The sequence below is a fragment of the Anabrus simplex genome, chromosome 13 (genome assembly GCF_040414725.1).
Source record: "Anabrus simplex isolate iqAnaSimp1 chromosome 13, ASM4041472v1, whole genome shotgun sequence".
NCBI lineage: Eukaryota > Metazoa > Arthropoda > Insecta > Orthoptera > Tettigoniidae > Anabrus > Anabrus simplex.
Window position 1 is genome coordinate 89,131,432 of NC_090277.1, and position 71,862 is coordinate 89,203,293.

The following is a 71,862-nucleotide window of genomic DNA, read 5'->3' on the forward strand; positions in this document are numbered from 1 at the left end:
CCACCTTCTTGTGCTTACAGATCTACAGATGTATATCCAACACTTGTCCTGTTCCTCTATTAGGGTTGGGTGAAGAGAGATGAATCTTCATTGCAAGTTTTTACAACTGGATACCATTTCTAAAGTCGTACCAGGTGTATGCATAAGTTTTTGCACGTTTTTGTGGTAAAGCAAATGCGTAATTTTCAAGGGAAATCCACTTTTGGTTTATTCAAAATATTGGCCATCAGCTTCTACACACTTCGCCCATCTTTCAGGTAAGTTATAAATACCAAGGCAGAAAAAAGCTACTTATCTTTTGTGGCAAATTATTCATCGAGCCATTTTCCAACTTCCTCGAAATTGCTGAAGTGCTGCTCTGCAAGCACGTGCTCCATCGATGTCAAGAAGTGACAGATGGCGCCATGTCGGGGAAGTATGGCGGGTGCTGAAGGATGTCCCATCCAAGGGATTTCAGGGTGTCTCACTGGTTTTGCTGTATGAGATGGTGCATTGTTATGTAACAAAATCACTCTGCCATGTCTTTGGTCCATTCTGGTCGTCTTTCGATCAATGCGTGATTTAAATTAAACATTTTCGCTGGGCTTCAAGAGTTCATAATACAAAATACTGCTCTTGTGGTCTACCAAAGCGTGCACTGTCTTTCCCATTGAAATTACCGTGTTTGAATTGTTGAAACCATGTCTCACGTGATGGAGCGTGTTCACCATATGTTTGTACCAGCAAATCGTGACTTTCCTAACAAAGGCAATGTGTGCCACAAATGTTCTATTCCAGGCAAAAACGTTGACATGATCACTGAACGATACAACACAGACGCTAGTGTTTGGTGGACTCAACTTGTGTGTGTTGATAGGTTAATGACAGATGAACAAACTGACATATGCCAAATTCATATGCTGCGTACTGTTCACTGGTGCCATCTCTTAGTGAAACCGGAAAAGACTTGCGCATGCACCTCATAGAAGAGTTAATGGGATGAAGTGAATGACATGATATATGACGGTAGGAAGGGAGAAGTTGAAACCTAGTGCTGGCACACCTTACTCCTGTCGAATAGCACCAAGAAGTCTGCTCAAGGTTTAACACAACCCTATCTGATGGACGAATCATGATCGACAGCGTCGTATACCCTCGCTTCATATGAATACTGCAGAGAGATTTTGAAGTTAATCCAGGCTTTTGGCACAAACTGTTGTGATTAGAAATTGTATACCATCGCTCCTGCCCTGTCAGTGAACATTCTGATGGTGAATTTTTTCAACCAAATGACTAACTGGCTATAGACTTGATGCCTTTACAATCGTAGCCACCAGGTGGGCTGCCTTAATATTAGATAACCACTCCTTTTTTTCATTTTGTCATCTGTCTCCCTACTCCCTTTCCTCTCAGTGTGTCTCTTGCCAACAATTACTACCACCATTATTATCTATTCACCAACATGGCAAGTCGCTGCTCTCCATCCGTCCGAGCTTTGTCTTTATCTTATACAATCATTTTCATGTTCTTATCTCTCTGCACCGAGCTCGATAGCTGCAGTCGCTTAAGTGCAGCCAGTATTCGGGAGATAGTAGGTTCGAACCCCACTGTCGGCAGCCCTGAAAATGGTTTTCCGTGGTTTCCCATTTTCACACCAGGAAAATGCTGGGGCTGTACCTTAATTAAGGCCACGGGCACGTCCTTCCCACTCCTAGCCCTTTCCTGTCCCATCGTTGCCATAAGACTTATCTGTGTCTGTGCGACGTAAAGCAACTAGCAAAAAAAAAAAAAATTATCTCTGCAAGACATGTTTTGAGACCAATTTGAGCCCGAAATATGAACATGAGGATGACAATAAAGGTTAATAAGGTGGAGTTGTCGATAAGAAATGTCGACAATAAAGGTATGAGGAATGTAATAATGGATGGGTAATGATTGGTATGTTATAGAAGAATGAATAAAAAAGACAGCCCCTCCATACCCTGGGCCATCATGTCGTACTTGATTATATCCCGGAATCGTAAAGTTTGCTTGCTCGGAAAACCACGTTTCCTGTAACGCAAGAATATGCGCACGGGTTTCGTTAATAATTAATTGAATGTCACTCTTTTTATTAAGGACAGTCCTAGCGTTCCATTGAAATATATTGATCATACAAAGTAAAAATGTCGCATAGTCGGTCTCGCAGTTGATAAATAGCATGCTGGATAGAGGGGTGACCACCTACAGCTTGGAGTAGAAGGATAATAATGTTATGGATATCTTTCTGAAGGTCGGTCTTTTGACGATAAACAGGATGTTGTGTATGTTCAGAAGGTGGAATGGGGCAAATGACATTTGCTGTAGAAGTCGAGGGTTGTGACAGTAGGAGGGGTGGGGAGCAGTGACACTCACAGGCGCATTAAGTGAATTAGGTGGATCTCAAAGAATAGCCATATGTGCAGCTCGATCGTACCCTGGTTGGGGTCGAGGTCTTGGTGATTGTGTAACAATCTGAGTTAACTTAAGTTTTCTGAGATTTCCAACGTGGGGGGAGTAATGTTCACTAGCGAGGGGTGGAAAATGTTGCGGATGTTGAACAGGGCAACATATCGGTGGTGAAACCTTTGATTTTGCTTCAAGGAAAGATATATGCTCAGTGCTCATTATTTTCTTAACAAGCTGTTGATGTCTGTGTTCAGGGCATGGATCATGTCCTGTTGGATGGTCTCCGTTACAATGTGTACATTTGGTAATCTGTTCAGTACACTTATCTGTGGCATGCTGCAAAGAGCATTTGCCGCTTCCGAACGCCTGTGCCTGACACTGTCGGACAGTATGGCCATAGCCTTGACATTTTTTGCAAATAATGGGATTGAAAATAAAAGGTTCAACATGAAGAAATACACTGTAAAGTGATACATAACGTGGAAGATGTGAGCGGAAGACTACTTTGACCGATCCAGTGGGGATGTATTCAATAGCTTCATTGACAACAGCTTTATGTTGTAAACGCTCGACAGATTTTACCATATAATCATTTTAAATGTTGGAGAATAGACTCCTCAGTCAAGTTTTTATCTACCCCTCTTATAACACCAACACGAAAGATGCTTGAGCTGGGTATATATGCTCGGCCACGAATAGTTTCCAGTAACGGATGACACAAAAATTCATTCGCTTGAACAGCATAATTGAATTAGACTTGAAGACGATTTCTGCCTTTACGTGTTATGGATTTTGCTGGTAAATTCTTATCATAAAAAAGGCGGCCTAAGGCCAGAGGGTGAAGTTGTCCGACATTTTTGTCTGCTACGGACTCCACCAAAACAATATATGGTCCAGAATGTTCCCGGGTATATACTTCCTGAATAACCGGAGGTGGTGGCTTTTGACTACTCTGCGTTGTTTGTTTGTCAGGTATTTGATCTTGAGTACGCTGATCGTTAGATTGATTATTCAGAGAATCATCTTCCATTTCCACTTCAACTTTATTATCAACAGTTAACTGCGAATCGTCCAAAAGGGCCTCCCCTCCACTGGAGGCAGCCATCACATGAAACCTTCACGAGAAACGAAGCACGAACACCACACGACCACTAAGTAAACAACTCGCACACTGTACAATCTAATCGGTTCATAGCACAGCGTAGACTCACTTGCCTAGGCTTGTGACTGGTGATGAGACATGGCTACATTACCATGAGCCACAAACAAAACAACAGAAGCAATTGAAGCATAGGGGCAGTCCACTGCCAAAGAAATGTCGACCAGTGCCATCAGTTGGCAAGTGAATGGCGACAGTGTTTTGGACACAAAGGGCATCATCCTCATTGACTGGCTGGAATTTGGGGCCATGATTAACAGGGCACCATATGTGGCAACCCTTCAGTGCTTACGCTGTGTCATTCAAACTAAGTGGTCAGGAAAATGGGCTAAAGGTGTGCTTCTGCAACATGACAATGCCCGGCCCCACACTAGCCGAGAGACCACCGCTGCCATTGATCAAATGGAATTCAGGATGCTGCCACACCCACCATACTCTCCCGACTTGGCACCAAGTGATTATCACCTGCTCGGGAACATGAAGAAACCTATGCGTGGTTGCTGTTTGCAGATTTTGCAGAATTGGACACAGCTGTCAAGGAAAGGGTACGCAGAACTCCAAAACAATGGTTTCAGGAAGGTCTGGAGAGACTGACACATCGATAGCAAAAATGCATAACTGACACATCGATAGCAAAAATGCATAAAGTTACAAGGAGATTATGTTGAGAAGGTGAACTGATATGTAATGTACTTCATTTGGGTAGAAAAAAATAAAGTGTAAAACAATATAGTACGCTCTTCGTAACTTCTACAGTATAGTCCAACTTGACTGGTTATATTACACTACAGTAAACCCGAGTAAAACATTCAAGAAATCTTGCATAAACGGCATATTAAGCTGAAGACAAGTAACTGTATGCACAGTATAATAGAAGTATTGTTGGGTTCGGATGAAGCCGTTTGACTATAATGTTCTCCAAATCCCACACTTTACTTTGCTCTTCTTGCATTTTTTAATGTTGACAATCGGACTCTAATTAATCGAGTTGTTTGTGATTAAGAACAATGTTTTCATTAGGCTTTCTTCTCTGTCTGTTTGTCAGGTCTCCAGCCCAGAGCATCACCAAAAGTAATGTGGTTACAGGGAAACCACTAAAACGAATGGCTGTGCTAAAATGAGGCGTACCAGACAAGATGAGGAGTGAGGTGGATTACCATTGCTTCCGTAAGATTCCTAACTTATCCAAGCACTCATTTTGATCAGACACTTCAATACACCAGGGAACATGAACCTGACAAAGAAAATATTCCAGAACTATGCAATGCAAGTGTGAGAGAGAAATGGTCATGGTACTGTGCTGTACACTGGTACAGGCATGAAGAACGCAGATAACACAACGAGCACTTTCCAAAGCCAGCAAGTAAAGGGTGGAATACTTTAAAGAGATCAGTGACCATACCTAAAACAAGTAACTCAAATTTAACTTATCTTCCAGTCATTGCTGAAAATGAATCGAAAGTACCACATAAATTAAACATAACAGGCAGGATTTGAGAGCAATGTACAGAGTAAATTTTAACCCATTCTGGTCCGGGCCTGAATATCCCTAACAAACGCTCTGGAATGGGCACCTTTAAGGGTTCTTACAAAGTTATATCTCTGTACCTATAAGAGATATTTGCACGATTCTTTTGTCTTTGTACTTGTTTGAGTATCCAGTAATGAAAAACGTTTGTTTCACATCAGCTAGCACTTGAGATTTTAAAATGGTTTATATATTATTCCATGTTTTGCAAATAAAAAACTGACGCTCTACTAAGTACGTAGTTTTCTGAAATACTATTATATTTACCTTAGGTTGATCATGTAAAATGTGTATTGCAACTACAAAACAACAACAATAATGAAAATTACACTAGGGTCAGAAAGTTTAGACTCACCCGTGAATTTTCACTTACCATGAAAGATAGGAGTTATTTGTTGAAAATCAACATGATAATACCTATGTTTTATTACACATTTCACTAGATTTTCCTTTACATTGATCATTCACAGGGAGCTAGAAACACAATCACATCATCTTAAGCAATCCCACTGCCTGTTCATCAATGTGTGCACCCTTTGCTTTGATTACTGCTTTACAGATGCGTGGCATTCTGTTAATTTTTCCAAAGTCTCAGTATTTATACATCCCCAGGTTTCTAACAGACATTGCCACAATCCACCCACACTGCTGGCGCCTTTCCTGTTAAGTTCTTCCCACAAAAATTCAATAGGTAACAGATCTGGTGATTGAGGAGGCCAGACCATTAATTCCAATTTTCCCTCAGCTTGTTTCCTTTCCAGATACTGCTTGCACAAATGAGAGGTGTGTTTAGGATCATTGTCCAGCTGTAGAACAAATCCTTCACCAAGCAGCTTCTTTCACATGGCACGGCATTGCGCGAAAGAATACGATGATATTGTTTCTTTTCCAGTATTCCCTCTACTTTTACCAAATCACCAACCTGATTATTTCCAAAACATCCCCATACCATCAATTTCCCCCTCCATGCTTCACAGACGGAATTATGCAGGATTCCATAACCCTTTCGCAGCGTCGGCGGCGACTGGAGCAGAATTTTTCAAATTTAGATTCATCCGTCCAAAGCAACCTTTTCCGTTGTTCAGCAGTCCAGTTAGCATGCATTTTGGCCCATTGTAGCCTTTTGTGCTTGTGTACAGTTTTCAACAATGGTTTCCTTGCTGCTTCGCGAGCAAACAATCCCGCCTCAAGCAGACGATTTTTCATTGTTGTCACAGACCGTTCTCTTGTTTTATTTATCTCTGAGCAAATATCTACAGCTGTACGCCTTCTGAGGATTAAAATACGGTTATCTTCAATTTTAGAAATCTTCCTTGGACATACACTGCATGGTCAATCCTCATGACTACCCATTTCCTCTCTCCGTTTCACTGCTCTGCGAACGCTGCACTCTGAAATGTTGAATTTTTCAGTTTGATGTCCTAATTTCTTTATAAGCACAAGCCATGGCTCTGTTTTCTTGGGTTATATTAGCCTTCTTCCCCATATTCGATTGTTTGATGTGTGTTGTTACCGTAGTTATGCCCAGATACCAACAACGTAGAAAATATGATGATGCTTGTTTAAAGGGGCCTAACATCGAGGTCATCGGCCCCACGTAGAAAATAAACAATCTGGTACAGAGATTAACAACAACTGCTCAGGATAACTTCTGTTGGCTAACTGTCGACTTCCAAGACAGTGAGGAAACAAGGACAAGTAATCACGTGAGAGAGGCATGTTTATTACCTGGGAAAGGGCTGGAAGTTATCCAGGTAGAAGCAGGCAGTAAGATCTGGGGACCATGAATCTGTCAACTTTTTTGAGAAGATAAAAGTAAAATCTCGCAATATGCACTGAAATAGCTTTATGAAAGTGTTGAAAGCATCCATACGTAAGTAAAAGAACTAAAGTACCACTTATCACACAGAAAACAATTATTTAAAAAAATGAGTAATTTTCGTAGGCGAGTCTAAACTTTCTGACACTAGTGTATATACAAATAATAATTGTTCAATAATAATTGTTATAAAAATGGGAGTTCTTATGAAATTCTGTTTATAAATATTTATGTCACGATAGTGGCTCGGAAGGCAATCTTAAAGATTCTCAGAGTGAAGGTGATATTGAAGATATGTAATGATAATTTTATGCAGAAATGGAAATATTATTGACATCCAAATATGAATTTAATTTGAAACAACCTCTTACATTTCATTATAACTGGAATTCGTTTTACAGCCCACTGCATGTTTTTGCAAGTTTTATATTTGCGTGAATACGTAAGAATATCTACAAGTTACTAAAGTTTTCTGTTTTTCTTTTTAATATGACGGATTACGATTACATAAAATATCAAAAATATCACTCATCAAGCACTTGTTTGCTGTGGAAAGCCATGTTTCGGAGCACACTATCTACTAATGCACACTCGTCGATATCTTAAATTCTCTGTTCAAATACCTCATAACTAATACACAAAGAAACATGATGTAGCTACCAGAATGCGTGCTGAGCTCGTTCTCAATTTTTAGTGAAATGTCAAACCTTACTATCAGCTACGCTCAAAACACAGCTTGAACGCTTTTACTTTGGAAAGAGTTAAAGACTATGAAATGTGTAGGGACTTCTGGGGGGGGGGGGAAACAAACAGGATAATGTATTAACTGGACACATTTTTTGGGGTTTCACTGTATTTAGGTTTAAAACAGACAACATACTATGGTTTACAAACAATTAGACAATTTATTTCAGTATCAAATTAAGGTAGGAAGAATTGTTACATTATTATTCATCAGTCCTTACACTGTTTTCCCTATGACAATTTTCATTATTACGACCTCCATCTTCCTTTCAGCACCAAGAATAAATGCTGCTTTCTTCCGTGCTTGAGACTGTACGGTGGAAGGCAATGCTCATGATTTAAAGTAAAATTTTGCTCCCAATCCTAAAAAGAGAGGAAATTGCCTGAAATTTTCAAAAAATCCACCTGGACTACTACCTTGTCTGATATGAAAGAGGATGTATGGTCACCTTAAGATTAGGTCAGTTGTACTGCATTAACCACTTCTGCATGGGTGGGTGTAGGCTTCCACCACAATATGTAGATCAGATGACAGAGTAATCCTTCATCTCTTTCTGAAATTAGCAACAAAAAAGTGTTATTGTTGTGAAAGCCTATACCAGCAGAAAAGTGTTGATAGTATTGAGATCACTGAGTTCACACTAAGAGTGAGTATAGCAGACTTGTACAGCTAATCCCAACACAAGTAAGTGTGGCAGAAATTATAATGGATTTGAAACTGTATAATCTTATGTAGAATACCTTGTAGAGAGCTGTGTTCACTGCGATAGCCAGGGACCCACCCACCAGACCCCAGAAGCACATTTACTTTTAAAACTAAATAATTTAATTTAGCATGTGTCATTCTCCATTGTTGTTGAAGCACACACTAGCATTTCCATTGGCAATGATATCTATATATATAAAATAAGAGTTTTTTCTGTACATTGCTCAGAATTTAAAAAGAATGGTATTTCTGTATCAGTCATATCCACAGTGACAAGGAAATGCACTTTTTACTTTTCCGTAATTTCCGTCTGTATGTACATAGGCAAGAGCGCCTGCCATTGCAATGATAATTCCCTAACCCAGTCTTCACATGAGTTAGCTGGAAAATTTATAATGTCCAATAACGGACCATTTATATTGGTATTATAAATTTACTCATTCAGGACAAATATTTCAGGTTCCCTATGGGAATAAACATCTATATCATTGTCTGTATGTATGTACACACATCACGAGAAAACGGCTGAAGAGATTTTAATGAAAAGCGGTATGTAAAGTCGGGGAATGAGCCATATAAATCATTTTATTCATGCTGAGTGAAATGGTAATTTAGGGGAAGGCATAAAATTTAATTTTCATATATTTAAGTTATTTTTGGTCCTATCGATAAATAGAACTTCCAATCATTTATGCCGTACTTTTTTTTTTTTTTGCTAGTGGCTTTACGTCCCATCAACACAGATAGGTCTTATGGAGATGATGTGATAGAAAAGGCCTAGGAGTCCGAGGGAAACGACCGTGGCCTGGTGTGAAAATGGGAAACCACGGAAAACCATCTTCAGGGCTGCCGACAGTGGGATTTGAACCCATTATCTCCCGGATGCAAACTCACAGCAGCACGCCCCTCACCGCATGGCCAACTCGCCCGGTCATACATTTTAGCGTACCGGCTATGATAAAAGAGATATTCATGAATTTGTATTTTTATTGCCATGTCCATATCAGCGCCAAGTTATGAGAAAAACGGTACACAGAATTGAGTGAAAATAGGTAATTAGAGTCGGGGAATAAGATACTACAGTCTAAGAGAGAAATAATTTTATTCACCTCGGATGAAATAGCAGTTCAGGGGAAGGCACCTGCAATTTAATTTTTAAATACGAATGTTATTGGTCCTATCGAAAAGTACTACAAAACAAAAGTTATGGAGAATACAATTTCCTATCCTACAATATCGGAAGCTCATAAAATAGATCAACAATAACATTACACTGACCATTGTTTGTTGTGATATTATTTGTCTCTTACGCTGCTGCCCATCTCCGATAGATGGAATTATTGCTGCGTACCGAGTATAACAGACTGCCTGAATATTGGTGGGAGATAGCTGAGGAGTTAGATAACTTTCTTCTTTAGCATGGCATTCTACTGGTTCATACATTTTCTGACACTGTTGGTACATAGCACATCACTGCATTCCAGAGATTCAATCCCAACTCTGACGCGCTGATTGGAATGATCAGTGTGCACACTTAATGGAATAATGGCAGAAGCTCGTTTATGACCTGGTCTAGAATTACAATTTTGGCCTATTCCAAATTATAGTAGCACAATTCATTAAGTAGGTAACTCAAAATTCAATCCTGAAAAAAGAGCTGTTTCTTAAGAAAAACTTTTTCCCCTTCACTTTTATTAAATTCTGCATTAATTTTATTCGAAATTAGCAGCGAAGAGGTTTCTTCTCTGGCTTGGAGGAAAAATTTACCTCCAATTCAGATTTTTTCCCCCTGCCAGTGTAGTGAACTCAGACCAATGGTTTTGTCACTAGCCGGACCTTACCAATCCGGACCAAAGGTTTTTTCATTAAACGGACCAACTGTTGATATCTTGCACTGTTGTCATTTTTACACTTGCTGAAAGTTAGCCAATCAGGTCTCTTCACGGGCGATTTCAGATGGGCTGTATGAGGCGGTGTTGCTAAATCTGCAAGTGGCTTATGACTAGCTTCAGAGCATCAATATAAGAAATAAACTCCTCCAGGGGAAGGACTTGCACAAGGACCTCCCTGCTGATAGGCCTGGCCCATAGCAAGCACGCTACGGTGGCATTGGCTGAAACCCACGGTGTGTTAGTGTTCGATGCTCATTTCTCGGCACGGCTCTCAAGCCTGACCAAGCCACGTGCAGATTTATTAACACGGCCTTGTAAAGACCATTTGAATTTGCCCGCAAAGCAATCTTATTGGTTAATTTCAGCTGCTGATAAAATGACAATGGCGCGAGATATCGATGTAATTATTACAATTTACCTATCAGTATGATCAACAGCAAAAGCGAGAAATACATAGATTCAAGCTCGTAAGTGAAGGTTGGAAAATAATTACTATATACAGTAAATTGTACAGGGATGCTCAATTATAACACAAAGTAATTGCAAAATGAACGATTCAAACAACAGCCCAAGTAAGGAACCATACCAAGAATACTATTTATTGATAACAGCCCATTTTCATGTTTGGGTCTGCAAATAATCTACGAGTGCAGTCCACTATAAAATTCTCACAAAATAATGTACATACCACTTTCAAGTCCAACACACCATCTCTAGCTTTCTGCAACAACGTGACAAACTGGGTTGTCAACAAGCCCAAGGACTTATCGAATCTACTTTGTTGATTGTCAGCCATTTTCCGAAAACGTTGGCAATGTTTAAAACCGGAGTTTTGTGAGAAACTATTGCAGTCAAAGAATATCAAACCAACAAGACCATACCGTTAGCCACAGCCGATCACCCTGTACGCAGCAGTTGGGGTCTATGAAGCTATGAGACTTGTGTGCGTGATAGAAAGGGTTTATGAATATCAGAGGTCCAAAAATATAACAAAGGCCTATCTAACTGTGCAATGGTGATAGTAAATTGGGATTGTGGTCTTTGTTGCCATGATTTTTTTAGTCTATAATGTACAAAAGTATGTGATCATCAGCCCAAATTTATATTTAAGATAACCATCAAAATGAGAAGGAAAACGAGACTAATGCCTGAGTGCACCAAGCTCGGTAATTATCAGCCTTTACGAAACCGTGGTAAAACTTTCACCGTGGTATTGTCGTAAAAGCAGTGCACCATTACTATCGCCCGGTTTCGTTACCGCGGTTTCTTGACGCTTGATTTTCTCGCTATTATTCCCCTCGGAAGAAATTCGATGTAGTATTCAGGAAGCAGTGATCATTTCGATAGTCACTTGTCTTTAGTTTATCCAGCCGGCAGTGATCGTTTCAACAGTCACTTGTCCCTCGTGTTTACATTTTGTGACAGCGCAAGCAAGTTATCGACTCCTTAAAATGGAAAATAATGTTCGACATGTTTTGAATGTTACATTGAAGTCCTAAAGGCATGGAAGGGAACCTCCTTTTCCACACACAATATCGTCTCTCGACAACATTCCTTGTGGCAATATGGGTTCTGCTATATCGTTGTTCTGCTGGGGAGGTGGGATTCTGAACAGGTGTAAGGAGGAAGGATTGACATGGGTAACCTCCATCACCCAAAAGATAGCCATTAGCTATTTCTCTCGCCTTGAGACGCGCTCTCAGCCGAGAATTGTGAAATATTGTGCTATCACGAGTTGACCCTGGCCATTTTGCTACAATATCTCGTATCGTGTGGTTCGAATCGCTCACAGTTTGCACGTTTAGCGAGAAATAACCTTTCCTATTTCTAAATACCTCCCCATTTTCACCTCCGGGAGACTGTATTCGCACATGAGTGCAGTCCAGCGCACCCAATACACCAAGGAACCCAGCTATTGTATGAAACCCTTCCATAACCTCTCTTTGTTCCCGCTGCGTGAAACCTTGTGTATTATGCGGCATACAGTTGTTCTGTCAACATCACAGACGTCACCGATCATTCCTTGAAATGTTCCAGTTGCATAGAACCGCAGCGCTATTAAAAGACGATTTCTAGGCGATATAGGACAGTTTCTCCCAGTCGGGCATTCTAATATTGTTCACCATTTAAATCTAAAATGTAATTGACAGTTTCCTTACGCAATCTAGAGGATGGTTGCCAAGTTGAACTTCCTCTTAAAACAATAATCACCACCACCACCACCTTACGCAATCTATCTTCTCTGGAACGAAACATCGCTTAATTCTTCAAATAAATCGCGTCTCTCTTCTATAATTCTCCCTTCATTTCTTTCAAACTGATTAAGATACTGGAGATATGACCTATAGTTGTTAAGCTCCATCTTGGAATCTTTAACCACAGAGCACAAATACAACTTTACCGCGGTTTTCTTAGTTAACCGCTCGCTCACGGGCGGTAAACATTATACCGCGGTAAAATGTCGGTAAACTCGAAACCGAGCTTGGTGCAACAGAAATACGACTTTACCCTGGTAAAATTGTGAAGTTTACCGCGGTATTCTCTTTACCGAGGTTGGTGCACTCGGGCATAAAATTAATATGAGAAGGAAAGGAAGTGGAAGTCCTTGGATGCCCTAGCATCAATGAGTCGGGAGAAAACTCAATATGGAGGCCCACAATGTCCTAAGCCTATTCAGTGATCAACAATAACATTAGACTGACTGTTAATTGAGATCTGCTCTTTCCCTTTGGCTGCCACTCATCTGTGCTGTATGGTATTAACTACCACAGCATTTGTATAAAAACTAAACTGCTGACAATGGGTTTATCAACTAGTTTTGCTATTAAAGTAAATATACTTTTCTAGGGGTAGGTTGGTGGATTTCAGGCCTTGGCAATGAACCCACTACTCTCCTACAAGTCAAATGATGTAACGTTTATACGATCTGGGTAGAACTTGAATGTACACTCACCAGCCACAACAGCAACTCAAATGTTATTTTGATGCTAAGGGCTTAGTTTGTACCAAGTGTTCTTTGTTTCATGAGCTGCAGCTCTTGGTGTCATAGCCCTGAATTATCAGTGGAATTTTATGCTTGTTTCTGTTTTAAACAGATCATAATGGGTTTATGGACAATCATGAGTAAAATTTGGATCTCATTAGTAAATATCATCATTAAAACATTAAAAAAAAAAAATGTACATACCTACAACTATTTTGCTGCACACAGGTCTTTCTTCAGTGGCATCGTGCTTGTGATGCGTCATCTATTGTTACCTGTTGAGGTCCAAGGACACCAAAGAATGTAGAATAGTATGTCTGAAGTCTGAATATCTTCGTCTAGTTGCTGTTGTTTTACCGTCAACAGATTATAATCTTCTAGTGTTACATAACCCCGACCGATGGCTAGCCCTGCACCAATAGTAAGAGTAATTAACAAATTATCGCTATACTATATCAAGTCTTGCATGTCATTTTAATCCATTAGTGCATAGCGTCCGAAAAATCGGACGTGACAAAAAATAACATTATGTGATATTTATGCATGGTTTTAAGTCCGAGATACTTTCTTGTGCTTCAGAAAGGCTGTAGCTAACAAGAACCAAGAATACACCATACTTTATCTTTACCATTTATTGTTGAATCACACTTATTGTGAGCATGGCGGCAAGAGAGTACAGAGTTCTGTGCAACAGTCAAGATTTTTATTTATGAATTAATAAATACTTTCAATAATTGTAAACTTTGGTATGGACCATATTGTTGACACTCTTATGAATCTACTGACACACAAAGGTGTCAAATACGTCTCATTATTGTCGTGACAGAGGCTTGTAAATATAGCTGTCCTAAAAATCGGACGCTATGCACAGCGAGTCCTACCGTCTCAGACAAGTATTCCCATACTAGTTCGATGGCGAGTGAGATATTGGAAGTTTTGGAGGAAGAACAGATATTTAGAGAGGAGCAGCACATCAAACCTACTGACGATGGGTAATAATAATAATAATAATAATAATAATTGTATGGCCTCAGCTACCGTGTGCAGACATTTCAATTTGACGCCATCTGGCTGTCTGCTCGTCAATTTCGACGTTTCGTTTTACTCTAGGCCCACTAGATGGCAGACCGAGTAAACCGAAATCTCTTGGGCGTCTATGGCTGACATTTAATGAATTTTGTCGGGTAAACACGAAATGTGTCACCAGAGATCTTTTACATGCCGTCATTGTATGACATGGAGCGTCGAATGGACTTTTTTCCGCCCTTCAAAAATCTGACTACCTCTGCCAGGTTTGAACCCGCTATCTTGGGATCCGGAGGCCGACACTCTACCACTGATCCACAGAGGCAGCTATGATGATGGGTGTAAACGGTTGATGTTAACGACAGATGAGTATGTGGGTAATCTAAATTACTTCTTGATAGAAACCAACTTGAGTAAATGTGAAGGGCAAATTGCTTCAACACATATGAAAAAGGGAGGCTAGGTCCAGTGGTAGTCCAAATATTACTGAAAGTTTAATGATAATGTTATTTGATTTACGTCCCACTAACTACTTCGGATACGTCGAGGTGTCGGAATTTAGTCCCGCAGGAGTTCTTTTACTTGCAAGTAAATATACCGAATCGAGGCGGACATATTTGAGCACCTTCAAATACCACTGGACTGAGCCAGGATCGAATCTGCCAAGTTGGGTTTAGAATGCCAGCGCCACAACCGTCTGAGCAACTCAGCCTGGCATACTGCAAGTTTAGTATCGATTGGAACATGTTTTTGCATCTGTTAAGAGTATAAATGTGTAGAAAAATTGAAATAAAATGAAAAAATACCTTTATGCACTAATGGGTTAATAACTGATTAAGAAAACTAAAGCAAAGAACTTTAAAAAGAGACAGACACACTACATCTTACAAATAAAAGACATAATAAAGCACAGTGATGTACGAAATAAAGTTGTGCGCGATTTACATGTATTCATGTAAGATTGCTAATAATTATTAAGGGTCACAAATTTTACTCGTTATTTGCTCTAAACCAATTATGATCCAAGTATAAAAATTTCACTAATAGAGCTCTCTCTCCTACATAGCATAAGAGGCAAGACATAAGATTCCACTTCCTAAATTGTGTACTTTATGCCTGGGATGCTTACTGAACTGATACTCTAGCAGTACATTGATTTACCTTTTGAGATAATATAACATATTGTCGTTGCCGGGACAAAACCTCCTATGTGAAATATTTTAGCTTAGAACTTTGGCCGGTAAGGTTCTGTCATCTAAGGGCCAATATTGTGTGACAATTGTCAAGGCATTTTCGCTCTTCATAATGTACGTGCTGCGGGTCAGTATATCTCCAAAAATATTAACACATAGGAGGTTTCGTCCCGGCAACGACGATATGCTGTGGTGTGTAAACGTTTTACCTCCTGTACTTACTTTCTACTACCAACCAGCTTAAGACTGTTTTCAAGTTCTCATTGTTCCACAATGTAACAAATTTGCAAGATTCACTCATGTCTGCTGAGCTGTTGTCTTGAGGAGTGCTGCATTCAAATCATGATGGATTTCCGACAGAAGTGCGCAGGTATGCTGAGAATCAGGATAACACTGCATAATATTCCCAAGCATCCACAGTACTTCTTTTTGGATGTGAGGATATGAAGAGGTCAACAGCAGACTTAAAGTTGACTGCACAGTTTCTGGTTCAGTCTCATAAATATGAAAAAATAATTCAGACCCTGACTGGCTAGCACATAAATTTGCTAAAGTCCTTACTAATGCAGTGGTCTTTACAGGGTCTACTTCAGGATTTAAGTTATCTTCACAGCTGAGTAATTTAAATATCTGTTCAAAAAGTAAGTTCCGCATGAAAACAGCACAACAATCAGGGCTACAGGACAATAAATACAACAACCAATAAACAGATGGTTCTTTCACTACCAAAGGGCAAACTTCATTTGCAACTAACTCCAGTTCCTTTGTTTCTAGAGCATCAAACCCTGTTTTGACAAACTGAGATAGGGCATAGATGGCAGAGCGCTGAATATCATCGCTGAATGATGTCAATAAATGAGCAAGTTTAGGCAGTATACCTTGAGATTTTAAAATTCTCCAACATTTCAAATTACTACCAGCTAAATTGCCCAAAGTCCACACACAAGTGTCCAAAAATGCATTGTTCAACCCATCTAGGCTCGATATTAAATAAGGAGCAGCAGATTTTGTTAACTGAAAACAAAATTTTGGATTACCTAGAGCTAAATTGCAACAGCAATTGGCAGCAGCTAATTGAAACCGAGTGTCTGAACCTGACAGTTCACGAATTAGAGCATGCAAAGCACCATTTACACGAAGGAATGCAGAAATATTCTCTTCGGAATGGATGAAGGCGTTCTTCAACATATGTAGTTCTCGTAACGTAACATTACCCTTGTGCTTAAGTCTTTCTGCCAATTCACTAACCTCCTTTGGATGAGTTATTGTTCTTAAGTTTTCGACGACTTCTCCTAAAGCACTTCGATTCTTATCCAGCAGATCACCACGACGATCCTTTCGTTCTTGCTTCCCATCTTCACGAATAACATCTCGAATAACTTCAACAGTGGTCATCCTAATCCTAACACAATGAAATTCAAATTGATCGGTGGCAACAGAACACTTCTAAATATTATTATCGAACGTCACATACCACCGTTATAACCGCTCAGATTTAGAATATTCAGACAAAAAAATAAAGCAGTGTTAAGAAAGTCTTATCAGGGTACGCCACACCCTCTGCATACTAAAGTAAATAGTACATATATCTCACTATGTATTAATTAGAAGAAATCCTTTCTCAGGAATTGAATTTCTCATCCAAGAAACTAACCGCTAAGACGAAGGACATGCCAAATACGGTAGAGATATAACGCGACACTGAGCGAGATATCGAGGGACAGCTACTGGAGCTCACTCTAGCGGATAGACCTGAACAGTACTGATTCTCTCATAAGAGCACGTGTGTTTTTGTGTGAAATTTTTGGTGTTATTTATGGGTTTTCAGTGAGTTGACATAAATAAATAGTAGTGTGTGTCATTCCTTGATATATCCTCTCAACATGAGGGGAAAGGTATGAGCTGTGTTCGGCTGCAGTAATTACGAAGTAGAGAAAAATGCGCGGTCGTTCTTCAGGTTCTCTCGTGACAAGAACATGTAAGTAATATTGTGTTTGCATATATATTCTTCCAGTGACAGACATTTTTATAGTACTTCATAATCTTCTGACCTGTTCGACCCATGTTTTAACTGGCATAAAATGTAATACGCATATTTTATTCTATAGTGCAGCAGTTAACCTTCAATACCATTGTGTTGTTATAGGTGTGATGTGTGGGTTTTGAAATGTCACAGAAGCGATTTGGATAAGGTGTACAAGAAAGAAGGGACGTTACGCTTATATAAGAATTATTAGATCTGTTAAGATCATTTCCAGGCCAGCGACTTTAGAAATCCTTGACAATACAGCCAAGGGTATGTTACATTTTTGCTCTAATTGTACGTAAATATTCCTTAAAGCATCACTATCGACAACATTTTCATACTTTTCTTTCTTTATCACTCTTCTCAGATTAAAGCCGGGATTTTATAGATTATTTTTCTGTTAGATTTCATGTTAGGAGGAAAATTGTCCAGCTATTAAATGTTAATTCGCCGGGCTGAGTGGCTCAGACGGTTAAGGCGCTGGCCTTCTGATCCCAGCTTGGCAGGTTCGATCCTGGCTCAATCCGGTGGTATTTGAAGGTGCTCAAATACGTCAGCCTCGTGTCGGTAGATTTATTGGCACGTAAAAGAACTCCTTCGGGACTAAATTCCGGCACCTCGGCGTCTCCGAAAACCGTAAAAGAGTAGTTAGTGGGACGTAAAACAAAAAACATTATTATTATTATTATTATTATTATTATTATTATTATTATTAAATGTTAATTCATTGCATCATATGTGTAAGGAATATCTTTGTTAGTAGGCTTCATGTTAAGAGGAAAATTGTCCAGCTATTGAATGTTAATTCATTGCATCATATTTGTATGGAATGTGCCGATATTTTTATTGACAAGCGTCTTAATGTGATGATACAATGTTTTTAAATGAGAAAAAAGACAAATCCAACCGTAAGAGTTCAGGCAGGAATGCTAAAGCTAAAAAAGTAATGCATAAATGAAAGATCAAGCCATTTCACTTCTTGTTTATATGTCTAATTTCAGTCTTTGAATAATAACCTTTTAAACAATTCTTCATTCATTTATCCAGAATTGCTTTAGCAACTTCGAAGTTAATATCTCAATAACACTTTATTTCTGTTGTTGTTGAGTCATCAGTCCATAGACTGGTTTGATGCAGCTCTCCATGCCACCCTATCCTGTGCTAACCTTTTCATTTCTACGTAACTATTGCATCCTACATCTGCTCTAATCTGCTTGTCATATTCATACCTTGGTCTACCCCTACCTTTCTTACCCCCTACACTTCCTTCAAAAACCAACTGAACAAATCATGGGTGTCTTAAGATGTGTCCTATCATTCTAACTCTTCTTCTCGTCAAATTTAGCCAAATTGATCTCCTCTCACCAATTCGATTCAGTATCTCTTCATTCGTGATTCGATCTATCCATCTCACTTTCAGCATTCTTCTGTAACACCACATTTCAAAAGCTTCTATTCTCTTTCTTTCTGAGCCAGTTATCGTCCATGTTTCACTTCCATACAATGCCACGCACGATGGCAGAAGTAAGGAGGACATAAAATGCAGACTAGCACAAGCAAGGAAGAGCTTTCTTAAGAAAAGAAATTTGCTCACTTTCTTTCTAGACGTAATTTATTTATCCATTTCCGTATATACATTTCCATTGATATTTGAATTTAGCGCGATTTGTTCAGGTCAAGTCACTAGGAGCGCCACCGTCGAATTGTCTCCCATTTTAGCAAGGCGAAATCCGTAAGTGTCGCATGTTATCCCTACTGTATTTGGACATGCCTACTATAAAGTCTACCATTGTATATTTCAGATCATCGGATTATATACAGGCAAATACTGTATTTGATACAGGTAAAGATAACAAATTTACCCGCTTTCTTGGATGACGGCCGACTGGATCCCGCGCTACGCTAGGTAGAGTGACGCATCAAGTTGGCTGTGCATGGATGCACGCGTCGTCCACGTGAGTCGTTTGAATGTTCCGGAGCAACAGTATGCTATGAAAGATGTTTCTTGTCTGTGTATAATTGTAAATATTATATACTTGCATATATGTATCTAACGAGTTGCCATACGCCATTGATAGCAATCCGGAGCAAAGAGAGTGCTGGTTCTGGTGTGGACAAGCGTTGTATCGTTGATCGCGATGGCTGTGGCAAGTGGTATGGTCTTGTGATTTGGTAATCTCTGACTGCAGTAGTTTCTCACAAAACTCCGGTTTTAAACATTGACAACGGTCGGAAAATGGCTGACAATCAACAAAGTAGATTTGAGAAGTCCTTGGGCTTGTTGACAACCCGGTTTGTCACCTTGTTGCAGAAAGCTAGAGATGGTGTGTTGGACTTGAAAGTGGTATGTACATTATTTCGTAATAATTTTGTAGTAGACTGCACTCATAGATTATTTGCACACCCAAACATGAAATTGGGCTCTTGTTATGATTAAATCGTATTCTTGGTATGGTTCCTTACTCGGGTGTTCTTTGAATAGTTTGTTTTTCAGATATTTCATGTTATAACTGGGCATTCTTAGCTTCTGTGTACAATATACTGTATATAGTAATTATTTTCCAACCTTCACTTACGAGCTCGAATCAGTGTATTTCTCGCTATTGCTGTTCTGTATTATGGGTTTTTTCTTATAAACAAAGCTGTTTTGGTACTTCCTGGGAACTGAAGGGAGCTAGAAGTACATTATCCTAGCGTGTTAACAAATTAACCGCCCTTTTTTAAAATTTCAAATGTTAACCATGCTTTGTATCATTACAGCCATTTTTAAAGGGACAACGTGCTTTTAGTTTTTTATGAATTTTTTGTATCTGTGTAACGGATATGAGGCATTGCCTACTTCCTGTCATGTGTAATTCAAAATTATTTTAAATTTCTGATTTCAGGCTGCGGATATATTAGCTGTACGACAGAAAAGGAGAATATATGACATAACAAATGTCTTGGAAGGCATTGGACTTATTGAAAAGAAGAGTAAAAATAGCATCCAATGGAAGTAAGTAGTTAAACTTTATTTTTTATGTCATGTCGCAAATGTGACATATTAATCAACACTTACTATAATTATGTCAATTTAAACTTATAAAATAGGATTTTCTTGTGTTGAAACTAAACAACTGAAGAAAACAATTAAGGCCTGGTTTCATCAACATAATATGTTAAATATATACTAACAAGTAGTTAGTTAATATGGAGTTAAAAATTTAACATCTTGTTAGGTTTCTTGCACTCCATCAAACTTTTCTTCTGAAATGTTAACTAATCGACTGTTAACTCTCCCAACATTGCGTACTGGTACGAATCAAGGAGGCAGTAGTTATTTTACAGCGTGGTTCGATGCGCTTTTGTTCGAGTACAACTGTTAAATATGGTGTGTGAAGTGAAACGGAGTCTTAGTTCTAATATTTCCTCCTTTGAAAAAGAGTTGTTAATTGAATTAGTAAATATATGTAAATTGATAGCAAGCGCACAGATGGCTTGACGATAAAAGAAAAGGACAAGGCGTGGGAGAAAGTCCGCGAGGGTTTCAGTGGGGTTAACAGATACTTTCTTAGAGGGTATCCACTATCACCTAACAAAATCACTTTGTTAATTGTCCCCACTTCATACTGTGCTCTGATGTGGGCATTATTAAATATTGTACTGTCGTGTACAGAACCAGACCACCTAGCAACTATATCCCTGATTTAGAGGTTGGGCTCACTAATCACCTGAACATTAACAGAGAAATATCCCTTCCGATTACAATATATTTCTGCCCTATCTCCTCCAGCTTATTCTGATATGTGTGCAACCTATTGCACCTAGAACACCAGGAAAAGGCTTATTTCAGAGAAGTCACAGATAATTTGCTGACACTCTTCTACTGAAGGGAATGTTGCATGCCTCCTTCACATGGATGCTATTGCTGCAGACACTCGACAAACAACTCTACTAAAAATTCCAGCATTGCCTCCGACCATTATGTGAAAAGAACCAGTAGCAAAAAATCGTGATGTTATCAATACCTGCAACATGGGAGAAAGAAGTAAGTTTCTCTTCGTAGGATATTCCAACCTCACTTGAATTTCGTCAACAACCTTAGCAACGGCTATTTTCGATAACCTGTATCTATGAAGAAATTCTGCATCCGTCCAAGTTTCAAAGTCATTACGTCGCTGAACTCTTCTTCGATCAGGATTATTGTGTAAAAGATCTAACTAGGGCAATTCCGCATCTAAAGGGAGTTTCACAGCAGACATTTTGGAATAGGTTGCTAAATGCTGATGTTAACATGGGAAATGGCTGATGGTAACTTTAATATGCAGTTTAAAATATGTTAACGTTAATAGTTATTGATGAAATGCAAATTTTCTTAAATTGTATGTTAAAATGATTTAACACCTTGTTAAGTACCGTACTAACATGTGTTGATGAAACCGGGCCTAAGTGAAATTCTTTCCTACTTAGAAAACGCTACAAAGTTGGGGAAAAAAATTAGTCCAATTGTAATTTGGATTTCACACCATTATGGTGTGACATTTTGTTTTCAAAATCCTAGTTTCTTAAACTAATTCCCACCAGTTTTTTTTTCTTAATCCTAGAAGTACCAAATGTGCTTGCGACGCAGTATGATATCACTAAACTATTTCCATCGAAAGAATAAAGTTGACATAAAAAATTTGTTTCACTCCATGAAGCCCACGTCTTACTGCCTGCTCTGTACGTCAATATGAACATTTATGAAAATTGACGGATATTGACATGAGAACATATTTGAGATATGGTAACACCGAGCTCAATAGCTGCAGTCGCTTAAGTGCGGCCAGTATCCAGTATTCGGGAGATAGTAGGTTCGAACCCCACTGTCGGCAGCCCTGAAAATGGTTTTCCTTGGTTTCCTATTTTCACACCAGGCAAATGCTGGGGCTGTACCTTAAGGCCACGGCCACTTCCTTCCCTCTCCTAGCCCTTTTCCTGTCCCATCGTCGCCATAAGACCTATCTGTGTCGGTGCGATGTAAAGCAACTAGCAAAAAAAAAGATATGGGAACAAAAATACATCATTGCTATGAAATAAATTTACCATGAAAATTAACAAGTATGTCTACTTACAAGACATTCCATTGATCCGAACTTGCAAAAGGCTAGATTCCCTGTAGATTGTGATATGGATATAGATTCCGGTTACGGTACACAATAATCAAATACATGTTATAATTCTCATATTTTGGTCTGTTTTGAATTGTACATTAAAGTCAAAGAAATATTAGTCTTATTTAATTCCACCTATTTTATGTATTGAATAGGTGGAATTAAATAAACATTAATATTGCTTTGACTTTACGGTACACAAGCCGACTATCTCCAGTTCACTTGTAGGCGCCATCATATGCTATTAGATATGTTCATTAGGGTACAACAAAGGAGTAGAGCTGCAAAAATACTAGGTTTTTGTCGTATTATCTGACATACAATAAGAATTTTATTGCAGCCAATGGCCAATAAGAAGTAAATGCAATATCTTTCCACTTATTGTCACCAAGTTTGTTTGCACTTTTGACAGACATATAGAACAGAGCATCACCTATTGCAACCAACTACACCAACATATCAACAGTCCATAGAAAAATTAAGAGCAAAGTCTGCCCACTTTTACTCGACGGACGCAATGATTTACAAAGACTGGCAAGGTGGAGAATATGAGCTCAGACACTTGATTACACTCTTTGCAATACACTGAATTTATTATAAGTTGTGTAAAACTATTTAATATTAAGAATTTCATTATGGTCTGTATTGAATCGAAATTTACAATGCCTCTTCAGTGATGCGTAGGCCATCTATGACAGCTGATGGCGGAGCTGTTGAGGATCCAACCAGCCTTTGGGCTGAGGACTAAACATACATATTGAAGGCAAAAGGTTTCCACCTATTCAATACACTGACATTGTATTGAATATGTGGAACCTTTTACCTTCAATAAGCATTGTGAATCTCAATTCAATACGGACCATAATGAAATTCTTAATATTAAATAAGTCTGCCCACCAGGCAAAAAGTAAAGCCTATCTTTATAAGAGCTTACGTATTAAATAGGGAAATTGAGCAAGGATTTTAACTTTATCAAAAAATGCATTACATATAAATTGACTCCAAAATTAAAAAAAAACAGAAGGCACATTTTAACACACCAAAGAAAAGTGCAAGAAAAAACTAATAAACTTTGGCTCCAAAATGAATTAAAATTTTTACATAAGAAAAATTCCTTTCTGAACAACTGTTTGTATGAAACTCATCTCGAAATTACCAAGTTGTTGTCAAATGCACAGTGGAATATTTTCCAAAATACAGTGCAGAACACATTAACTAAGATACTTTTCCAGAAACAGAACACATTAGATAGAAAATTCCAGGCTCTTCTCAACAAATTCAACTCGGAAAACAGGCCATCTAGAAATGCAACCCCATACAACATAAACTCAAAACCTAGCCCAATTTCTCCAGCCATTCGTGAATCTATCAAAAAACCAGTTTTGACCAAGAAGAAATAGAAATTCTTTCCAAAGGACCTAAAGATAATTGGCCCAATTGTAATATCGCAAATATGGCTAAAAAACTAATAATTGAGACAGGCAGCTATCAGTAAAATGCCTACAGACACTAGAAATGAAGTCAGGTACGAGGCCAGAAAAAGAATTAAAAACATCTTCAGTACACCAACTAATATTATAAATACATCGCAGCTCGAAGTCAGAAAAAAGATTCGTCAACTCAAAAATAAAATCAGAAATTCAAACATTATTATTACCAAAGCAGATAAAGGTAACGCTACCGTTATATTAGATCAAACAGATTACATAGCTAAACACAAAATTTTTTCACAGATAAAACTTTCACAATTATAGACAAAGACCCAACCCAGTCTATTCAAAACATCTTAAACAAATTCTTAAAAATACAACGTACTTGTTTACTGATAGCGAAAAAAACAAATTGATTAATATGAACCCTGGCCTACCGACTGTAAAAGCACAGCCAAAAATACATAAAAACAGAGTTCCTATACGCTCTATAATAAATTTCAGACCAAGCCCTCTGTATAAAACCGCAATTTATACAGCAATTTTGGAGTATGCATTTCAGTTTTCAAGCCAGTAAATCGATTAAAAAATACTTTAGAATTAATTAAACAACTGGATAATTTCAAATTACAACCATATCATACAATGCACTCATTCGATATCACTAATATGTATGCTAACATTAAACCAGAAAAAGTCATACCAATCATCTTAAAAAACTTGCAAACTCATAGCCGGCTTAGCCAACTTGAAATAGACAATTTTATGCCAATTCTGAAGCTTATAACCAATAATTATTATTTTACTTTCAACGAAGTAATATATAAATAATATATATGCCTATGGGTTCACTGGCATCAGGCATCCTGGCTGATATATACATAGATTTTTTGGAACACACAAAAATTGAAAAAAAACAAGACATTCAATAATATAGCCTTATGGTCTAGATTCATGGATGATACTTTTATAATCATGGACCAACGTATCACTGATGCACCCTCCACCCTAACACACCTTAATAACATTGATACTGATCAAATTCACAATAGAATCCGAAAGTAACAAGACCCTAAATTTTCTACACTTAACCATCACCAGACTCCCATTTTCTTTTAAATATAAAATCTACAGGAAACCAACACACACAGCTACAACAATCAAACAAGATTCTATACATCCTCCTAGTCATAAAAGAGCTACCTATAATAGTCTAATACATAGAGCATTTAATGTACCCATGTCTAACACAGAACTCAAGAAAGAAAGAAAGAAAACACTATACGTAAGATTGCATCCCACAATGGTTATAACAAATGTTTTATAGAACACATAATTTACAAGTTCAAACACTGGCCTAGGACTAAGTTACAAAAAGAAGCAACTAAAGTAAAAACCTAAGCAGCATTCACGTTTAACCCTTGACATTTTCCGACTAACAAATATTAAAAAAAAAAAAAAAAATCAATATTTCCTTCAGGAAAAAAAGTGTGTTGTATAGGTGGAAACCTTTTACCTTCAATAAGCATTGTGTAAAACTAAGAAATTCCATCAACCAGACACAGACTGCCTATGTGAACGTTGTGGTAAGAGATGTGAACGTTATCATGCCATGATTTGTACTTGTCGGCACGAATCGATAACAACCTTCTGCAAAGATGTTTAATGTTGTGTTATTAATGTAAATATCTTTTGGCCATTGGCTGCAATAAAATATATGGCGACCGTGTTTACTTGGTGACGGAGGAGTGGTGACGTCACAGGGTGTTAGAGAGAGACAGGGTATTCATATCAGAAACTAAGTCCGAATTTTCGCTATTGCGCATGCCCGACTAATTTAATATTATATAACATTTCACCACGAACAAGAAAAATGATTGTGAGATAAGTATGACTTCACACCACTCCCTGTACTTCTAGATAGCAAACGTGGTACACCTGTGAGAATGTGACGTAAGCAAGGGCCGCCAACTGTTCCTTGTGGAAGGAAGGGTGCGCAACATCTGCGGTCGTTATGAGCTTGTGTCGATCTAAATATACATATTAGCATGGCTTGTAATAGATTATGCAGGGTCTTTCATAAAGAATGAACCGATTTCAAAGGCTTCTTGTGCCGTACTCAAGCCACACAGTGGAACGAGTCGTATATTGTTACAAAGGGTGTGGCCTCACATTTCTGTCAGTAGTCAGTAGAGTGCTCCGTGTCTTCCTCCCCTCCCCTCGACTCCATTCAACCTACATAGCAGTGGACTTGTCTCATCGTGCTCTACTCGCATGGGCTCCCAGATCCCCAGACGTCACTCCTTGCGACTTCTTCCTGTGGGGATACGCCAAGGATAAAGTTTATGTTCCGCCACTACCCACTACGCTGGATGGCCTGCAAGAGCGGATAACACGTGATAAACTCAGTGGATCGTGATGCCCCAACGCGTTGGGGAGGAATTGTCCTTTCGCCTTGATGTGGTCCATGCTGCTGGTGGTGGTCATATTGAACACTCGTAAGACTAAACTTGAACATGCCGGGCTGAGTGGCTCAGACGGTTAAGGCGCTGGCCTTCTGACCCCAACTTGGCAGGTTCGATCCTGGCTCAGTCCGCTGGTATTTGAAGGTGCTCAAATGTCAGCCTCGTGTTGGTAGATTTATTGGCACGTAAAAGGACTCCTGCGGGACTAAATTCCGCCACTTTGGCGTCTCCGAAAACTGTAAAAGAGTAGTTAGTGGGACGTAAAACAAATTGCATTATTATTAAACTTGAACATCAGTCAAACACTTGTGTCTTAGGTTTAATCTTGTACTACTGACTGTTGGGGGAGATATAGATTGATGAAATCAGTTCATTCTTTATGAAAGACCCTGTAGAAAAAAAATGCATAACCATGGCGAATAAACATTGTGAAATTTTTAATTACAATTGTAATCATATGATCACTTTTGCTGTCAATAAACATGCAAGTATTGGTGTTAGGGGTTGAAGGCAATCGCCAAGTGGTTACGTTCATTAGGTTGGTACGTCTTGTGCGCTCGTGTAGATCGTAGATGGAGGAGCAGTTACCTGCGGCAATTACTACTTGGTTGTGATAGTTATGCCATTATGGTCAGTTCAAGTTATCATATTTCTTTAATTGATGGCTCGTGTAAACACATTGTGCAGCGTTCTGTAGTAAACTAATTAAGGAATGTTTCGTACATTCAAGGTGTATTATGTGCGTTTTAGGTGTTTAATTGCATATCAAAATGAGGTGAAACTAACCTCGAGTGCTTACAAATTAATGCTGGCTGAAATAGTACATTTCTTATATATATGTATTTTCTGTAATTTACGTGGTTAAGTGTAAGAGAGGGCCAAGAGACCTAACTTTGCCAGTGCTAAATATAAGTAAATAAATCTCAATCTAATTTAGGTGTTGGGTTGAGTGATGCATAACATCATGTTTTTCTTGTTTAATTCGAAATTTATTTTTAACTTTTGTTTCAATGTGTTTTAAGAGGTTTATAATCTTGTTGCTCTGTTCCGTATTACAAAAGTTGTTTCCACGAACTACACCCCCTTAAAGTCAACTTTTTTTTTAAATTTCAGGGGCGCAGGTCCAGGATGCAACACACAGGAGATGGCTGATCGCTTATCAGTGCTCAAGAATGAAATTTCAAATTTGGAGGAACATGAACAAAAGCTGGATACACATAAACAGGTTTGTTCTGTATTCTTCTGTACTTATTTCTTTGAAGATTTTGTGTATTGAAAGATATGTAGTTGAATACAAACGCATACAAAATGACAGGTCAGTATCGGAAAGGTACAAAGATGTGCCAATTAAGTCATATATATATATATATAGATATTAGGAACAAGAAAAGGAACACACAATAGGATGAACATAAAGGCAGACCAGTGTGTTGAATGAGCAACAGAAAGAGGAGAGAAGGACAAACCTGAAAACACATAAGGACAAGGACAATCTCTGCATCTTAATACACTGCCATCTACAGGGCAGTGTTCTCCCCAGAAATTTTTGTCAGCTGGGTGGCAGGAATGAGTAACCGGGCAGGGAATACTACGTAAAAAATGAATACGATAATATTTCTTCCCCTCAGGTCATTAACAATAACATTAGACAGGTAAATTTCAGTGTTAATGTCACGAACAAGACATAACTTCTAGTGTTTACTGCTTGTTCATAATTGTGTAACAACGGGACTTACCACTCTGTTGCTGTGGATTGCCATAGGGGCTTGTGACGACATGCGGAATAGATTACTCGCATGTGATTCCACACTAATCAAGACACCGCTTGCGCATAACATCACGTAATAATCAAGCTGAACATTTAAGCTCTGATGTAATCGATACAGTTATGCTGACATTATGAAGATTTATTTAAATAAACAGTTTTACAGTGTATACACTTTAATTTGGAGCACCCAGTGATTTAATATGTATCAATATTATGTAACTAGCTGAATTTAAGGGCTATGATATATCGAGTTTGCAACGTGAGGAAACAATCTATCTGGGATTAACTTTTCAAATGAAATAATTTTTTCAACCTACACAGGAGCTTTAATTACAGAATAAATTGGAGAAATTGGTTTCTTCTCCACTATTACAGGCTGACCAGAAATTTAAAGTAATAAACAGTTATGTGCCCATCTCTCATATACCCATTCCAAACAATCAAGCCAGAGAAGATTCCGAAAAAGTTCCTTGCCGATACAGACATACTAATACGAAGTGCTCTTAAGGAAATTCTTCAAATACCTGCAGACATTCCTAATGGAATGGTCTACACCGAGAAAAAATATAAGGGGTTGGGACTCTTCTGCGCCACTTGAGAAGCTCATCTTCAGCACAACATTTGTAAGGTCCTATTAAGCTCAGGTGACGAATACATCCGTGCTACGAGAAATCTGAAAGAAGAAATAACTCTCGCTACAATCCCTCAATGTCCCGCCATGTGACGGTTTGCCACATCCACACCTAGAAATAACTGATGCCAGGAAAGTGAGAAGAGTACTGAGAGAAAGGGCATTCAGTGAGTGGTGTAACTTGCAGCATACATTGTATGTTTGTACAATGAATATACTCCTGCCAACTCCTGGATTCGAGACCATCAAGGCTTATGTAGTCAATGGCGTGAAGCAATTAAGATGACAGCAAACATTTCAGCAGTTAGATCGGTACCAGGAAGATCTCAGACTTTGTAGGCGCTGCCTCAAGGGGATTGAAACTCTTGCGCATGTTCTGGGATCTTGTCCTCATGGTGAACTTTTAAGGAATACACGTGATCGTAACATCCACTCGTTAATTGCGACAACGCTGAAAGACCATGGTTTCCAGGTATTTGAAGAGGTTCATGGCTTAGCGGACAACGGAAGCCACAAAAGGATCGACATCATTGCTTTCAAGAATAAGAAGAGAGGTTACATCATCCCCACAATTCGCTTTGAAAGCCATAAGTTGTAGCCCTCAAATGTTAACCTCTAGAAGAGGAATATTTACTTGCCAACAATTCCTTACTACAGGGAGAAATACCAGATAGAGGAAATCTACATTAGTAGGTCTGATGATTGGAGCAAGGGGAACGATTCCCGTTTTTGCCACTAACTTCTAGAAACAGATGTCTCTGCCAGTTACGTTACGGGAGATTGCCATCATAGCCTTAAGGTGCTCACTGATAATTCTAATAAATCACTGTTACAATTATGTTACCTTCAACATTTCTCAAGTACAGTATATCTATTTCTCTTCTAAAAATAAATGTAAAAGTATACTTTGTCGCAAGGCAGCCTCTGCATGACAGGAAGTATGTCATAAAATAAAATTAAATAGGTTTTATTAGCTGGGTGGTCTGTAAAAATGGCAGGGCAATCCACCCATTAAAAAGGTCCTAGGGAAAACACTGCAGAGTGCGGCATAAAGTCTGTATAACCTTACAAAAAATTAAACTCAAACTGACGTGATATAAAAGTACATATACTCATTTATTTCTACTTACATCTTAGGGATCTAAAATGTCCGTATGTGTCCCTCCATAGTCAGCACAACCGAATACGCTGCCATGTTCTGATGCTCATATTAAGCAACATCCTTGGGGTCACTGTCTGGAAAGCTTCACACACCGCATTTTTCAGATCATCAGTTCCAAAATACCGCTGCTTCTTCACCTGTTCCTTGCTGTAACCCTAGAATGCGTTATTGGGTAATCTTAGATCAGGGCTCCTTGGTGGCCATGGAAGAAGAGCTTGATCATTGTCGGATCCTCGACCGATCTGGCGATTCCCAAAGACTGAGTTCAGACATTGTCAAACAGCCACTACCGAGTGGGTCGCGACCCATCATGTTGAAACCAAACAACATCGAAGATTCCTGCATTTTGCAGCTATGGGATGAGCCAGGCATTAATCACCTGGAGGTAGGCAGAATGATCAAAAGATATAGGCCAAACAGATGGGTTTGTGTCATTCCAGCCCAGATCATGCCGTGAGGTGGGTTTTGTTCGGTTTCTGGTAAGAAAATTTAAAATGTGGATTTTATTTTCCCTAAAAGTAAATATTGCAACTACGGGAGCTGCGATAAATCGCACGTTCGTCAGTGAAGAAGACTTCTGCCTTCTGAGCCATTGCTTGGAATTGTTGCAGCATCCGACTGCAAGCATCAACATGTCCCTCCAAATTATCATCTAATAATTCTTTGATACTCGATGGAGGCCAACATCTCATTTTCAGATCCACTTTGGTGTGTTTCCTCGTGGTTAATTCCGGTATCCCCAACTCTGATGCACGTTTCCGTATGGATTTGACCGGAGATTGTTTGATAGATTTTTCCACGTCAGCACAAAGTTGAAGTCTGGTGGATGGTCTTCCACTTCTCGGCGCGTTGCGAACACTGCCTGTTAAAAAGGCTTTCTTTTCCCATGGTAACAAAGTCGTCTTTACTGGTGCTGCTTTTACAAACCCTGCAACGAGATTGTCCCACAAGTTTTTAAACTGATTTGCCACTAATTTTATGCTCGTGAATCCACACAGCGCCCAGCAAACATTCCTCAATCGTATAACCGCATGTTTCAGCCATTCTTTCAATATTTTGGCACCAACTACTGTCATCAATCGAAGTCGATAAGAATGGGTATCTGACAACAGAAATAATTAAATAATGACTAGGGGTATACAGACTTTGTGCACACTCTGATCAAATAGATGGACTCTCTCCTCATCAATTCCAGTTTTATCTATCTCTTCTCAACCTACTTGTGCCAGGCTCCTCACTTTCATCTATCCCATCCAACCTCCCTTGGTCAACTCTTGTACATTTCAGTCTCCGATATTAGGTCACGGGTTCTAGTCTTTCGCGCCCTTTGTGGCCCTTGTCTTTCTTTGGACGACACCTTCTTGTTTCGTTGAGGCCCGTTGGACCACATGGTTCCTAACTCTGGTGAGCTTTCTTCTTAGCCCTGTACTCTTTCATCTTTGCACTCTGGGTTGCTTTCCTTTCCTGAGTCCACACTCCAACTCCAGGATGCAATGTTTTAGCTGTAGGTGACTGGAGTGTGTCGGATGTTCTGATCAGCATTCTAAATTTATCCCTGTTGGATATATCCTTGGGATCAGTTTCAAACAAGTTTAATCCATTTAGCATTTGTCCCATTCCCTCTAGAAATGGTGTTCAAGATTCTTGAGATCAGTCTCTTGTTGTCCATTCTATGTGACCATTGAAGATAAGCCTCCTCTTTTTCTTGTCTGATGTTGTGCTCTCTAAATGTTGGTAAAGCTTGTTGTTGTGCCTGATTCTGTATTCACCTCCCTCTTTAATGGGACCCATGATTTTTCTCAGAATCTCTTGATTTTTCAGTTCCAAATTCCTGAGTTGTCCCTTTTTGACCATGTTGAAGCGTTCTGAGGCATACAGTACCGAGGGTGTTACTACAGTTTCGTAGTGTCGGAAGTTTGAGGCGAAGGGAAAGGAATTTGCACTTGTAAATGTTCTTACGGAGGTTGAAATTTCTCTTTAGTTTGATAATCTGGCTTTCATGGCTAGATCCTCACTAATGTTCGATGTTATCCATTCTCCAAGGTATTTGTAGGCGTTAAGTGTTGGACCCCTTTCATTTTTTTACTCTGATTAGTATTAGAGTATGGGTGCCTAGTTATACTTCCTTTTAAAACCACCACCACCATCTTCTCAACCCCCATTGAGCTCATTTCTGCTTCCCAGCTTTATCATGAGAGCAGGCATCAACACTGATTGATAGGCCATTGGGATCCTTTTCTCCATTTGTGTTTGTCTTGTGCTCCTAATTTTTTACCACCTGTACCTATCTTTTCTTCCCTTTTCCTGTACTTACCCAGCTTTCTTGTTGTCCTACACTTCCCGCATCAACACTGAAGATCTGTCAAGATGGCCCCTCAATGAGTGTTGATGCCCGCCCTCCTGATGAAGCTGGGAAGTATAGGTGAACTCGTCGGTTGCGGCTGAGAGGAGATGGGTGTAGAACTGAGATTGATGAGGAGAGAGCCTATCTATTTGACGGCAGTTTATGAAGATGTGGAGATTATCTTACTCCTTTTGTGTTTTCATACTGAGTGAGTTGACCGTGCGGTTAGGGGTGCACAGCTGTGTGCTTGCATTTGAGAAATAGTGGGTTCGAACCCACTGTCGGCAGCCCTGAAGACGGTTTCCGGTGGTTTTCCATTTTTCACACCAGTCAAATGCTGGCGCTGTACCTTAATTAAGGCCATGACTGCTTCTTCCCACTCCTATGTTTTTCCTATCCCATCGTCGCCATAAGAGATCTGTGTGTTGGTGCGATGTAAAGCATGATGTGGGTTTGCTTGCCCCCCCCTCTCACACCGTCTCACATCATCATCATCATCTGCTGGTTTTCTTCACATACTTTCTTTCCATTATTCAGCTCTGTTCTATTCTATCCTTTGTCTTTCGTTACTTTTATTAGTTTCTATTTCTTCTACCACATTCGTCCCTGATTTGTCTGATGTCCTCTCTGATACTTCTCAAGCACGTACGGTGTGACAGAACATCTCATTTGCGGTTTAATGTTGTCGTCAGCTCCCGCTTGGAGCGCTGTGCCAGCATACAGCGAGCCACCTGGTGACGAACGAGCATACCACTACATTTCGAACAACCCTAAATTTAAACCCACATTATAGTAGAAGACTTCCTTTGGAACCGTCGAGATTTTCTTCTGAAGACGCGGAGCAAAGTTCTCTGCGAAACATAGTTTCATCTTGTTTTCTTGATGCTGCATAAGCCCAAAAGTACTGGCCGTGAAAGCATCAGTGATAACAAAGAATATTGTGTTTTTGTGTTTGTTCTTGCCTCCTCTTTCTGTTGTTCCCTCTTCACACACAGATCATCCTTCATGTTCATCCTATTTTGTATTCCTTTTCTTGTTCCTCCTGTCTATCTATATATGACTGTACATGGACAGGTTAGTGTGGGAAAAGGGAGAAATAGAAAAAGGAGACGAGCACAAAGGTAAAAGGACGACGGCACTCTCTACACCTTTAGATACATTTTCTCCTAATCAATCTCAGTTCTTCTACGTCCATCTCTTCTCGTTTCTGCTTCTCAGCTTGATTTAGGATGGCAGGCTACAACACTTATGGAGGGAGGCCTTCGTAACAAATCAGTCTTGTGGGGAGGGTAGGCTGAGAATAAAAGTGGATAAACACAGGGAAAAGATCAAGATGGTGCTAAGACTGAGAGCATAGGACAAATGCAGAAGAGTAAAATGAAGCCAGTGGCTCAGTATAAAATTTAAATTCAAGTTTCTTTTAAACTTGGCAATGTTAGCCCATATCTAACACAGGTTTGTACTTTATTAACACATTGAGCGCCAAACAAAAATTTGGATATTTTGCTCTCTGGGCCGAAACTTTATTTTACTCTCTAGTGTTTCAGTAGCAATATTACAACATTTTTGTTTGGTGCTCAACGTACGTTGTTAATTTTGAGCCAGCAGACACCCATATCGTTGAAAATAAGATAAATGTTATTGTACCTAAATGTATAATTTTGAAGACTGGTGCATGAATTATAACCAAAGGGGACCTGCCAAATATTTGATATGGTCAAATTTCTAATAAAAGCAGACTTTTTTTGCACTCTTTTATGATTTGCTCTGTTTTTTGTGCCAGTATGAGGTGTTTTTGTGTAATTTTAGGCAGCATCAGCCCAATTAGCTTCAAATACCAGGGCCAGGGTTCTACTGTACAGAGATTCATGGTCATATTTCTGTGTTTCAGTGGGTCCAACAGAGCATTAAAAATATCACGGATGATGTGGAGAATTGTCATCTTGCGTATGTCACGCACGAGGATATCTGTAGGTGTTTCCAGGGCGACACAATGCTGGCCATTCAAGCCCCAGGTGGCACTGAGCTTGCGGTACCTCTTGTCACAGATCAGGTTTGTATTACTTTGTGTTGCCTCAAGATATTACAGTAATCTTAACCTCCTTGGTGTGGGAGCAGTCTCTGCGCAGTTTGCTAGTGCTGGAGAAGGAAGTTACCTCAAGTTAGGAGTGTGAAATGTCCGTTTTCTTATTTTTTCTCTCTTAATTCTCCATCGTTGGCAACCCTGGTTTATTACTAATGACATCGTCCCCATAGAATTGGCAGTTATAAACCTTGAAAGAAAGAACGGGAATGTATATACAGCCAGTTATGTACAAACTCCTCTACTGTCCTAATGCTTCTTTGAATGGTCTAAACAAATAATGATCACAGGTTAATTATTAATTTGGGTTGTAAGGGGGCTGTTGTAGTGGTGCCTACTGAATAAATAGCAGCAGGAGGGGGCCTTGCATTTTTATGAAGAATGGCTTGTTGGATTGGTTGCAATGTACGTTGTTGCGATAGGCAGCTTTTGAAGCATTCAGAATTTTGCAGTAGTAGGCAGCATTCACTGTTTTCGTTTGTGGAGAAAATAAAGCAACAAAATGCTGCCGGAGACCCAAAAACCAGTTTCAAGGACCTTTCTAGCTAAGCGTCTTTTGGCCTTCATCAGCGCAATTTCCCCTCTTCTGCTACTCCGTGCTCACTTGATTGGATTTAGGGGTATGGTGATGGACCCAAGTTTCATCAAAAGTGACTGTTCACTGCAAAGAAATGCTCTCCTTCCTCATAACGATTTGGGAGCTCTTGGTATTTGAAATGAACTTTCAACCTTGATCGTGTTCAATACATATTGAAAGGATTTCAAGTACAGAACAAAAATGGCCAACCAGACCTCAGTAGGATCCGAACCTAAAACTTTCTAATTTGTGTCAGACGCTGTACCATTAAGCTATGCTGCAGCCTAGGTCATTATGCGCAATTGATTTTACAGAACTGGATACTAGCCTATAGTGCCTACTTTTGATTGGACGATGCGGGGTGATGCCGAATGACAGACTCCACAACACACCAGACGTGCTGGTCCGTGACTGACACAACCTCCCATAATGCACTGAGATCGGTCAGAAAATAATCCAGGCCTGCATATTCCTCTCAACAGCATCCCAGATGTGTTCTATAGGATTGAGGCTGCGTTATTCCGGGAGCTATGCAAGCATCCTCCTGTCTGTGTACTTTTCGTTGAATGAACTGACCACAGTTTGGGAGCAATGAATTGGTGCATTGTCTTACTGTAGGTAGGGGTCTCCGTCAGGGTACTGGAGGTGAATAAATGGGTGCACATAATCTGGGAGCTGGTTTCTGCATTTCTCACCAGGGAGGTATGTTGGCAGTTGTACCAGGAATCTCATTTTGTCCTGTGTGACCCATATAATGATACCACCAACCACCGGCCTCAGCTTGCCTTACTGACAAGAGGGCTTTTTTGACTTGTGTTTGGTGACACATCCATACCCTGCCATCTAGATGTATCAACTGGTACCTCGACTCATCTGTCTAGGTGACCATTTACCATGATTTGAGAATGCAATGGCGCTGTTTCTTTGCCCGCGTCAATGTTTGTGCCTTGTGACATGCGTTGAGCAGATGTATGTAGTGGGATGGCGGCTTCTGCATCACATTGCAAGAGGATTCTGGGAGGTATGGTTTGCTGTCACTTTGTTGCTGTCCAGCATTGAGTTCACAAGTGATCTGATGCACTGCGGCCTGTTTATCCTCTCTTAAAATTGCTGTCAGCCGGCAGCGACCCTGGTGGCGGTTGTTTTGCTTGAATCCATGTATTCTTGGTACGCTCTTGACACGAGTGACATGGTGAACCCTGTACTGTTTTGGTGATCGAATGGTCCAAGAGCGGTATGTGACCTGATGACGATATAGTCACGTTCCATGACGTACTGTTACGTTCACTGGGTTGACACCAGCGTCACTTTGGAGAAATGGCAGCTAACTCTAATTGAATTGCTCGTCAGTGTATTTGTTCCGTTGGAAGGGATCCGAGCTATAGGTCTGCCGCTAATTCTAGTATACTTCCAGATGAGCACTTTTGTTTGCTCAGTAAGGAGACTAGTAGCCCACCTGGAAGACACTTTCCGTAGGTCACAAGCAGTACAAACATTTTATTCTGTGACACTTGTCCAGGACTGTCGTTGGTGTGGTTCATCTTCCACGGCTTCCCGTCATGACAGAAATTTTAATGCCAATGAAATGCCATTTTAAAAGAGTTTGTTTTTTGAATTGTGCATGCAGTGTTCTCAGAATTTCTGTTAGATTGACACCTTCTGTGATGAGAAACTTTACAGTGGCACAATGGACAGAGATATTTCTTGCTCGCATTCGGTACTGTCGAGAGGAAAGCTTCGCCATGCATCGGTTGAGGAAATTGGCTTCACACGTCCTCACTGCTCTCCTTCCACTCAAGGCCACAAAACCCCTTGGTTCTTCACTTGCTATGTGAAATTTTCAGTTTATATTTGATCTTGCCCGCACGTAGGGATGAATTTGCCTGGCAACTGGTTCGTTGTTTCTCAAAAGTGATATACGAGGGCAGATCAATTATAAATGGAATTATTTTTAAATTTTTTTTTTTTGCATAAACCAAAAAAAGTACACACATCACTTTTCTACATAGTGCCCTGCCTTCGATACACATTTTCTCCATCAGATTAAGTTTTTGATGCCGTCCTGATAGAAAGAAGAGGGACGTGTGCGGAGCCACTTGCAGACAAACTCTTCTACACTTGCATAATTATCGAACCGCTGTCCTCCTGAGTCTTGTTTGAGTGGTCCGAACAGTAATGGTAGACTCAGGGCGATAAATCTGGACTGTATGGAGGGTGTTCCAGAGGTGTCCAGTGAATTTCTTCCAGTTTTTCCCGCATTAAAGCGGCAGTTTGCAGCCTTGCATTGTCATGAAGAAGAATGACGTTTCGTATCGGTTGCCTACATCGCTTGTTGTGATACGCAGCTTTTACTTCATCCAAAGGATGACAGTAATAGGATGCATTAATTGTCCTTTGTTTGTGAAGAAAATCCGATCCCATCGTCGCCATAAGACATATCGGTGTCGGTGCGACATAATGCCAATGGCAACAAACAAACAAAAAATCCACCAGCAAAACGCCTGCTGAGTCCCAGAAAATGCTTGCAAGCATCTTTCCAGCAGATGGGCGTGTTTTGGCCTCTACCGGACCTGCTTCGTCTCTTCGCGGCCACTCTATGCTTGCTTGCTTTCACTCAGGGGTGTAATGATGCACCCAGGTTTCATCACAAGTCACAATATAATGCAAGAAATCCTGTCCTTCCTCCTCGTTATGATGCAGGAGTCTCTTTATTTACATTAAAACATTTACATTAAACATTTTGTAAAATGAAGTATTGATTAGGTGGAAAACTCATTCTTCATACTTGTGTGCTTAAAATTATCAATGCGGACAATGAAGCTGATAGATTATAGCAGGAGTCCCTGGCAGACAATTTTCTGAAATGGAGTTCATCTCGGATGATGGTATGAACACTTCCATAATTTATTCCCAGGGTTAAAACAATTTACGAAATTTTTATTCGCCGATCTTCACAAATAATGTCACGAATGGCAACAGTGTTAGTCTGCAGTATTTGTCCGCGGTCTCCTTTCACGAGGTTAATTTTCCAAAGCTTCTCTTCCTGCCACAAATTTTTTTGCTCACTCATGGCGTACTGAAGCAGCCCAGCTCTCCACCAACTTTCATGCGTGCAAACCCCTTCTCCAGACACCCCCACCAACATCCTGGCAAAGTCCCATCCCAGAATTATTATTATTATTATTAATCGATACGGCCACCTGTGGGCCACGTTTACACAATCTTCCTTCTGTCACGCAGACTGATACCCTTCTCTTTACACTCTCGCCGAAGATTCTTGAGTCTTTGACTTCTTCTTGCTCGTTCTTCCACCGAGATGTTCCATGGCTTTGCATGTTGCTCTTCAGACGCATCCCTCAATCCCGCAACCTTCTTCCTAAATGATGTCCTTTCTTTTATATCCTCCTCCTTGATACCTATTTCTGCCAAGTCATTGTGCACGTGTGTAAGCCATCCCGGTTGTTTTTTCCACCTTTCCTGCAGAAGTATTCTGTTGGTCAATCTCTCAGGGTTCATTCTTTTGATATGTCCATAAAACGTCAGTCTCCTTTTTCTCATCACAGTCGTGATTCTTTCTACTGTCTTGTAGAGCTCCAAATTCGATCTTAACCGGAATGTGTTTGGGTCACTCGTCGACTTTCTAGGGCCTAAGATTTTTCGCAAGAATCTTCTTTCTCTTTTTTCAAGGACTGGGTCAGCCATCTTCGTCAAGGTTTCTGCTCCATAAAGGCACTCTGTTCTAACCACTGTGCAGTAATGTTTTAACTTGGCCTGAATTGAGAGAGACTTGGACTTATAGGTGTCATGACATAGTCTGAATGCCAGCTCCATCCTTCTCACCCTCTCCTTTAATCCCTCCTTTTCATCTCCATTGGGGGTGAGTATTTCTCCCAGGTATTTAAATTTTTGCACACGCTGGATATCCCCATACAATGTAACAAGTCTGTCCGTGTCGCCTTTTTTTATAGAATCCATGAATGCTGTTTTCTCGAAAGAGATTCTTAACCCTGTTTTGACTGCAACATTTTGTAGTTCTCCCAGAATTATTACTACATGCAAATTCCCATTTATTTTTGATCCGCCTTCGAAGCAAGAAATTCTAAACCTGTACCACTTTTATTTATAAATAAATATGGTTATTGATTACCATTGTCAATTTCCCTCGTACATTTCCTGCTGAGTTGGATGTTCATGCCACCTCCTTCTATCCAACCACAATTGTTCCTCCTCAATTTTGTTTGAATTCAAGTTTCTTCTAATTATACTATTCTTGATCGTTTTCAGCCACCTTATGTGGGTCTCCTTGCCCTCCCTCCTTCGTTCTGGGTTTCCTTCACCCTTCCCTCTCCATTCTGTCGTAAAGCTTTTCCACACTGATTTCCTTCCTGACGCATCCTAATTTCTTACTCTGTCCTTTCTTCTCGTTCCTATCATACTTCCCCAAAATTTAATTTCATTGGCCTCGATTTTATTCTTTTTGTCAGTGTCCAGATCTCCGCTGAGTATGAATTATGATTACCATGATAGTAAAAGTTGAACATAGAAATCATGAAAGTAATAAATAAAAGCTAATTCCACTGTGGACTGTCCTCACTACTCGCAGTTTACTGTCCCGATTTCTCAAAATTTCGTGTGCAGATATAGCCATGTTTAATTCTTTACTATTTTTCTCATTTTTATAAAGATTTACTTCATAAAAAAACAATGATTTCCAATTGATATATTATTATTTTTATTATTATTAATTGGTTGTGTATTGTTACTTTACAGGACTCCAATAATGTCAAGTACCAGATCCACTTGAAATCCTCACTTGGACCTATATATGTGTTGCTGGTCAATCAGGATGCAGAGAACTTGGAATCAACGGCAGTGGAAGTTCCCCCTTCATTGCAAGATCCTCTTAGTCTTGGGAAGGTATTGGGATCTGGTTTTATTTAGTAGTCGACTTGGTTGGATGTGTGGTATAACTTGGAGTTTCTAGTACCATTGGTGATTGCTTGGTTAAAAAGTGAGCGCATAAACGTATTTTGAACGTAGGATGTAACTGTTTATTATTTAGTTTTCTAAATAACTTATGAAGGGTTTTTCACTTGCATGGCTTCACTGGCACCCAAATTCGGATAATGATTGCATGTATCATTTAGAAAGTTGGTGGTATTTCATTGTCCCTCAGCATGTGTAAATTAGGAGTTTAATGTTCCTCACAGTTTTCTTTTGTGTTGTGGACTTTATCTTATTCATTAAAATAATGAAAGCAAAGTGAAATCACGAAGATTCGTAGAAACTTACCCTGTTTATCTTTAAAAGTACAGAGATACTAAAATGCACACTCTGCTTTCATATACAGTCTTAAGTCCCCATTGTAAAGACAGATTTTTTAATGTCCCTTCAAAAGTTCTATATTAGACTGTGTATTGTCCTGCAGTTACAAGAACCCTTTCATGATTCATCTGTTATTATGAATGATTTATCACAAGGTTTTTTTCCTGTTATCGATATTTATGCACTCTGTGATAATATTGAATGCAGTAGATCGTCTTCGATATAGAGTTCTTGCTATGTGTGCTAGTGCGTGCTTGCATCGACATTCAGAGGCAATGTTGAGGTCAATATGTAAAACCCAGCAACTGGTGTAAAACTGTAAATAAACAAAACAAACATTCAAATTTTAAACGAAAGGGGTGAACATGTTTCCGTAATAAATACGTGCTGTTTGAGTAAGAAAACTGAAAAGTTTGCCACAGAAGCCTCTGGAGTGATACTGTTAGAATTTTAAGAATGAAATTGAACATGTAGTATTGGAGTTTTCCAGTTTTATAACAGTTAAGCCGCAGTACAGAAATTATCCACGAAAACATAAGTTTTGAACAAACTTACTCCCGTTTCATTCTTATTTTTCTTCAAATACCACCGGACTGAGCACTGATCGAACCTCTCAAGTTGGCATCAGAAGGCCAGTGCCTCAGTCGTCTAAGCCACTCGGCCCGGCTTGTGTTTTTATGTTTGTTCTTCCCTCCCCCTGACACTGACCATGTTTTTTCTATTAAAGGTTCCTTTTCTTGTTCTTATCTGTCTATAGATACAGTAATTAAACTTTCAATTATTTTACTTGTTAAATTGTTTAAAAAATCTTCCAAATATGTCAAGCTAGATACCTGATTTTATACTAACAGTTTTCTGTAAAGATAGTCAAGTATAAGATTTGCTATAATTTGAATGACCAAACTCTTTGACACTCTGTATCAAACTTCAAAAACAGACTTTTTCTCATGCAGTATCCCCTTGGACCTTGAAATCTTCTAGGTCAAGTGTGATATCACTAGTAGAATGCCAATACTTGGTATTAAAAAAAGTATCATTTTATTTTATTTTATAGGAGCTGCCTGGTTTGACTGATACCGAAGGTCAGGGGGAAGATGGGACAGCTTCGATCAAGCCAAACCTATCAGCTCCCAGTCCGCCTGCTACACGATCAGCAAGGCTTCGCAATTCTCCCAGTAAAGTTGGCTCACCTACTAAGGTAATAATACAATCTTTAAGAATTAACATAGGAAGCAACTCGCTCAACAGGTACAGTGAAACTTCATTAGTGCGTTCCTCATTAACATGTTTTCCTTCTTAACATGTGAAGTCGAAGTCCCGATTCTCATCGTATTAAATCTGTATAAAAATACCTCTATCGCGTCAGTGATTTTCTCTATTACCACTTAGTACGACCATTTTTTTCCTAGCCCTGAAAATGTTTTGTCATCCCATGTGAAAGGAATGTGGTTTCCAAAAATCAGATCAAAAATTAGATGGATGGCTTTTCCGGCGTTTGCTCTATTAACCAGCGTTTCGTCTTAAGTCTGACACTAGACTCTTCAGAGTGGGATGTGTCAGACCCTACCCACTGACGCTGACACATCCCACTCTGAAGAGTCTAGTGTCAGACTTAAGACGAAACGCTGGTTAATAGAGCAAACGCCGGAAAAGCCATCCATCTAATTTTTGATATGCTCTATTGGTGGAAAAGAATCTAATTCCCTCCATGGGAACTTAGAATTTCCATGTGGTTTCCAACTCGTGTAAGAGCCCTTGCAACAGTTGTGTGATAACTGGAAATGGCCTTGAATTCCTTAACTTCTCAGGATAAGTTGTACCTTCGGGGAGCAAGCCGTTAGCATCAGGAATGTTCAGTTTTGCTTGCCAATTAGCAGAGAGTTTGTTGAATAACACAGTGAGCTTTTTTGTGCTTGTATTTCGCATTCCATTCAGAAGTTAGAAATTTATTTCGTGTTGTGCGGTACAGTGAAGTGTAGCGAATATTTGTCGCATGATACAGTAGCCTATATCTGGATTAGGAACATAATTGTGTGAAGTTGACTAGCGTGGTGCATATTTGTCTTATGATAGCCTAGTTATGGATACAGAAAAGTCATGAAATTCCTAACTAATGAAGACAAAATTAAAATCTGTTAGAAAATGTACATTTTTGAGCGCACAGAGGTGATGCAACTGTTAAAACTCGCACCTTCGAGTTTTTATTCAATCACTCGATTCAGTTGAACTTTTGTTAGATTCAGAATGGCAGCTAAAATTATTCTCTTACAGTCACATGTGGTCGAATGTTCAAGAATACGACCAGAAAATAATGTTTAATAACCCACTGGTCCGAAATAAAAGGCTTCTACAAATAGTTGTTTAGATAGTGTGATCTGCAATATTACTTTAATAGATTTTCATATTCTCTCGTGTTTTTCACACCTATTAATATTCTCTTCTTGTCTGTAGAAATGGTAGATATAGTTTACACTGTAACCGTGGATACATGACGTAAAATGCCCTCATGTCGGGGAAAAAGTCATATCTAGTGTTTCCATATCCCTGTTTGATAGTTTTTATTTGTGTATTCAGTATTACAGTACTTGTTCTGGCTAAACATATCCTTTTATCCTTGTCCCCTGCAGAAATGTCTTATCAAGGATTTACTGTACTTATTTTTATGTAATAGAAAGGAGCAGATGGTGTACATTTATATTTCAAGGAGTGGAAGGTAGGAAGGATAGATTGTACAGAAAACAGGGCATAGTACCAGGTCTGTTTGAGTAGAAAGAGAGAGGGGGGAGTAAAATGTGTTTTTTTCTTCTTAATCCTCTTCTAGTGCCAGGAGGAATTTTTACGTGGCGTGATAACACAAAATAATCCCGATTTACTTTTAACATGGATAACTACCGTCTTCCTTTCATATATATGTTGAATGTGAAAGAGTCTAATTGTTCCCTTTAAAAAAAAAAAAAATACAATTTGCTTTACGTCCCTCTGACACAGATACATCTTATTTTTATGATGGGACAGGAAAGGACTAGGATTGGGAAGGAAGTGGCCGTAGCTTTAAGGTACAGCCCCAGCATTTGTCTGGTGCGAAATTGGAAGCCACGCAAAACCATCTTCAGGGCTGCCGACAGTGGAGTTCAAACCCGCTATCTCCCAAATACTGGATACTGGCCACACTAGAGACTGCAGCCGCTGAGCTCTGTAATTGCGAAATAACTCAACATTATTGTATATTGTGAAAACCTTAAAAACCACATTTTTCTTTTCTTTCTGTTTGTATGTGATCAGTGGATTTTATGTATTTTGTTCTATTTTTCCCTTCACTTTTGTTATTTTGAAAAAAAAAAAGTTCAGCTTGTTCAGCTGTTGTCTGTTATTGCAGGATGTCAGCAGCATTGATAAATAGCTCGATTTCCGTTAGAAATCTAATATCCTGTTTAAAATTGGTACTAGTGTATCTTCGTTCTTTAGCTATAATACCAATGTGAATGCTTACTGCAGTCCTGTTGTTTCTGCATCATCTTCTTCATCCATTCCCTTTTCCAGATTCTCTCTGGGTAGGGTAGTGTACCACGGCAGTTGGTCAGAATTTCCCTGATCTGCCAAAGTTTTATTCCCTATACGTTTGTTTCTCAAAACTTTTCCCTCTCTACTCCCATAGAATAATTTTTTTTAAAAAAGGTGGTATAATTTTAATATTCAAAATGCCAACTATACAAAATAGACTACACCTACAGTTGATTGGGCACCATGCACCGCTGCACAGCTTGTATAGAGTGAGAAAGAGATGATGTTCTGTTCAGTGGGCAAATGGTGGGGGGAGTGTTTTTCAACACAAACACTTTGCACACTTCACACTGCATGATGGTGATACACAGTGAGCAGCTCTGCTGTATCCTAAAATTACTTAGTTCATTACCATCATCCCTGCAACCTCCAAGTATCCTGTGTTGTCTTTCCCATCTTAATAACCTAAATGTATATCTTGTGACATTCATCAAAACACTAAAGTGCTGTTCTTATGAATTTCTACTTGACATTACATTTTGGCGGAGGGTAAGTGAATTAATAAAAATCATAGGCTTCCAATCGCTCTGATAGAGAGCTTTAGACTCTAGTTTCTGTTACCAGTGTTGTTGATCTGTTGTTTTCTGTAACCACGTGTGTTGCATTGTGCTCAGTTCTTTTCGTGGTCTTTATCAAGTTCATTACATGTTACAAATCTCATGTTATGGACCGTATTGAAATATACTTAGTCTAATAATAATAATAATAATAATAATACTACATTATAAATTCCACCTGTTCAATACATAAGAGTTTTTTATTTAAATTTAAGAAATAGTTCTTAACATATTAGAATAGGGACATGTTTCACCCATAATGAGGGCATCATCAGCCTAAATATCTCATACCTGAAAGAAAGATCAGGATCCTGATTGTTCTTATACCTAAATAAGAGGGTACTGTTTTAGGTACAAATGTGTATAAAATGACTAGCAAGTAGAATATAGTAGTTATATGTACTCTTCTGACTTGGCTGGCAGGACCTAGTGTTTACAGTGCACTATGTCTTCTGGTATGGGCTGGAGCAATTTTGTTACTTTCATTGATCTGTCTCTATCTTATCCTTGGTTTTGACAATATGAAAGTGACAGGTATGAGCGATGCTAGTAATGCCATTCCTTGTGCAGCCAGTCCCTGCTATGAATGGTGTAAAAACGTTGCACATAGGGTCAGTTGGTGCATGCATTTCAGTGGGCTTGGCAGACTGATATGTAATAGCAACTTCTGGCTGTGTGAGGAAAGCAACGGGAAACTACCTCACACCTCATTTCCCTAGTACGCCTCTTCACTGATGCCTAGGCCATCTATGACAGCTGATGGCAGAGCTGTTGAGGATCAAACCAGCCTTAGGGCTGAAGACTGAACATACATACAAGTACTCTTATGACAAAGTCTTATAATCAATCCTTATTGTGGATCTTTACGAATGTCTCGTTTTTAAAAATGTGGTAACAAGTGGTTGATTAAAAGTTCAAAATGAATACGTAAATTGCTGCGCTGAAATAAAATTAGGTAAATATATTGCCTTATTCTGGAGATGGTGTAAGGAGCTTATAGCAGCTTAATATTTAAGATAAGTCACTCCTAGTGGTAGTAAGTTGTTAATTTTATACGAAAAGGTAATACGACAAACTTCCTGAAGTACTTAGGAGCGAGGACAAGTACTCGTCAGAAATATAGCTGTTTTTATAATTAGCTGGTAGACGTGGTTGTAGCTTCTTGTATTAAAAGTCGAATGGAAAATGTGCAAGTTTGAGTAGGCCTAGAGCTTGTGGTGTTATGTCTCTTTGAAAGTTATGTTAATTTGGTTAAAGATGAGGTAAAATCCAAACTTGCTTGTCTGTTGAAGTTGTATGAAAAGATAAGACAACAAATTTCTTGAAGCACTTAGGAGTGAGGACAGGTGTTCGTCGGAAAACGTAGCTATATTTATAATAAAATTAGGTGGTAGACGTGGTTGTAGCTTCTTGTATAGTTTTTTCTTCATTTCTCTCCTTTAATTTTATTCCTTAACATTTCACTCTCCTCTTATTTCAGACATAATACTACAAGCTCTACACAACCTAGTATGTTTCCTTTCGACTTTTAATACAAGAAGCTACAACCACGTCTACCACCTAATTATAAAAACAGCTATATTTCTGACGAGTACTTGTCCTCGCCCCTAAGTGCTTCAAGAAGTTTGTCGTATTATCTTTTCGTATAAGATTAACAACTTACTACCACTAAGAGTGACTTTTATCCTAAATATTAAACTGTTATAAGCTCGTTACGCCATCTCCAGAATAAGGCACCATATTTACCAAATTTTATTTTAGCGCAGCAATTTACGTATTCTTTTTGAACATTTAACTAACCACTTGTTACCACATTTAAAAAAAACAACACATTTGTAAAGATCTACAATAAGGATTGATTATAGGACTTTGTCATAAGAGTACTTATAACTACTATATTCTACTTGCTAGTCATTTTATACACATTTGTACCTAAAACAGTACCCTCTTATTTAGGTATAAGAACAATCAGGATCCTGATCTATCTTTCTTTCAGGTATGAGATTTTTAGGCTGATGATGTACTCATTATGGGTGAAACATGTCCCTATTCTAATATGTTAAGAACTATTTCTTAAATTTAAATAAAAAAACTCTTATGTATTGAACAGGTGGAATTTATAATCTAGTATTATTATTGACTTTTTTTTTATCAAGTTCACTCGGCCATTCTTGACAAAGCACCAACAGTGGCGGCTAGAAATAATGAGTTGATCGAGTGGTCCAAGGAGCACAATATTTCAGTTTGCAATAACATGGGGAAGGGGTGGGGGGGTCCTCATGCATCTCATGAAACAAAACGGCTCTAGTACCCAGTTACACGGTGGAGAAAATAATCGGGAGGCATGGACAAAAGTTGTTCGCCTTGCACCATACCACTGCCATTTTAACGCCATATAATTGATTTTGGCACAAATGAAGGATTCTGTAGCTGCAGATAACTGACTCTTCACAGTTTCGGAAGTTGAAAGACTTCTGTGGGCAGCCGTAGGCCGTATAAGTGCAGGTTGCGAGAGACAGTCTAAGTGAAGTTTGGGAGAGGAAGTATCACAGACGATTATGAAGACGTTATAATCTTGTTACGGTCAGGTGAGAATGAAAACTCAAACTATGACAACGCCGATACTGAACCAGAAATGAGTGGTGAATTCCCTTTGTAGGATATTTTCCTTCCTTAGGAGGAACTGAATCTATTAGCAACAGGAGCTGTTCTAGATGATGAGTAAAAATTTTATTTTGTTGCGTTTTATCTGTTTGAGCATTGATCTGTTTTTATCTTATAGCCTTATCCTAAATATGTTATATGTTATTATTGACCTTATGCGAGTTATGCATGTTGCTACAAAGAATATTTGATTCTGGACTTATTTTTTTATTACCTGTTTATACATTTCCGTTCATGTTGTGTGTGTTGTGAATCAGCTGTTTGTACTCGTAACAATTTGTCACCAATGTCTGACTTCTGGTTAACTGTCAAGTCAAAATTCATAGAAACGGAACTCTAGAGGTAATATTTCTGTGATACAGTGGAAATGGACTAAAGAAAGATGCCACTATTCAGGTGATCTTGAGTCGACTTGTTTCCTGATTGCAGGCTGATACTCCCAGGGCACAGTCGCCAACGAGTTTGAAGAGGCGGAGAGGGCCTGGAAGACCACCGAAACATCCTCGTCTTGATCCAGAGGTGGAAATAGAGACCAACGTTATAGAACCTGACATAATCTTAAGTGATGTCGTGTCTGCGGGGAGTGCAGGTAAGTAACATACCAAGAAATTTTTTAATCTGTAGTTTCCTCCTGTATAAGTTTTTTAACTTCTACTTATCCTTGTATATAAATAAAATAAGTGGTTTTGTCTGTTCTTTGTGCAGAATTTTCAAAAAATGTTGTTTCTTTATTATATCCAGGATAAGAAGAAAATTCTATTTTTAAATTTCCATCTGTAGGTATACTAATTGCAAAAAACAAAACAAAAAACAGGTCAACAGCACTTAATGAGGATCTGTACTGTATGTAAGGTTAGGGGAGAAAGCTCTACAATCTATGCTTTGAATAATTTCATTCATGCTGGGTGAAATAGTAGATCAGGAGGTTAAAAATTGTTGGATATCTCAATTAAAACTTGTCGTATCTCTTGGAAGATATTGCCTGGATGGTTGCCATAGTCTGCAAGTAGTACAGCCATTTGGAAAATATGGGTTGATGTATTTGCTGTCACAGAGACAGGTAAATTACTTAGATTTTAAGATGAGGAAACCTTTTTATGGTAAATTGGCACAGGACTCAGTTCTACATTTTGTGTTCTTTGTTTTATATGTTAATAGTTTTTTCTTCGCTTTTTCTTAATGAAAAGTGGTTTGTATTTCTTTCTTTATGAAATTTGCTCCTAAAATTGTTTTGTGAATTTCAGATGTGACTATGACAGGCCTGGATGGGGAATATATGGAAGAACTTATAACTGCCGACTGTAAGTATTTGTCAGTTTTACGTAACCAAATAGAAATTCTGAACCCCATGTTCTTGTAGAATAGGTGTCTGGTATTTTTACAAATTCATCTTTGTTCAGTCAAAATTGACTGTTCTATAGCATGCACTTCACGACAAATGATGATGGTGGTGGTGTTTTTGTTAATATGTCAAGGACAACCAAGTAGTTGACCAGCCCCTCGTATTGTTTGATACTGGCAATAATAAGTTGGACACTTTAATTTTTATGCATTTCCTGTATGTTGTATGAATCAAGTAAATGAAAAATGCAGCAAAAGGAAAAGACAGTTATGTTTTGTAGGTCTGTACACAATAATGCCATAAGTTCTGTTAGTAAAATCTAAATTAGCTGTAGTATGGTAATTATGTATGAAGAAGCATGGCAACTCTGTATGTCATTGTCCACAAGGTCACCTTCACAACTCCGCCAGTAACTGGCTTGCAGTGCGTCGACAGCACGCAACAGTGAAAGATGGAGTGGGGAGTGTATGAGAATCATTGCTGTATTGGCGTTATTTCATGGCGGAAGGCGAGCTACAGACATTTATCTTCTGTGCTGAAACCTCGTGGTATAGCTGTTTGAAGGGAAATCGTGAATTTTTCAGCAGAATAGTGATCCTGCACACGAAGCAGGTATGACACAGCAGTGGTTGGCAACCTTCCCACGGTTCATCGCTGCTGCTGACTGGCCTAGTGGAAGTGCGGACCTTATTCCATTGGATTATTCTCCGTGGCACAAGCTCGAGGCGATAACATGTAAAAAAAGCCACCGCAATGTTGAGATCAATTGCGTCAGCTATCAGAAATTCCACTGGACATGATTCGTGCAGCTATCAGTGAGTGGCCGCAACGTCTTCGCCGCTGCGTTGTCGCACATGATCATTTTAAAAAGGGTTATGTTAATTTTGTAGCATATTTGGTGATTTTTCAGAATATACGTACAGTATATTAATGGGTTTGCGTAGTTTTATTTAGTTCTATGCATTGAAGGTACTGACAGAACTTACGGCAGTACTGTGTAGAAGGAACAAGAGAAAATTTCTTAGCTGTACTGATGTGTAAGTTGCTACAGGCAATCAAATTCATGTATGTTGACAATCAGACTACAGTTTGAATTGATTTTAGATTGAGTTCTTGGTTCAAGGTACTTGCAGGGGTTAGACAAGATAGTAATCTTTCACCTTTGTTGTTCATAATCACTTAAAGGTATAAAGTGGCAGGGAGGGATTCAGTTAGGAGCAAATGTAGTACGCAGTTTAGCCTATGCCGATGACTTGGTCTTAATGGCAGCTGAAAGCCAGCTTATGGCCTGTAAATAGGTGCAATGAGCGATATGAAAATTACTATTTCTGAGACTAGTGCGGGAAGAAAATTGCATGCAGTAACGGGTTTTAGAATATATTGTGATGCCACAAGGGTTGGCATTTCCGAAGTAGGCTATGTGTTTTTCCTTGACAATTTTCATTTCTTAATTTTATGTTATTTTGATTCTAACTTTTCTCTATTAATATACATAATTTACACTTAGATACATAACTGACACCTTCAATTTAATTGAAATCAGTGGCGTGGATAATAGTTTTCTAAAAATAATGAAAGGAGTAGTAAAATTGACAAAAATATTATTAGGTCTACTCTATGTGATAAAGTTTGTAAACTTTACAACACACTGACTTGATTTTACAACAGTTTAACTTATCAAAATATCTTTAGGGTATGGTACTGACCCAGGCACTCAAATTTTTCATCGTGTTCAATGTCCATATCCTTTCCAGTATACGCAGTAAAATCAAGCATAAACCCAGGTTCACAGTCGCAAAATATAAACACCTTTATAACAAACTTGTGTCGCTTTTATGGAATGTACTATTTCCATTTTAGGCTATCTTTCGAAGCAACTAGGCTCTCATCAGTAGATATTTTGGAAGGGATGGAATATAGATCGGAATTTCTCTCTGAAATAGTTTATTATAACTTAGGCCTAATTTTGTAAAGTCTCTCATCTGGGGTTGTAGATTGTCAGAAAAGTGAAGCAGCCTTAAAAAAAGGGAGAAATTGAATTACTGAACATCGGAGTTTTGAACACTTTATTTTTTGACCAATAGTTTTTCATTTTTTTCTTCACATGACCTATCAACAAAACAGTTGCCACTTATGTAACTTCAGCTTTTCCTTTACGTGCGCATTTTCCGTAACAATAGTAGTAGGCCTACTTGTTCATTTATGACTCTATCAAGTTCATAATTTTACGATCAACAACTTCTTTGGAAATAGACTCTTCATGTCTTGAAATATTGTCATTATCATTCAGATGAAGATTATCAACGCCTGAGTTTGATGGATCCAAAATAAACAGAAAGCGTAGCAAGAAACATGCCTACAGAACTCCACTTTCTTCCTTTAGTTTGAGTAGCTGACAGGTTAGCCTTCTTTGCGACAGCGGAGCGCTGCACTTCGTCCTCAATTTCTGTGATGTCGTCTTTCAAGGAATAACCAATTTCCCTCTCATCGGACAAAATACAATCTCTATCACTATCATAAATATCTATTTCATCGTTGGACTCCTCGTTAGTCAAAATATTACTTATATCTTCCTGAGCAAGCTCGCATTCTTGATTCGATCCCGCCATTACCACTTTTTTTGTTTACTATCAGAGGGTTTTTGTTTCTACGGAAACCTGAGGTGAGGGGAAAGGCAAATAATGTGTGTTGTCAAGAAATATTCATGCAATGCACTCGCAGGAAACAATAATAGAAAATAGTTCCTGGGTGTTGTAATTTATAGCACACAATTGCGTAAGAAGTTACGTTACATACTACGCATGCTACGACAGAACTTCGTAACGGAACATTCAAGATGTGAAAAAACACGGAATAAAGTTCACTGAACATGTCAAACATCCCCCAACTTCGTTCTAAAAACCCGCCAGTACGATGTTGGGAAATAATTTCAAACATTCAACATCAAACGTGAATAGACGACAGTACTGTTCAGAATCAAACTTCGAGAACGTAAATAGACAGCAGTACTCCCGTGGGCTATGTGGATCACTGCCGTAAATAGACGGCGGTACTGCTTAATGGGTTAAACAAAGCTGTCAGATACTGCTACTTAGATTGCTATTGCAGGAATCGGGTGTAAGAATGTATTTGGGTCAACATCATTTTATCTGTGTCATGTCATTCGTAGGAAGATAGAATTATCAAAAGGAACTCATAATAGGATAAACACGACGACAAGTCAGTGTGGGAAGAGGGAGGAATGGCAGGAGAAGATGTAGGACAAGGACAATATTGACCTTCTAATGTGTTTCTTTCAGTGTTCACATCTTTCTACATATCACTTGATTTGTTCTTGGTTTTTTTCTTCTTCACTACTTATCTATGAAGTTACGCATGTAACAAATGTTAGAACTCTTTCATATTTAATTTCAGCAATTATGCATTTCTGGACGTTTAGAGCCGATTGCAGAAACGATGATTAGTTTTAAGCCTTAGACGTCTACTTAAACAACGCCCAAGTCGGTCACGATGTTCCATTGCATTAACTACGTTTAGCGAGATGTCATGTAAAGTTTCTGTATTGGTAATAGGAATAACTTCAATGTATCTCTTTGCTTGTTGCAACCAGTGCGCAAACATTAGTCATCTGTAGTCTTCCTACACATTACTCAAGTATGGATAAGCTTGAGCATGACTTTCCCACAGATAAGAATATCGCTTACAGTGGAAATAAAATCTCATATGACCGTCTTTACACACGTATTAGACCCCTTTTTCCCCCGATTTTACAGCCAAAAATAGTAAAGGAGGTTCCAATATGCGATAACCTCAAATTTTGTGCAGTGAACACATGACTTTTAGGCTATAAAGAGCTATAAATTGTTCATATAAACATTTAACAAACTTATGAATGTATTTATTTATTTATTTATTTATTCAGGATCAGCAACAGCATAACGCCGAATTACAACGATCTGAGCTATGTACAACAGATATGAATCTAAAATGAAAGATATATAAATACTTACAAAGGACACAAATATACACAACCTTTAGGCCTAAATATAAAATATAGTTTTAGTTACTCATATCACGTCATTCGTTTCATCATATTAATTCCTTTGATGAGGTTGACGTCAAGAAGGGCATACGGTCGTAAAAACTCACTACGAAGATTTGCCTCACTTCATACTCTACCCCATACAGAAAGGGGATAAGGGTGTCTATGCAATTTATTTTAATTTTTTAGCCAACATAGGACTACTTAGGTTTATGGAGGTTTCTCTTCTTTTTGTCAGCCCAATACTGTTTCATACTTTCTGAATGTAATTTTCTTTCTGCTTCTGGAATCACTCTTCCTATTCTCTGCTTGTTGAATTTTGTCTAGCCTAGTTTGTCTTTTAATATGTTGAGTGTATTTGTTTTGTATTTTAAGGCCCAGTTTCTTCAACGAATGTTAAGTGTTAACTCTGCTGTTAGAGAGACTTAACACATAATTTAACAAAATGGTCGGCTCATCAAGAATTGTTAACTCGATAACAAATTGTTAAGACTTGTGTTAAATTAACCTGACAGCAGCCCTGTGTTAAACCTCTTAACAGCTGCTAAAATTTCAAAATGGAGGCATGTAGAAGACGTAAATTTGAAGCTTTTCTGCTGTATGACGACTATTTAGAAACTGAAGAAGGTAAAGGACGACCCATACTAAGAAATAACGACTTTTTGGAGTTGCCAGTAGAAAGATTTCTAATTACCAAAGTCATAATGAACAAGGTACTAGGCGATATTGAAAATGGAGTTTCCAACAGATTGAAACTTATCAGTTTCTCCAGTGCAGCAGTTGCTTAGAGATTTTACAAGGAGGGATCAGATCTGGCCTCTACTTGTTAGATGTTATGCTTGAGACACTTTTCATGTAATTATAGGCGACTATGTTCACGAGTGCAAGAAAAGAGTGTGTAGAATCCTGCTAAGAATTCCTGCTGCTATTGCAGCATTAACAAGGCATTACATTATTTTCCCCGCAATAAAAGAATGCCTGAAAATCATTCAAAACATACCGATTATCACATTTTCCAGTGATGTAGGAGCCTTAGATTGCACTCTTACAAGAATAGGCTATATCGAATGTTGTGATATAACAGTCAGTTATTTAATTTTTTAAGCACACTAACAGAATTTTAAATTAAAACTATAACATTTGTCTTGCATTCATCTTAATAAAGCTGTTGTTGCCTCTTACTTGACATGTTTATGTCTTAGCGGCCTCCGCTAACCATAACCTATGATAATGTCAACCATGTGTCCGACTCGGCTGAATGGTCAGTGTACTGGCCTTCGGTTCAGAGGGTCCCAGGTTCGATTCCCAGCCGGGTCGGGGGTTTTAACCTTCATTGGTTAATTCCAGTGGCCCGGGGGCTGGGTGTTTGTGCTGTCCCCAACATGCCTGCAACTCACACACCACACTTAACACTACCCTCCCCCACAATAATACGCAGTTACCTACACATGGCAGATGCCGCCCACCCTCATCGGAGGGTCTGCCTTACAAGGGCTGCACTCGGCCAGAAATAGCCACACAAGATTATTTATTTATTTATTTATTTATTTATTTATTTATTTATTTATTTATTTATTTGTCAACCATGTGTCTGTATGACAAAATACTATTTCAACACAAAACTAGGAGCGCTATATGTAAAGAAACAAAAGACACCCGCTGCCAAACGCGTTCAGAAATCTTACGGAAATGTGTTAATTTGTCTTTAACAATTGTTTCGTAACAAATGTTGGAAATGTGTTCGTGAAACAGGGTACTTTTAAACGAAGTGTTAAATTAATAACAATTGTTAGTTAACATTTGTTCAGTAAAATTAAACACAGTTGAAGAAACCAGGCCTAAATCTTCTATTATGATAGACGTCTTACATAATTTTTCTATTATTTTTTCTACTGATTCTATTTTTTTTGGTGACTGTATTAGATGGCCTGAGAATAATTTTTTTTTTCATTGTGCTAGTCACTGTTTTGCACCTTTTCTCAATGCAAGCTGCTTTTTGCACCATTTCTTAATGTCACCACTTTTTCCCACTTACCTTATTTCTCCAAATCCAAGACGACCTCCACTTTTATCTTAAAAAATCACTCTTTATAAGTGCTTTCGGAAATCGTATAAATACCTTTCTTGTACAGTACGCATTTTTAGACTATTTTTGCCTCCACGCCAACGTCAAACATTGGCTTTAGTTATGCTGTATTTTCTAGCGGCTACACAATTATTTTTTATTTCTGCGAGTTTTATAACCATTGAATTAAAATTGGCATAATATTGAAGAGAACCTGTTGAAAATTTGCCAGCAATACCTATTCCATGCGTCTCTACAATACGACAATACACTCACTCACAATACGACAATCAATCAGGAAAATATTCCTATCTATAAAACTGGTACTTTCACCGAGTGTCAGGTACAGTAGACATGTTATAACTCTGCCACTGAGTAGCCATGGCCTTTCTAAGAATGCGATGGCTCGCGTGTTTTGATGCAATTCTGCGGATTTGAGAAACGTTTTTGTAGAGGCTAATAGAGGGATTTTTTAATTTATTCGGGGGATTGTCAGTCGCCCGAGCTGCGAGCCTGTCTCCTGCCGAGCAGAATGCATTTCTCTCTCCTCTATTTTCCGAGAACCAGTGACGTTAACGCAGATGCACTGTACAACCAGTTGCCATGGTTAGCGATGTAGCCTATCGGCCTAATAGACGCGGACATTGAAGGTAGTTTTATGCACGTTGGGGGGAGGGGTGAAGGGAAGCAGTATGGTAGCTGCTATTACTGTTAGGTCACAAGTGCAAGACGACCCTTGATTTTTCACATGAAATTCTGAGAAAAACGTAGTCTTGGATTAGGAGAAATACGGTAATACTTTTTGCATCCTTTGCTGCATTTTATTCCTAAACAAATTAAAGTAGAAAAGCGTAACGTTTTGTCTGTAAAGCTTGGTTGTATGTAGTTACTCAGTTCGCTGCTAGTATCGTAGGATCCCTATACTGCACTAATCAGGAGCTTAAGTGCGAAACTAGTGTTGAACTATTAGCTTGCAGTTTTTTATTACATGTGATTTTAATAACATTGTGATGTTTGTTGTTTAAAGGGGCCTAACAGCTAGGTCATCGGCCCAAATAACATTGTGTTCTACAACTTGTTTTAGGCATATTTAGAATATACAGCTATATAAATGCTGTGTGAATTGTGTGTCCATATATATGATGTAAAATTGGTTTTGGTGATGTTTATATGAATATTTGCACCTTTTTAACCAGAATTTTGCTCCTAAAATTCCCAGCTCTACTCGTATATTTTGTCACTACCATTGTTTTGCTTATTTTCATACCCTACTCCGTGATAACTTCTCTTCATATACCTCGCCCACTATGTACATTCAATCTCTGAACTGACTTTTTGTTTCAGTGTTTGGACCCCTCGTTCGATTGAGCCCACCGCCAAGCGAGAAAGACTACTGTTTCAACCTTGGAGAATCAGAAGGTGTCTGTGACCTTTTTGATGTTCCAATGATAACTATGTGAATTAGACTGTTTTTTCTGTAAATAGACTTACTGACCGACTGATAACGTGAAAGAGATCATGAGTTAATGTCTGAAATATTCTTGTCTAGTCTTGGAATTTCATTGAGCTGCAGTTTGCTACAGGATTATCTCCCTACTTCGGAAATAAATGTTGCTGAATGTATGTGTGGGAAGAACAGGCTTAAATAGGGAAGTCATTATGTGGCGCACTGTAGCTCAACCATCTTTTATATAACTTTTGTTGCTGACTGAAGAAATGTATGCGTACAGTTTTAAGGTGCATATTATTGGTACACTGCCGGAAGTGTTTTTAAATATTTTTTTATAATGACCTTGTTTATATTGAGGATCATGTTGCTGTTGGTTACTGTGTTCTGTAGCCATGTTGGAGAGATCTCTCGTAGGGAGAGAGGCGCAGTGTACCTGCTTGCATCACCATGACTCCGCTCAATTCAGAAGGCATTGTGTTGGCTGGTAGTCAGGTGTACGGTGTGTCACTGTAGGCTATATTTTCTATTTGGGCAGTACCTCACTGTCATCATAGCAAGAGTACAGTGTGGCATGCCCATCACCAACTCTCCGCCTGGCCAAAGATCCCAGCAACTAACAGTAGGTTCAGAAAGTAGAAAATATTGGAAATTTACTCCGTGATTAAGTATAAAAATTCATTTTGACTTTGCCAGAACAGTCTAGTCGAGGCATACTGGAACGTTGATTATTCAAACGAATTGGGAGCAGCAGTCATTTCTATATTTGATTGTTGAGGTAAAGAACCAAAAAGCCATACATAGTGGATAAAATTTAAAGGTTTCTCAAAGATAACGTTACCATCACAATACCATTCAGTAGATTTCCGAGCTCATGGGGCTGATGTTTCCTCTAATTACATGAAAATAAGAACAAAGCAAAGGGTAATGTATGAGTGTGAAGAGTTGAACAATACAGTACATGCCTCTGTTAGGTGTGGGCTTACATTACCAAGTTCAAAAGAAATACAAATTTCTGTTTTAAAGAAATTGTCCAGAGTCTTTTAAAGCCTTTTTTTTAGCAGAAATGTTGAGTCATCTTCAAAGAAGCACAGTGTCAGCCGGTATATCTTCAGGCACTTCTTCAGCAGATTCATTCATCATTTCAACTATTGAAAATCAGTCAAGGTTAAGAGTAACATACAGACGTGTGCACTACTGCTTGTAATAATGGTCAACGAGGTAGTTGGCCATGCGGTTTGGGTCGCGCGCCATTAATACCTGTCAAAATTGCTACGTAAAACAAATGGCAATAAAGAAGCAATCACGGCCAGCCTGCCACTGATTTTTTTGTATCAGCTGTTTGATTGTGGTTTGTTTTTCTGATAGGAAATTATAAATTTGACTGATGCCATGTTAGTGAAGGAATGAACAAGGAAACAAATAATAATTTGATGATTGAGGCAAGGTGCATTGATGACCAGCTATGCAGGCATTACAGTGGTGGTTATCACGACAGCCAAGCTGCTTTTCATTATTTTGTTCACTTCTACACGACTGGCTACATTCTGGGGGAACTTCATTAAGAATAAATCATGGTAGTTATATAGCAGTAGGGGATCAGGCAGTTCCCTTAGGAAGAGCTTCTGGATGTTGGCAACATCAGTAACAAGATGCTGAGGGTCCAACTCCTTCCTAGCCCCAATAAACAACTTTATTTCCTTTGGGCGAGCACCAGAACCCGCCTTGCGTAACAGTCCTTCCATGTCAAAATTCTCCTCGATGTGTTGACGTGCTTCATGCCTTATCCCAATTTTACTTGAACAGCATTCAGCTGGTGAGAGGGCTTCCTGAAGATGATTGTAGAAGATACACAAATTTGCTAAAATGAGAGCGTTTGCAGAAAGGACTCTTCCTGTATGTTTCCTTAACTCCAATATATCAACTTCCTTGCAATATCACACAGTGCAATTCTTCATCATATTTAAATCCAGAAATGTGCATTTCTTTTAACTTGACAATTGCTTTGACCTACCGGAGGTAATCTTCAGCCGTTATTACAAATTGACAAATATATACATTAAAATACAGTAGAACCTTGATAATTCGAAATCGGTTAATTCAAAGTTCCGCCTAATTCGAAGAAGCTCTCGTTCCTGGAAACACGAGGTATGGTTTTGCATGTTATTTAAATTGTTTAATTGAAAATGCGGATAATTCATACTTCGAAGAATAATACTGGTCCGATTACTGAAATTTACTTTTAATTCAAACTGCCTTTATATTAAAAAATTTTTTTTTCAGAGTAATTTAAATTCAAAATTTATCCGCGTCATAATAGAACACGTATTCTGGAACGTGCTACTGTAGATTTCAGTATTTTCATTCACTTCGGTGTGTCTACAGTGTGCTTCATATTTGCTAAGTTCAGATTAAATCTTAATTCTTTTGTATTCAGCGTTTTAAGGAACACAGTAATATCGCTTAGCAGACAGTGTGCGGAGAAGCAGAATCCGTGAACACCGGCGATGCCGACAGTTGGCGAAAAAGCGTGGCTCGCATAATCAATTCGTGCGCACCAAATATTGTCAGTGCTGAGCCCAAACAGACTTAACGGTTCCATAGGAGGGAAGTGCCAGCCAGGAAATCGTATAGTGGGAGGGGGGGTGGTCATTGCACTGTGTTACAATGCAGACGGAAGTGAGAGACGTCCTCCCCTCGTCATATGGAAGATCGTTAAACCCATGTTTTAAGAGCATCGGGCACTTTCCGTGCAAGTACAGCATATCTAAAATGCATTCAGTACAGTAATCCTATGAATAAAGGACTTGCACAAGGAAGCCAGCATAATTTGTCCTCGTCTTTGAATCGTGCGATTTTTTATTTTCTTTCTATGCGCGAGGTTATGTTTGCCAGTTATTTATTCAAGTGCATTATTTGAATAATATAAATGCACTTTGTTGGATACATTTCGGAAATAGATTTTTCCATGGAATTTGAAAGGTTTAAACTGTGAATCAAGGTGATTGCGTCCATTAATGCGTCTTAGAATACTTTGACGCGGCAAGGGTTTGCATTTCTGAATTACGAGATAAGTACCATGGCGGGAAATCGTACAAGGATAGGTGAGTCACTGTACTGTGTTCGATTGCAGGCGGAAGCGAGAGACTTTCTCCCCTCTTCATAGGAAAGTTCGATAAACCACGATGTTTTAAGGGCATCAGGTACTTTCCGTGCCATTACAGGACATCTAAAATGCATTCAGTTCAGTAATCCAATGAATAAAGGACTTGCTCAGGGGAGCCAGCTTAGATTTCTCCTCGTCTTTGAATCATGCTTTCGTGTTTTCTTTCGTTGCGTGAGGTTATGTTTGTCAGTGAGTTATCCGAGTGAATACTGTAAGTGCACTTTGTTGGATACATTTTGGAAATAGTTGTTTTTTTTATTTTTTTTCCTCATGGCATTTCAAAGGTTTAAACTTCGAATCAAGGTTAATTGCATGGAGTACAGGTCTTACAATATTTTTTGATGCAGCAAGGGATGGCATTTTTGAATGAAGAGTTGGCGGTTAATTCGAAATCACATGGTTCGAAGTCCGATTTTTGTGTCCCAACGACTTCGAATTAACAAGGTTTTACTGTAAACTTAAAACAAAGTTCCTAAGTTATTAACACATGCAGAATAAAATTTTATGCCGCTTCTTTTAGTACAGCCTTTTTACAAAGTTTTAGAATTTATTTTAATGTATGTATTTGTTAGTGACTAGTCGGTTGTTTGTTTTAATGGCTGATGACCTCCAGTAGGTTGAAACTACAGTATTACAGTGACGTTTTTAACTTTTAAATAACTTTCATCATTATTAAGTGTATTCAATAGGTGGAAGTTTGCTTAACTTCAGTTGTTATTGCTTGTCAGTATGGATCATTACGAAAATTATAAATTACGATTTAAAAAAAAACATATCAAAAGCCTTTGTTTTTAAAAGTTGAACTTAACCTCTTTGCTACACGATTATTACCGTCCGTGAATCTTTCAGCGACACTTTGTTTTACATTTCGAGACATCCACAAATTTATTCTCAACTGTAGACTTGAAATACAGTGGAACCTCGATATCTCGAATCGCCTCCGGAGCTAAATTTCGAGATGTAGAGAACACTGTTTTTGAGCATGTATAGCACATATTTGAATCGTATGCATCTACAGGCTTATACTGAATACATTAGTTTTAACAGTATTTAAAAATATACAAACTCTATTTTACGGCATCTCTTTGATTATAACACTTATTATAGCAACTTCTTAGAAGACGGGGTACAGTACATACAGTAGTGAAACAAGAAGTATATGTCCGTCAACACCCTTGGAAAAAATCTGTTAGTCTCTTCTGTTTGTTACTGTTAAGCTTTTCTCCTTTCACGTTGAAACTACTTGTAAATACCACGCAGCCGAATTTGTGAATGGAGGTTGTCATCCACGACTTTGGGGGTTGCTTTCGTATGTGACGGGTAATTAATTCACACTCGAGAAAGAGGGAGGCTTTGCCGATTTTCTGATCATTACAAGTTTTATTTTTTCAGTTCCTGTCACATTAGCTCCCAACATCACTGTAACTCTTTCTTTACTTGTTAACTATTCCTCACAAACCACAAATGCCGTATTGCACAGTTAATGTTGCACAAAATTAGAGTTAGTTTTTTTGTTTAAGGGAGGAAATGTTTGCTTCTAGAAATTCAGAAATTCATGTAACCGAATTTCGAGTTAATAGAGAAATAAATACACGTGGAGAATATGGCAAACGGCCGGGAAATGTAAAAGTTACTTTGAGATACTGGAAATTTGAGTAATGAAGGTTTGAGATATCGAGGTTCGACTGTAGATACAGTATTGACAATTTCTTAATAAACAGCTCATCAAATTTACCAACAACTATCGTAATAACTAAGGATGTTCCCTCATGATCAGTTTTTTTATAATGCATTAATGTCTGCCAAGCCAGTTCCACAGTAAGCAATATTTAACATACTTATTTAAGATAGGCATGCTCACGATTTTTTGAAGAAAAAAAAATGACAACCTTTTTACCATTAAGTGGACATTCTGAAGACAACAGTGATTGGTACAGTCTTTTAATTACTGAACAGACCATGCAGTTAGGGGTGCACAGAGAGTGCGACAGATCTTGCTAGTAAAACAAATGTAAAGGCTCCTTCAGACATTGAAAACAAAAAGTCCAGACGGTAAAGATTGAAGACTAAAATAATGTGGCAACAGAACTTAGTAAAATAACTGGATTGTGAAAACCTCTAATCCCCGTGAGAAGCCACTTCTGCTGACTTCAGATTACCCGTCCTCCAATGGGTTAAACTTGAACTGTTCTTGCAACTTCAGCCTTGTTTTTGCCTTTTTTTTTTCCTTTGTTCTTATGCTTCTGATAGAAATATTACAATAGTAGGTCCTAACATTGACAAAATTTATAATCCCAATACTGTGCACTTTCAGACTAGTAGTGTTATATATTGTATTATGTGTATATTTATAGTATTTTTACATATATTCCTTGCATTGTCTGTAATTATCTTCTTTTCCATTTCATTGTACTTTGTCATCTATCAAGTTCGAATCCTGCAGTCATAGGATTTCTAATTAACAATCATCGTACGAACACAAGCTGCTCCTACTTTTATTATAAACTGTACTGATTTTGTTGTGGCTTGCTTTTGTTATGAGAAAAAAGTATTACCAGAAAGTTTGGTGTGACTGGATCATTGGTTGTGTAATGGTATTGTAATTAAAGTATTGAAACTCTTCAGAATTTTTCAGTCCTCAGTTCTGGGAAATTTTTAAATTATTAAAAGTCAAAGGCAATCATTTATACAAATGAAGATAAATATTTCCCCTTTTGCACTTCAACTGCATTGTCCTGCAACAAGAGTCTTGCAGTGGTGTACTAGCCACCAACTTCTTGGAAAAGAGTGGCTATCCAACTGTCACATTGGGGAGAAACGCTGGTAACTTCATGATTGAAAAGCCCTGGAGAACTTCAGTACTTTAATATTCGCAATCTGTGAGCTTAAATTGTGATTCCCTGTAGGGAACGTAATTTTTAATGTATTGTAATTGTTTCTTGTGAACGTTGTTCTAACTTAAGTTGGCCAGCTTGCTTCTGATCTGATTGTAATTAAATTGAATGATGAAGAAATGAATGTTGTATTTCAAATAAGTTATATTGAGCTGATAATCTTGTAGTTTTTATTCCTTAAAGACTTAGGACGAAGAATGACCAGGAAACCGGAAATGAGACTGGGATTTGTAGCCATTCAAAATTTTGGGTCATTTGATGGTACCATTTCTGCATGTGTGGGCTTTTGTAAAGATCCTGCAGAAATATTTAAATGAAGCTTTGCTTTTCCTCAAAAGTAACTTTCTGTCAAATATAAAATGCTCCACCTGAGTAGCTTCAAATTTTGCTCAAACATGGACCAGCATCATGGTCATGTCTTGTAGTCGCTTATTTTTTAAAATTGATATACAGTCAAAACTGGTTAGGACATTCTTGTGGGGAGCGAAAAAAGTCATAAAGAGGGAACATGCTAAAAAGTGGAAAGCAATTATGCTGTAAATTTAAGGTTAAGTTTGAACATAAAAAATAATTACAATGAAAACAAATAAACAAGTGTTCACAATTATAATTAACGAAATAATACATTTTAAAAACACTAATGTAGTAAAACATCAAAGAAAAACGTTCTTAGAAACAGATGTTGCTTACAATTATGTTTAAAGTTATCGTAGGAATGTCCAACATCTGGACGATTTGGGTGCGTTTCATGTGTGGATTAGCATCCGCTTTCTCAATAAACTTTAATTTTTCATCATTTGTGAACTGTCTACATTTCTTTTCCATAACTGAATGTCCTGGAAAACACTATGCTTAAGTACAGTAGGCCTAATTTATGTTATGTTGTTACACAGTTCACTTATGAACGTGAAATAAAGCACCAACATGTCAGACGAGCTACTGCTGCATAATCCAAACAATCACAGCAAAGACTAACCTGGGACTGACTCTCTTTGCAGCTGTAGGCCGACACACTAGGGTCGTAAAATTAAGTTCTCTACCAAATCCTTACCCAGGCCAGTTGTCACTGGCGCTCTACGTGGCCGGGAACGCTAATTTAAATTCCTTAGGTGGGAGTTACATGGCGTAAATGTGCTATCAGGTTTCTTTAGCATGTATTTAATAGGACATGGACTGGGACTCAGGAATGATGATGTAATAACCAGGGAAAATGTGCTAGTGACGGACGTCTTAACCGGTTTTGACTATATATGGTTGAAAACTGTCGGCTGTTTAAAGATGTTTTAATTAATAAGAAACATAATATTATAAATTATTTCTTAAAACTTCCTAAGCTTAACAACAAAGTTTCAAATCAGTTAGCACAAAAAATTGCTGCACCTGGAGCATTTTGAAAAAGTACCACTTTTTTAAAAGAAAAGAACACCAAAATTCTGAAACTAATTGTTCCGTTTAATTGTGGATTTTTTGTAATTTAGATTGTTTGTCTCGAAATTTGAAATGAATCGACCTAAAAGTAAAGAAGATTAAAAAAAAATTCTGTGGGGTTCCCCTTTAAAACAGTAATCACCATCATGAATCAAGAGGTCATTCAGTGATTTTTCTGTCAATTGTGTATTGTGTGCTATCTTCGAAATGAGTTAGAACACAAGCAAAGCATTTGTCACGCTATCAGCTGTCGCTATTTCTGCTTCCTACCACCTAATTTTTTATGTGGAAATTTGTTTAGTGGCAAACTTTGTGACTGATCTGTAATTTTAAACCCTCCTACTGGAAGACTGCCCTAACTTAAGTCCAGTTTCGGAGAAACCCTTATAATTCTTTGAAAAAAAATATGTTGAATTAAAATATTTACTCACATTATTTTCAAATGATTTAAAGGTGTTTATTGTGCATGTATGCTGTGTACTTCGAATTCTTTGACGAAAGTATGTGTGGTGTTTTTATATTAATTTGCATAATTTTCATTCTTTATAACATATTTCACAGAGCTCGATAGCTGCAGTCACTTAAGTGCGGCCAGTATCCAGAAAGAAATAACAAAGGTATTTTTACTGTTCCACCTATTCAAAACAACCCACTGTTCTGTGGTTACATATATAAACAGCTGTATAGATTAATAGTAAATGTTTCACCTTTTCTAGACAGCATCTTCAGCCTTTAGTCAAACTTAAAATGCTAAATATAAATGTGAAACAAGAAAGTAGACAATTAACAATGTAAAGCTAAACCTAGAATACAAAGTTATTTGAAATATGGACAACACTAAATTAAAACATGTGATGATAAAATAGATTCAAAATCGTCAGTCTAAAACTATGCTTCTGAAGCTAAAACTCGATCTTCATGTTTCTATGACTTGTGGTACTTGTATATTTTCAAGTATGTAATTCCAGTATACTCCCCAAAGATCTTGCTCGTACTTAAAAATTTGTCCAAACTGAATAAAAATGAGCATTTGTACAAAATATAATTTTTTGTCGTGAAATCCGTATTTGGTGCGTCGTAAATAATAATGGGTGAGAATGCAGAGATTGTCATTATAGACATATAAAATAAGACATTAGCTGGAATTGCTGCTAAAAATATCTAAAAGGTGAAATGTAGATGACAACGTACTTACATTGGACATAAGGCCCTTCGTAGAGAATATATGATAGTTGAATGGAATGTCGTTTGTATGTATGGCTAGTTGTTGTACATGTGCCTCCCATTATAGCAGTGTTAGACAAGCTGACATTGGGTTGTATTGAATAGGTGGAACTGTAAAAATACCTTTGTTATTTCTTATATGAATAACTTTCAATACGGAAAAAATTGTGAGGATAATAACTTGCAGTATCCAGTATTCCGGAGATAGTGGGTTCGAACCCCACTGTCGGCAGAGCCGAAGATGGTTTAGCGTGGTTTCCCATTTTCACACCAGGCAAATGCTGGGGCTGTACCATAATTGAGGCCACGGCCGCTTCCTTCTCACTCCTTGCCCTTCCCTGTCCCATTGTCGCCATAAGACCTTTCTGTGTCAGTGTGGCGTAAAACAACTTGCAAAAAAAGTAATTATGAGGTAGAGGGGGTTAGAAAATGACAAGTATAATTTTGGTAGCTAGAAGCACTGTGATAACAGTAATTTATTTATACAATACATTGAAGCACCATTGTTTTCTAGCAGCACACGCATTGCCAACATGACTACTGCAAATTACAACCGTTATTAACATTTATGTGAGCGCCAGTCAATAAGTATCTGCAATCAATTTTTGTAATGTATTACAGAAGGCGTATTCACTTTTTATTGATATCATTTTTCAACCTGGTCACCCCGGTTTTCAATGCACATGGTCCACTGTTTCACAAGCTTTCTGATACCCTCTACAAATAAAGGCTTTTGGTTGCGCAGCAAGCCATGTCCACTTCCTTTACCCATTGGTTCCAGCTGAATCAACGGCCTCTTAGTGCATTTTTAAGTGGACCAAACAGATGTTAATCCGACAGAGCGAGATCGGGACTCTACGCAGGATGCTCCAACGCTTCGAAACGGACCATCTCAAGAGTTTGAGCGACGCGGGTGACGTTATGTGGAAGCGCATTGTCATGCAACAAAAGAACTCCTGACAGTTGACCTCTGTGCTTATTGTGAATAGCAGGTTTCAGCTTGTTTACCAGCTTATTATTGTAACGTTTACTGTTTCTCATTTTCCTGGTAATGTTCCAGGATTGGCCTTTCAGAGTCCCAGGACACTGTGAGCATCACTTTGTTGACTCTTGAATTTCTCTTTGACTGGGGATCCGGGATGCGTCCATTCCATGCTCTTGACGTTTGCTCTCTGGTTCGAAGTGGTGAACCCATGTTTCATCTCCAGTGTTGTTCCGTTTCAGAAATGTTTCACCTTCGTTAACATGACGGTTCAATAGGTGCTGACAGATCATACGAATGCGCTTCTGCTCTTCATTGAGTTGTTTTGGAACTCATCTCGAACAGAGTTTGTGAAAGTGATTTCATATGCAGAACCATAGCTAATGTGCGTATGGTTTGCCACGTCAACAACACTCACTCCTCTGTTATTCAGGATCGTATCACACAGTTCTTCAATATTGGCATCAGTTACAGCTGCAGATGGATGCCCGGATCTTTCCTCATCCTTCATGCTCATGCGATCCCTTTTGAACTGTTCAGTCCACTGGTAAACACTTCGCTTTGGCAAAACATTGTCCCCGTATTGTGCTGAAAGTCTTCCACGAATTTCTGCTCCTGGTACACCCTCAGACCACAAAAAAACAGATTGGGGAACACTGTTCTTCCTTGGTGCAAACGGAGTGGCATGGCCATTTTTACGTCGCAACAGCACAAGCTGTACTGATCTGATAACACTGAAACCTACCACAGGCGTAGACAACGGTTGTTGGTGAGCACACAACTCCGTAGAGCCAACCTAAAGACAGTTTGAGGAAAATTGCAAGTACTTATTGACTTGCCTACGTACATTACTCCCCACTTCATTGGGTATAATTAACAAACACATATAAAGATCTTTAAAACAAAGACAAAAAACTGAACATATCGTGAATGGCATAACACTACAATGAGATATTTACACACATGTATATAATCCTTTATTTAGGAAACTGGCCCTCAATGGGTTTGCCATAAGCATGGACCCACTCACAGTTGCCTTAGCAATCATGGTTAGGAAGCTTTCCTTGAGGGCAAAGCTCTTCCACAAGTTGGCCATCATCCCCAGTACGGCACCTGTTGTACCCATTAACAATCCAGAGAATTCACATGATATTTTTCCACAATGTAATTTGATACTGGAACATAGATTGCCTGCTTCTCAGAGTGCACATCGTGAGACTGTTGGTCTGATATAGACATACTGTTGGGTCCAGCATTACAGAACAATCTCTCTGTTTATAAATGGCAATAATATCTACTCTTCCTAATTGTTCAATAAATTTCCAATTTGAAATCATTCAAGAAAAGGCTAGGAAAACAACAGATTGGGAATCTGCCATCTGGACAACTGCCCTAAATGCAGATCAGTAGTGACTGATGATCTTCTCGTGCTACAGTTTTCAGCTAAGCAGTTCACTTCATAGCATGAATGTTCTATCTATTTATTGTTCCTGTTTTAGTACAAATATTGATCACTTGTACAAGTCCATCTTCCCCGGGAAACACCTCGATGATGATACCTACATTCCAGGAGAGAGGTGGTAGACGATCCTCTTTTAGCAATACCACATTGCCTGGTTTGAGATTGTCATGAGTAGCTGTCCATTTTTCCCCTCTGCTATTGAGATAATCACCTCACCACCACCAGTGCTGCAGTATACGCTGCTGATGTTGCCATCCAGAAAAAGTAGCACCACACAGATCAGGCTCAGGGAAATTCGTTAGTAGGGCACTTATTAGGGAGTAACCAGGATTCGAGTCATCGGTATCAGGAAGATCATTGAAATGTATAGTAATTGGTCTTCAGTTTAGGCATACTCTATTTGAGTAAGCAATTTATTTATACCCTATTTCTCTTCTTAAGTAATATTTCATATATTTAAAAGTTGCTGAAGTATGGTGAATTGAGTGGTCAGGTGCCTCTTAAATCCTTACCAGCCATTTCGTCAATACTGGGTTTGAATTGTTGAGTGTGGAACAACTCAAGAAGCTCCTTCAGTTCACGATGGTCTCCAACAAAGTTACGCCCTTTGTTGCCGTACAAATTTAAACATTTTTCTCTACGAGAAGTAAATCTACACCGGGCGAGTTGGCCATGCGTTTAGGGGCGCGGCTGTGAGCCTGGGAGATAGTGGGTTCGAACCCCACTGTCGGCAGCCCTGAAGATGGGTTTCCCATTTTCACACCAGGCAAATGTTGGGGCTGTAACTCAATTAAGGCCACGGCTGCTTCCTTCCCACTCCTAGGCCTTTCCTATCCCATTGTCACCATAAGACCTATCTGTGTCGGTGTAATGTAAAGCAAATCGTTTTAGTTCTTCAGAGGTCAGCAATAAATGCAGCAGATGAAAGTGAGGAGCCTGGCACAAGTAAGTGAAAGTAATGCCAGGACTCTGCTAAGGGCTCCATGGTCACCAACCCACACCCAAGTTAAGAACCCCTGGTCCCCTTTTAGTCTCCTTTTTAAACAGGCAGGGGATACTGTGGATATTATTCTATTGCCCCCACAAACAAGGGAAAATTATTGAAAGGTGGGAGAAATATTACTGTTTAGAGAAATAATTTATTTTGTGGTTAATTTCTCTAGCCCGAGGACTGCGCATTTGTGATCGTCTTGATACACATCTTCGCACTACCAGCTACGACAGAAACTCGTAAATTATTAGTAAATACATCTCTCCATGCAGGGTTTGCATCAGGAAGGGCATCTGGCTATAAAATTTGGCCAGATTCAAAGCAAGCCCAATAATTTTGAAAAGTTAGGAAGAACAATAATCATTTTTCAATCCATACAATTCTTGAAGATTCAGGGCAGTTTCCATCCTTTCTCTTACCTATAGTAGTAATAATAATAATGATAATGCAAAATGAATTTGGACTAGACCGCTGGAACTTGTGTTATAAATTGGATCACAAAGAATTTCAAATTCAGCCGTATTAATTTTTTTCTTCTTTCACTGCAAACTATAACATTGAAAGGTACCCTATGTGGGTAGGTATCACAATCTTTGTTTAGAACCTTTTATGCTCAACAGTTCCTCCACATGTACTTGGGGTCCTGATGGTTTAGGCAATGTAAACCAACAAAAGCACTTGGTTGGATGGCCTTTTTTAAAAAAATTATTTTTCTCTTCGTTAACTAGAATCACCACTACTAGACTAACCCTCCATACACCCAGACTCTCCTGAATAAATGCTCTTTCTTCTTCCAGTGCTTTTCCTACACCTTTGTGGGCATCCGGGTCCAAACTGTGTTGTACATGTGCGGAGGAATGTGTTCATTATTGCAAGTTTCTCTGGTGGTTGGTTGTGTAGTTTGGTGCATCGCGTATAGACAAAGAACTATGTATCGACACGAACACACTGTCCCGGGGTTAGAGAAATTAACCAGATCCGGCCAGAAATCGAATCAGAAATCTTATGAGCCAAAGGATCAGCCGAGGAGCTGGATCAATGTTGATTACTGCATCAAAATCCATTCTGTAGTTTTTGATATTAGCACAAAGACACACCTACAAGGGATTTTATTTTATAAAATGTATAGATGTGATTCCTATCTCCCAAATACCTTTTTAAGTTAAAGCAGTCTTTCAAGTGAAAGTGTGAATTATATGTTCTTGGTAATGAGAATGTAAAAAGTAAACTTTGTAGTAAATTAGGAAGTTGTCAGAACGGTTTATGATCATGATTTGAGGTAAACAGAAGCACCCTATACTGAATACTGGTGCCTATTACCCCATGTTCTGCAGATTTCACTGTGTCTTCTCTGCACTGTTAAATACAGTTTGCACCAAAAAGTCAGAATTGTTTATATTCTTAGTTCTATACATGTTTCTTACACAGAGAGATAAGACCACATAATGACAGGCCAGTGTAAGAAGATGAAGCAACAGAAAGAGAAGGGAGAAAGGGACAAACAAGAAATATTTTAAAAAATAAGGCCATTCCTACCTTCTTGCACACTGCAGTCGGCAAACAGATGGGCTTTCTAATCAATTTCGCTCCCTGTGTGTAGGGGATGCAGACGAAGAATACACCCACGGTATCCCCTGCCTGTTGTAAGACGCAACCAACCGGGCGATTGTTGACCGTATGGTAAAGGGGCGTGCAGCTGTGAGCTTGCATCTGGGAAACCGTGGGGTTCGAACCCCACTGTCGGCAGCCCTGAAGATGGTTTTCCGTGCTTTCCCATTTTCACACCAGGCAAATACTGGGGGTACCTTATTTAAGGCCTCCTTCCCATTCTCAGGCCTTTCCTGTCCCATCATCAGCATAAGACCTATCTGTGTTGGTACGACGTAAAGTAAATAGCAAAGGGGGGGACCAAGGGATGATTGAATTAGAACCATGAGACTACTTGTAATTAGCACCATCACACGCGGAATACCATTTGCCTTTACTTGCGAGTAGTACCACTATGTTAGGTATACAATAGGTTTGTGATTAGTAGCAACAGAGTGTGAATCAGTGTGGTATTTACAGTACCTGTGATTAGTACCACTACATACGGAAAACCACAGGCTTACATTGCCTGTAATTAGTACTGTTATGTGAGAAACACCACGTGTCTGGGAGTTCCCTGTGATTATTACCACTATATGAGCGACAACGTGGGTCTGCGTTGCTTGTGATTAATACCCACTATGTGAGGAACACCACGGGATAGAACAAGTCCTTACGATGTGGGGAACACCGTAGATTTGCATTGCCTGTAAGTGGCGCTGCTATGTGAGAAACAGTATAGATCTGCGTTACATGCGTGTTTTACGTTACCCCTGAGTAGTACCGTAATGTGTGGAATACCATGAGTCTACACTACTTTTGAATAGTACCGCAACATGACTATACCATGGTTCTACTTTATTAGCGATGAGTACCATTATGAAGGGCCGATGACCTGAATTTTGGACTCCTTTATACAACAAGCATCATTGATTCAGGATTGTGCTTTAGCGGCAGTCCCTTGGTCAGTAATACTATTGTTTTATGATAGTTCTGGGAATGTTGGGCATTGTGAGTCGGATCCACTGATTGTTTTAAATTCATATTCACCCATTCATTCTTCGTCATCACATTTGGAATTGCTTTTGGTCTTTTAAATTGTCAGTACATTTAGTCTCATTTTGTGCCATTAGGGGCCGATGACCTAGATTTTAGGCCTCTTTAAACAAGTATCATCAATCCCGGTTCTTCTCCATCCTTTTCTTTATGTGCTCGTTTCTGTTTCCCAGTTTCTTCAGGTTAGGGCAATCGGTACTTTGAAGAGCATTCTTCACAGATGTGATGGTCTGTGTACAGTAATGGAAATAGGGTACCAACTCTACATTTTCAAATGGAGGACAGACTTACTAAAAAGACTTTTCATAAAAATGGAGTACAAATTGAATTTTAATTTTTAAATACAAAGTTTAGTATTACATACCTTATAATTGTTCATTTGATGAAGTTGCTGAAGTTGTAGATATTTTTTGCCGATACTTATGATCTGCACCCACTTTCGACAGCAAAGATGAATTGTTTTCTTGTAATAAATAATTGTAAAACATTCCACATAGCACGATTTTAAAGTTATACCTCGCTATTATAATCCCCTTAACTGACTAAGTCTGACCACTGTATTAATCAGGGAAAACATTCTTTCAACGATTGCATTGCAACCTGGAATAGAAAAATAAAACTGAAAATTTTAAGCAGCTCACTAAGTTTTTATTGTGAGGGCTGCATTTGAAAAACTCACACCGCTGCGTATCTAATGTTGTATGTTATTCAATTTTGGAACTCCTGTGATTCTGAACATTGCAAAATTGGTCCAAATGTTTAGAATCATCTATCTCCACGCCTTTGGATTGCAAATACTTGAGACAAGGAAGAATATCTTCGAACTTAATGTTTTTCGTGCTATGAAGCTTCATCCATCGGAACACTTAAATTCTTCCATCATAGGGTTCCTCCACCTCGATAGATAATAAATGCTCATTTCATAAAAACCAACAATATGTTCTATAAATGCAATGCATTCTCTTTCAAAGTCATTTTCAGTGAGAGATTTCAGA

General features: G+C 38.7%; 2 protein-coding genes across 8 annotated transcripts; one reads left to right on the forward strand and one right to left on the reverse strand.

Moving 5' to 3' along the window:
* Positions 1–7,759: 7,759 nt before the first annotated feature.
* LOC136884649 (uncharacterized) lies at positions 7,760–17,104 on the reverse strand. 7 transcript variants are annotated; one of them, XM_067156882.2, is made up of 4 exons: positions 15,679–17,104; positions 13,442–13,647; positions 8,106–8,210; positions 7,760–8,019 (listed from the first exon to the last, which is right to left on the reverse strand). In XM_067156882.2, exon 1 carries the CDS (start codon positions 16,849–16,851, stop codon positions 15,754–15,756), a length of 1,098 nt encoding a protein of 365 aa, XP_067012983.2. In that variant the 5' UTR covers positions 16,852–17,104; the 3' UTR covers positions 7,760–8,019; positions 8,106–8,210; positions 13,442–13,647; positions 15,679–15,753. The 7 variants fall into 7 exon arrangements, 6 of the variants coding, with proteins under 6 accessions (XP_067012983.2, XP_068086095.1, XP_067012982.2 ...); XR_010861398.2 differs by having other exon boundaries at positions 7,760–8,210; positions 16,705–16,838; XM_068229994.1 differs by lacking the exon at positions 8,106–8,210.
* A 2,596-nt stretch (positions 17,105–19,700) lies between these two features.
* On the forward strand, positions 19,701–59,494 carry LOC136885130 (transcription factor E2F5). The gene is made up of 9 exons (XM_067157597.2): positions 19,701–19,826; positions 20,368–20,477; positions 27,623–27,734; positions 34,306–34,467; positions 39,845–39,991; positions 41,454–41,597; positions 47,611–47,770; positions 48,426–48,482; positions 55,975–59,494. Exons 1-9 carry the CDS (start codon positions 19,719–19,721, stop codon positions 56,088–56,090), a joined length of 1,116 nt encoding a protein of 371 aa, XP_067013698.1. The 5' UTR covers positions 19,701–19,718; the 3' UTR covers positions 56,091–59,494.
* Positions 59,495–71,862: the final 12,368 nt, after the last annotated feature.

What these genes read in the sequence shown, in the direction of transcription:
- LOC136884649 (XM_067156884.2), bottom strand. Translation starts at nt 16,851, where the DNA reads ATGACCACTGTTGAAGTTATTCGAGATGTTATTCGTGAAGATGGGAAG.
- LOC136885130 (XM_067157597.2), top strand. Translation starts at nt 19,719, where the DNA reads ATGGCTGACAATCAACAAAGTAGATTTGAGAAGTCCTTGGGCTTGTTG. An exon ending in TACCTCTTGTCACAGATCAG is followed by an intron (nt 34,468 to 39,844) that starts GTTTGTATTACT and finishes GTTACTTTACAG; the next exon opens with GACTCCAATAATGTCAAGTA. An exon ending in AAGTTGGCTCACCTACTAAG is followed by an intron (nt 41,598 to 47,610) that starts GTAATAATACAA and finishes TCCTGATTGCAG; the next exon opens with GCTGATACTCCCAGGGCACA.